The sequence below is a fragment of the Haliotis rubra genome, unplaced genomic scaffold, assembly GCF_003918875.1.
Source record: "Haliotis rubra isolate DU_JTF1 unplaced genomic scaffold, ASM391887v1 Scf959, whole genome shotgun sequence".
Lineage (NCBI taxonomy): Eukaryota > Metazoa > Mollusca > Gastropoda > Lepetellida > Haliotidae > Haliotis > Haliotis rubra.
The window spans coordinates 286,552-358,640 of NW_025767700.1; the positions used below are offsets into that span (position 1 = coordinate 286,552).

General features: G+C 39.0%; 1 protein-coding gene across 1 annotated transcript; it reads right to left on the minus strand.

The window, feature by feature from the left end:
- Positions 1-32,312: 32,312 nt before the first annotated feature.
- Positions 32,313-46,001, minus strand: LOC124265046. Its single transcript, XM_046699832.1, has 6 exons — positions 45,801-46,001; positions 44,470-44,557; positions 37,651-37,850; positions 36,845-36,927; positions 33,734-33,932; positions 32,313-32,429 (listed from the first exon to the last, which is right to left on the minus strand). The coding sequence occupies exons 1-6, from the start codon at positions 45,999-46,001 to the stop codon at positions 32,313-32,315; spliced, it is 888 nt and encodes a 295-aa protein (XP_046555788.1).
- Positions 46,002-72,089: the final 26,088 nt, after the last annotated feature.

A 72,089-nucleotide genomic window follows, 5' to 3' on the forward strand; every position in this document is an offset into this window, starting at 1 on the left:
CAGATCCTCCGTTTTGCATCCCTTGTGATGAAAGAATCACAGTCAAGCATGTCTTGCTTGACTGCATTGAATATTCCATCACAAGGGATAACTATTTCAAAGTAAACACTATGAAGGATCTTTTTAATAATGTCAGTTCTCATTTATTTATTGCATTTTTAAAAGAATTAGATTTGTTAAGTGATTTGTAAATAGATATATATTTTATTATTGGTAGTTTGAATTAGTAACTGAGATTGTTAGTGGCTGTACTCTCAAATGGGGGTTAAAGTAGCGTAAAATTATTGTCCTCCTGCGAGGGTACGTAAGTCCCAAAACATTTCAAGTCAGTTTAAGTGTACCAGGTTTTTAATCGTAGTATTTTTGTGTTTTTAATGTATGGCTTAATCTCAGTTTCAACGCCAATGGCCGAAGGGATGGTGTCAATCCAGCTAGGGTCCATGCAGGTAGCAAAAGTAATGTAAGTCCCCATGGGCCTTAGTATGGTGATCTAACTTCAGTTGTTGGCGATCTATAGCCCATTTTTACATTGTTTTGTCTTCTTTAATTGGAATATTTTAGCTTTGTTCGCTAGTTTTATATTGATATCTGTGATTACCTAGTATTTTTACTGTCCTTCGTCGGCAGGTTTTTATAATAACTATATATATTATATTTCAATGTCAAATGTTCTCGTCACGATCTGGCTGAAATATTGCCGATGTGACGTTAAATAATAACTCACTCACTCACTCACTTAAGGTTAGGTTTTTCATAGTAATGCAGCTGTAAGTCACATAAACGTCAGTAAAAAGGCTGTTCTGCATCACTTTCGCTGCTCTCGTCATTTTAAAGGTCACATGCAACGTAAAACACAACTTTGCAGATTCTGATACCTTTCGGTATGGACTGACCGAAACAAATCGGCAAAAATGCAAATTCAACTTATAAAGTTGAAAAATAACGCGATGAAAAAAAACGCGCGAAATCGGAGTTCAAACGTTTCACTAATTTTCCCCAGACTTTTCTGGGGAAAACGGGTTTCAACAGCTGGGCTGCGCTCATAGCACGTGCGCAAGTAAATAGGTTCGCGCAGCTTGGAAGCGGGTTGTCGGGTGAATACTCGGTGAAGGCTTTGGTGTGAGCTATTTTTCTAATGTTTTGTTGATATCTCACAGGCGCGAGCTTTTATATGTTATGACAATAAATTAACTGTTTATATAATTTCATTTGTCTATTTCAGCATACGTTCTTCTTACCGAGACACTTTCTCAGTTCGATACTTAAAAGCAATGTCATTATTTAGCGTTGACAGAATTTCTAACTGTGATATAGATATGTCGTTGTCACAGACAAAACTCAATGTCTTGTTTTATTGACACCTGTGTGTCTGCCTGCCTGTCTGCTAATGACAGTATTCAATACACAGCTGCTATCACTGACCACATGCAATTTGAACTTAACACTAATCAGGCTATACACCATAAACAAAATGCATTGATTTATGGCCCGAGTTCTGTCTCTGTCACATTATGTAATTACACAGACAGGCAGGTGTGATAGTTGAACACATGACATGTTATAATGTCTGTTGATTGCAAAATGTTATACACAAAAAATGAGCATGTATTTACAAAACCCAACATCTCTATATATACACACACAACTAGCCGTGAGGGCGTCTGCAAATGAACCAGCCGTTACACTTGAGTGCACACCCAACCGCTCTGACTGGGTTCGGTATCCCGGCTGCTTCGTTTCTTGGGAAGTAAACCGAAGTACACAATTTTGCACTTTTGATTTGCGATTGTACGCTTATAATTTTGTTTATATGTTTTTTCATAACCAGCAATGTATATTATATGTCATGAATAAGTGATAATTGTGTTTTACTTATGTTTGATTTTTTGGTTGCATGTGACCTTTAAGAACTGAAACAGTATTCTTCTGACATACAGTTGTACGCACAAGTACGTGTTGTATTGATCTCTAGCAAGCTTATCGTAGCTTCAAGTCACTAGCTGAACACGAGCAACGGGGAGATCGACTTTGGGTGATAACAATACTGGTTTGGGTACATAGGACTGTTTCAAAACAATCGATTGTTATTGAGCTCGTTTCATAGGTACATAAAAGGCATCTTCAGTTGTGATAATTTGGAGGCAAAAAGCGTGGCATTCTTAGCTAATATTTTGTTCTTGTATGCCGCTTTCAGAAATATTCCAGCGTCGGCGGTCTGTAAATAGCCGAGTCTGGACCAGATATTCCAGTGATCAACAGCATGTGCATCGATCTACGCAGGCTTCAATGTCACCAGCAAAACAGCAACTAAAGCAATACCATTGCCATGCGACGGCAGTCTATAAACAAACAAAAATCAAGTGATCGATGAACCTGAATAGCAATGATAATGTTGAATTTTGTGACTGTTTTTCAGTGAAGTCATGCTGGTTTGATGGTTATGTCATTTGAGTGCTTATATATGACAATCTTATCAGTAGTAAGTTGTAGTGATCAATTTGTAGTAAGCTGTAGTGATCCATTTGTAGTAAGTTATGGTAATCCATTTGTAGCAAGTTATAGTGATCCATTTGTAGTAAGCTGCAGCGATCCATTTGTAGTAAGTTGTAGTGATCCATTTGTAGCAAGTTGTAGTGATCCATTTGTAGTAAGTTGTTGTAGTGATCCATTTGTAGTAAGTTGTAGTGATCCATTTGTAGTAAGCTGTAGTGATCCATTTGTAGTAAGTTGTAGTGATCCATTGTAAGCTGTAGTGATCCATTTGTAGTAAGTTGTAGTGATCCATTTGTAGTAAGCTGTAGTGATCCATTTGTAGTAAGTTGTAGTGATCCATTTGTAGTAAGTTGTAGTGATCCATTTGTAGTAAGCTGTAGAGAGGTTTGTAGATGGGCAAATGGCTAGACTTGAGAATGTTGATAAAGAGACACAGGTCGTGAAGAGTGTCGTGAAGAGAGAGCACGAGAACGTGAGTATATTTTAGCATTAGAGAAGGAAAAGACTGTGTTGGAGGTTAAGAAGTATGAAAGTCAGATTGCGCAACAGAAGATAGAGGAGAAAAAGATAGCACTAGAATAAATAGCAAAGAATTAAGCTCGAGGAGGATATGAAAGAGACAGATCAAGAGCAGAAGCTTGAAATCCTTGACCGAGAGTTAGAACTGGAGAAGATAAGAGGATCTAACTTGAGCCAATCTAATGTGATAAACTCTTCAATATATAGCCATAGTTCTGTTCCTAAGGTTCCTAAGATGCCAGCCTTTGATGATCGCATTGACAATATTGATTCATATTGCATCGGTTTGAGCGCACTGCAGTAACCCGAGGATGGGAAGAGGAGCAGTGAGCATTACATCTTAGTAACCCCATAAAAGGTAAGTTCTTAGAAGTGTGTTCACGTCTTCCACCAGAGGAAGCAGATGACTACAACATACTGAAGACGGCCCTCCTCAAGCGTTATGAAATGGCAGAAGAGGGATTTCACAGAAGTTTTAGGTCTTCAAAAGTGGACAAAAGTGAGACTTTCTCTCAGTTTGCTGTTAGATTGGAGAGCTATTTCACACGGTGGGTGCACTTAAGTGAGACTGAGGAAAGCTTTGCTGGAATCAAAGATTTACTTCTCAAAGAACAGATCCTTAATGTGGCCGAGAGTGTATTCCTGAAAGAGAGGAAATGTAAGACTGCTAGAGAGACGGCTAGATTACCTAAATTCCTGGAGGGGTTTTAAGTGGTAGGAGATGGGTTACCTATATCCATCTGTCCTGTCTTTGTGAAGCATCGGCAACTTTGTTTTTGTTCTGATAACGTTTCAACAGACGGGGCTGAAATGAGGGTGTTTCCAAGGGAGTAGAAAAGCACAGCCACCAGACGTTGAGACATTCTCCCACAGACCATCAGCCTCATGAGGTTGTGCTGTCGTAAGTCGTGGCAGGAGGTGCGGAGCATAAGCCGTTAAATAAAAACGATCAATAACGGTCAAACTTATGTCGACAGCAGTATTTGATATCAAGATGTTCCTGGCCATTGATCTCGATGCACATGCACAAACGGGTTCCACATTCCCATGCCGAAAGTACTGACGTCACAAAAAGTTGACGTGCATATGTGCTAAATTCATTATTCAACAGCTCATTATTCAAGTTCTAGTCAGTGATGGGAAGATGGCAGTATGCTCTCAACAAGACTTGTGATCCTGTTATATGTAGCGTATTATAGAAACTCGAGCGTTTAGTGTAAACACCAAATCAGGGCAACATAATAATCTGAAGAAATTAGTGTCAGCTCTTCAGTAGATAGATCTGCTTTCCACAAGGTGTAATGCTACTGATTCGCCAGATTCAAGTTTACCAACAGTGATCTTCTCGCCGTTATATTGAGTCCTGGCGAGCAAATGAAAATTTGTTGGCTTACTGGATGATATGTGCAAAGCGACGAATTCAATGACTTCATAAAAACTGTCTCAATTATCTTCTGGAACACATTTGAATTGACGTTAAATGTGCATCAGATCAACGTAAAATACCTTCCATCCATGCAATTCACTTTTGAATCTATGTGTACCCTTTATGCGTTTGGCCTTTTGGAGTGAATACAAAGACATCAAGTACTTGCCACTAACATGGCAATATCCCTCGCCGGAAATAAGGTCAAGGTCACCCTGAAATGGCTGGAAACAGCGTAATCACCTAAAGTAGGTTGTCGACATAATTGAAGACATTGCAGCGTTTTATGAGATATCACATTTACATAAGAGTTTGAAAAGTGGGCAAAGCGTCATGGCGACCTTGAAGATAAGGTCAAGGACCAACAAGTACCATGTTTTAACGTCTTTTGGTTTGACGAGGCAGGGATCGAACCCGCGATGTTCCGCTCTTCGGCGGACGCTCTAACCACAACACCACGGAGGCAGATACCACTCCAGAGAGACTACAAGCATGGCTGAAAGACAGTTGATGCAATGAGCCTCGCACATTCACCCCCTTCTCAGTGACAAAGAAGCATCGTTACCAAACTTCAAATGTAATGAATTGGCACCTTAAGGTTCATCCTCGATAATCTCCAGGGTATACGTTACGATCACTCTCCACTATACCCTGGCTGCATCCACGGCTTGGCCCGATGATTTTATTACCTCCCTTTGCTGGCTATTTATCCAATCAGGTGTCTACGCTGGGAAGTTGAGCGAATCAATCAAAACTCACTTTCGCTTCTTAAATTATCTAACTGTTTAAACTTGGCAACACAATTGATGCAGAGATACTCTGAAAGAGGTAGAAGGAGTTCTTTCATATATTTTTTTAAAGTTTCAGATGTGTCATTTTGTCTGTATGATTTCCCCCAAAATATGAGTGGCACTGCGAACAAACCTTCGCGACTGCGACCGCTATCTTTGTTGACACTGGCAAGCTGGGATGTAACGGCGGCTTAGCTGATTGGCTACTGTGAGAATGTGGAGCCAGCAAAGGGAGGAGAATATAATTATCGGGCCAAGCCGTGGATGCATCCAGGGTATAGTGGAAGTGATCGTAACGTATACCCTGGAGATTATCGAGGATGCTTAAGGTTACGTCTACTGATTTGTAAGGCAATTGACTGAGGCGCTCGTAGGAGTTGTGATAGTGGTTGGTTTTATAGGTTTAGGGCGACGTTGGCCAGTAAGAGGCCTATTTGCGCCCATTGAGATAGTGACCTTGATTTGGAGTGACCTCCCTTTCTTGTTTGCAGTCCAAACTCATCACCACTGCTTGGCGCCATCGTGACCCTCCCAATGAAGAGCTGCAAGGCTTGATTTACTTGCACTTATGAACTTCCGGCACGATATATTGCCCCAGACGTGTTTAATCAATGCTTCATCATCAAAGACTTTCCTGAAAGTTAATGGCAGACGTTAAGAATAATTGTTCAATATGACATTTTGTTTGTCAGCTAGTTTTCAAACATCACTTTTCAGTGGCAGTGGAAGTGGAGTGGATCAGGTAGTGAGGCAAAGTGACTGGGAGTGTGGATTACGTTTCCGGAGCACTGCTAAAAATATGAGACACTTTTCATCCAAACCGCGTACATGTATTCACCACGGGTTGAAGCGGTGGCTGTTGCTATTTAGGAAGTTTTAGAAAATGAATTTGTTCCCTGTTTCCATGGCAAAACGTTTGACTTTTACTCTATTCATTGGTATTTCTTCATGAAATTGTGCACACGCAAAGACCAGGTTGTCAACTGCTGTCTTTTGCTATTTGTATTTGCTAACATTTGTATTTTTCCTTTGACGTTGATACTGGTGTGTACTTGACATAGAAGTATAAAGTTAGGATTCCCAGTTCCATGTTATTTTCTTTGATAGCTTAATATCTACTATTGTATACGGACAGAAATTCTCTTTTCAAGTTGGACTTTAGGTAACTGTCAGATGATGTGTTCTTTCACTTTTGTGGCAGCCGGGGACATTTGTCATCTTTGATGACTCTTGTTTAGTGCTGGGGAACGTTATACTATGCAAAGAGAAAGAAAACTGTGGGCGTAGTGTTTTGAGCCGATTCTGTTTATTAGTGAGTGAGTGATTTTAGTTTTACGTCTCTTTTAGCAATATTCCAGCAATATCACGGCGGGGGACACCAGAATGGGCTTCACACATTGTACCCATGTGGGGAATCGAGCCCGGGTCTTCGGCGTGACGAGCGAACGCTTTAACCATTAGGCTACCCCACCGCCCGATTCTGTTTATTAATGTAGCGCAAATGATAAAAGTACTCACAAAATGACTGTAAAGAAGCTCTACTACAATACAAACAGCGACACAACAAATGCCAAGGTTATGTTTCAGATAACACAATGTGATATGAAAACTGTAACAAACGTAACTACCATAGTCATACAATGGAAATGACACCAAAGGCTCCCACTCCAAAGAGATTACAAGAATGGTTGAAAGGCAGCTGAAGCAATGAACCGTTGTACACGCACGCCTTTCTCAATGAAAACGAGGCAACTTTACCAAGGTTCACATATAATGAACTCAGGAGGGACATGCATTTTCACAAGTAACTTCTGATAGGTTTGAAAGTTACATTCAGCCACCTGACACGCATTAACTTCCTAGATGACCGTTAGGGAAAAAGCAATTACATGTATGCTACAGACAAAGTCCAGATAAAGTAGACCGAATATGACATGTTGAAAACAATTGTTACCAAAATACATTTTGCTATGCATATTACATGTAAGATCACAAGACTTTTCAAAACAAATGAAGTGTCAGAGACAGTTGCATTACATTTCTGTACAATTATCCATTCATCTCTATTGTTAACTGTTGATTCCCAAGTTGAAACGATAAGTTGACCAGAAATTAGTCTGTGAAAGATTTGGATGAGAAACTGCCAATCAACGAAGAAAGGTTATATAACTGGAACTGTACTTTGACAGTAACTAAGTTTACACATCTTTACAAAACACTTCAAAGTAAGTGCAATGGCGGGACAAAATAAAGTGTCAGTACTTATTTAGTGACATTACAAACACAGTGACAATATTTAATAATAATATATAATAAAGTGTCCATTTATATAGCGCCAAACTCCACACTAGGTATGCTCATAGCGCTAACAATCAATAGCACAGCACATTATCACCCCGGATAACCCAAGCTGCCTGTTAGGCGCTAGGAGGTTATAGACATATGACTTTTTTCCACCGGGTACCCATTTTCCTGCTGGGTGAACAGAGACAATTTTGAACAAACTCACTAGCCTAAGGTGAGACCACATGTGTCACATGTGCGACAGGACTCAAGTCCTAGAAACTCTCAGGAGTCAAGCTGCCAAACACGGTCACCCATCCAAGGACTCTCCGAGCTCGACGCTGCTCAACTTCACCGATTTGTGACCTGAGCTTTGAGCACAGGACCACGCGCCACCATTTAAAAAGAAACAACAATAAAGACAGACATGATGACATTCACCAGTTCAATTTCTTCCCAATTCGTCTCAAATAAGTTATGCTGGAAAGGCATATGCGGTTGTGATACTTTCAAGTACCATCCAGAGCTCTCGGTCTAATATGTCTCTATTACAAATAGCTATTACAAATTGAATGAATACAGTTATTAAAATTGTACGGTTGTGATACCTTCTAGTATCTTCCAGAGCTCTCAGTCTAATATATCTCTATTACAAACAGCTATTACAATTAGAATGAATAAAGGTATATACATTGTTATATTGCAACAGGAACACTCGTTCGAATGCTACAAATAGGACCGAAAAATAACACCACATCGTATGCCAAAAAATATGCTTCAATAATCAATCGTCACAGACAAAAATTGAAATCCATTAATTTCCTACACAATTACGGATAAAACCCTGCATGCATGTGCCCACAGACATGTAATAGAACGACTACAAAATGTCCTGCGGCCGTGAAATGGCTACATGTTACGTTGTTTTGCCTATTTTGTTAATAGTAAATATAAGACAAACACATCTTTATTTACAAATTGGATGGTGGCGCTGTTGCTTGTGCCGCTGTCATTGGTTCCAGAGCGATATCTTCTCGATTACCAGATATTTGACATGTACCAATTTTGATGTATGGAGGCAAAATATGGGGATATAAGGAAATGAGTCAACTAGATATAGTACACCGATTACTTTGCAAATTTATCCTGAATGTCAGTGAATCCTTCCCGAATGCCGGTATGTACCGTGAATATGGAAATATCCCCTTGCATGTCAACTCTTATACGAATTGTATCAGATACTGGTTAAGAATATTAATCATATAGGCACCCAAAACAATGCTATGTTATCTTGAAACAAACGTGTCATAGACAACGTACAAACTGGGCTTTTTGTGATTATGAAAGTTCTGATTCTAAATACTCTTTATGTAATGTAACCGAAGATGAAATCGATGTTATATATGTACATGTATATACTCTTCAAAAAAATAAACTTGACATAGGTGTAAAACCACTTTTATGAAAAGAAATTTTCACAAGCATTAAATAAAATGTGAATAAAAGTAGGCAAACATAAGGCTGGTGTTTTCAAACAACCGCCGGAACACATCCGAAACACATAAACGTAGCGTTTGGGGAACAATGTTACCGATTCACCCAAACGCCAACCGGATGTAAAAACGTGCAGCACAGGATACTGGATTTATGCATGCAGGCCCCCCTGCTAAAGGGGTGTAAAAAGCCACATCAACGGGAGCCTTATAACGGCAGTGGACGCAATTACAGAATACCAAGACTGAATACAGCTCAATGTAACAACGCCATTGGCAGATTACAAGTTGGAGCAACTCAGCAAGATGTGGCCGGGCACTTTGGCGTATCCCTACTTACAATCTCCGCATTGTGGACCCGGTACAACCACACCAACAGAGTTGACGACAGACCAAGGTCAGGGAGACCAAGGGTGACAACTACAGCACAAGATCGATACATCCGGCTGCGACGACACCTGCAAGACCGAACTACGACAGCGACGTTTACAACTACGGAGATGCCTGGGTTACGCAGAATTTCAGATCAAACAGTACGCAACGGGTTGAGAGATGCCGGACATTTTGCACGAAGACCTGTTCGACATCATTTATTGACCCCACGCCATCTGGCGGTCCGTCTGCATTAGTGTCAACAGAGGGTGAGATGGACACGTGCAAGGTGGAGAAATGTACTGTTCATTGATCAGTCACGTTTGCTTCTCACATTTGGTGATGGACGCACACACGTCTACATACGTCGGGGCGAACTTTACGCCCCCAACGTGTGCAGCGGGTTGTCCCATTCTAATGATTATAATTTCATGTTAGGAAAATACTTATACAATGTGTTTCGAATACAAGAAGAATTCCTTTGATACGCATGAAATTTAATTGTTTGAAACTTTTTGATAAATATGTTTTGTAAATATATAAATAGTACAGTCGCCAACCGCTGAAGTCGCAAATCCAGCTAAGGTCCATGCAGGGAGTAAACGTACAATAAGACCCAATATGGTCCTTATGGTGATCTACCTTCAGTTGTTGACGATCTGTTTCATATGACGTGTTGGCTATGGTTTTAGACGATCTGTTTCATATGTTGTATTGGCTATGGTTTTAGACGATCTGTTTCATATGTTGTATCGGCTATGGTTTTAGACGATCTGTTTCATATGTTGTATTGGCTATGGTTTTAGACGATCCGTTTCATATGTTGTATTGGCTATGGTTTTTGACGATCTGTTTCATATGTTGTACTGGCTATGGTTTTAGACGATCTGTTTCATATGTTGTATTGGCTATGGTTTTAGACGATCCGTTTCATATGTTGTATTGGCTATGGTTTTAGACGATCCGTTTCATATGTTGTATTGGCTATGGTTTTAGACGATCTGTTTCATATGTTGTATTGGCTATGGTTTTAGACGATCCGTTTCATATGTTCTATTGGTTATGGTTTTAGACGATCCGTTTCATATGTTGTATTGGCTATGGTTTTAGACGATCCGTTTCATATGTTGTATTGGCTATGGTTTTAGACGATCTGTTTCATATGTTGTATTGGCTATGGTTTTAGACGATCTGTTTCATATGTTGTATTGGCTATGGTTTTTGACGATCTGTTTCATATGATGCATTGGCTATGGTTTTAGACGATCTGTTTTATATGTTGTATTGGCTATGGTTTTAGACGATCTGTTTCATATGTTGTATTGGCTATGGTGTTTGACGATCTGTTTCATATGATGTATTGGCTATGGTTTCAGATTTACATGCTGGTTTTACATCTGTGTCTGTGATTTTCTGGTTGTTTTAATGTAGTTCGTAGACAGGTTGTGTGTGTGTGTGTGTGTGTGTGTGTGTGTGTGTGTGTGTGTGTGTGTGTGTGTGTGTGTGTGTGTGTGTGTGTGTGTGTGTGTGTGTGTGTGTGTGTGTCTTCCATGGTTAACATGTTTAAATGTTCATACTGGATTTACACTTATATCTGTGTTATTAGGTTTTTATGCTTTAGTCACGATATTGCTGAAATACAGTCGACGTGACTTAAAATCTTAACTCACTCACTCACATAACCTATTTGACAAACAATGACTTCTCATATCGAGTCAGGAAGTTATGAGTATAAACTAATTCTACACGGGTGTTTGCAATACAATCACTGTCTCATATGAGACAAGAAAACATCTCCGTTGGCCAAAGGCACCAAAGTTATGAAAACCACCTGTTGCTCTTGAGTCGTTCAGTTAAGACATCAACTCCATCATACTGACGGAGACGTCGCCCCCAAATGAAATACTGTCAGGCGTTGCCCCAGGGTCTCTCTCCGCGAAGTTGTGAGTGATGGCACCGTCGATTACTGACTGGAATAAACCAGCCATTACTGTATTTAACTGTCAACATGTTTTGCCCAACATCGTATATGAAGTGAAAGACATTGATAGAAGTATATGTTCTTGAACTTGTTTTCTCCAGTATAATTCTATCTCATGGCAAAGAAAATCATTTTCAATATACACTGTATAGGTGGCACAGTGATAAAAACAAAATGTCACACACTGGAATATCCAATGAAACTGCGGTGTGTGATAACGGGGCTACTGGGTAGCCTAGTGGTTAAAGCGTTTCGTTCGTCACGCCAAAGACCTGGGTTTGATTCCTACATGGGTACAATGTGTGAAGCACCATGATATTGCTGGAATATTGCTAAAAGGGGCGTAAAACCATACTCACTCACTCATTCAATGATATGAATACCCTAAGACACTCTTTGCAATTTACATTCTATGTATAAATCCTCTACAGCCTTACGTTTGCATTCAACAGCTATTTAACAATGTATATATCCTCACTGTTACACTCCATACATACCCTGTATTCTCCATCTTCGAGGGTTAATTGAATCTCCATTGTTTTTTTCAACAGCCAATTTCAGATCGAAACGCACCTCTGTTCCCCAAACTTCATCTATCATTGTGTTGATAACGACCACGTTACTGACCTCATTGTAGCCTAAACGAAACTCTAAGTAGAATAATGTGTCAGCTTGTCTCTTTATCATGATCCTCCATCTGAAATGAATGATAACAGATGAAATGAATCAGTTGGTTCTAGTTCAACTGCTTAATTTAACAAATTTCACTAATGGTCAAACAAGAAATTGTTTCGCATTGTCCATAAACATACTTTTCAAAATCTTGTCATCATGACAATGAATTAGTTACTCAATCGTTGAGTTTCTTTGCTGCTTGTAGTTACTTATTCTTCACGCAAAGTATTTGAACCATTGTATTGCTATATATATTTCACCTTTACTGTGCGTTACACTTAGTTTATAATTCGCTCATAATTCATTGTTTTGGTCCTTGTTCATCTATTTACGGCATCTTTGCTTCAAAGTGTGCATTATTTACCTTGTAGCTTCTGTCGGTGTCCTATTGATTATCAGCCGGAACTTGCTTGATGGACCACAGGGAAATGAATACGTGCCCTCAATCTGCAAAAGACATACCAGCATATTTCATAAGCTGTTTCACAAGAACTGATGTGATTTTGTTGTGTATGTATGCTTTTGCGCGACTACCCCTGATTTAATTTAATATATATTCGATAAATTTTGTCAAAAGATCCGTATTACTGGGCCTGGTAAAATAGAAATCAGACTGATACCTAATTTGTGTGTTGTGTTACGCCGCTGTTTAGCCAACCATGTCAATACAAGACAAGAAAAACAAAGGGACCTAGCTTGACCAACGGTCAGATATGTATGTCGCAGGGTACCAGAACAAGGACACAGGGTTGGAGGTGTGTAGGGTCTGTGTTCATGTATGCCACGGCTGTGAAAGATCCTAAAATACTCAGACGAAAAATTTATCTTACCGGATCGTGCCACCTGTACTGTCCACAAAGACCGGCTAAACTCTCCCATGCTCCAGATGACTGACAGGTGCTGGTGACAGTGTTGTAGCAGGCTCTGTAGTCAGGGTCACAGGAGTAGGTCGCCACAGCTCCCTGGTAGTGACCATCATACGTGATGTTGCCGCCAATCACTTCCGGGGGATGACCACATCCTTGGAACTCTTCACACAAACAATTATTTAGCATAAACAAACAATCCAATACAATGTCAACAGTCGTGTTTTTGGAAATACAATTTCTCATTATGAATGTATTCGACATAATATATTAGTTCGACTAGAAATCAAAGTAGCAAAACACAAAGTCCTGAAGGGAATATGTTTCCAATAGCATTCCGAAGTTTTCATTACTCCAGGAATGTTTAGAAGCCGCAGAACACCTCAAGGAGATGTTCACATTCACATTTTTGTTTCGATGAAACATTGCAGCTTTGCCATTCTACCCATGTTCGATGTCTTCACACTGCATCTGTGTGTTGCCTTAGCAATTGCTTGTCTTAAAATGTTGTGTAATTGTACAAAATGTAACTTACTTTTATCATTTTATCGGAAACGCAATAAGGCAATTTAAATCACGTACAGCATCGCCAACTGGACGTTTGCAAAACTATCCTCCTATATGCATCTGTTAAAAGTAGTTGAGGCACTGGAGGAACATTGGTTACCTGGAACACACCTTGCAAGACCCCGTTTAGTTACTTCACAGCGGTTGTTGGGGCATATCCTTTCAACGCATCGCCCAGAGAGAGACTAGGAAGAAAAGAATCCATTAACAAAATATATTGACGTCGTTCAAACAACAAATGTTCGCGTTGTGTTTTCCAACGTATATAAATCCAACGACGGATGATATTGATTGTCAACCTTTAATTCCACTTTTAACAGATTTGTTTTCAATTACACATCGAAACATTGGCACTAGACATCCACTGAGTGAAATCATGAGCATAAATCTACGTAAGTGGCACAGGATGAAATCTATTGACCAAATCAGTAAGGCTGACCACTCGATCCCTTTAGTGACGCCTTTAACCAGACATGGCTTCACGGGGCCTTGGCAAACAGATCAGACATAATTCTGTCGCAGAATTCCAAAACCTACGACAAGCATATTTAGGCGTTCTTAATGGAAACTTGTATACTCATTCGCAAAATAAATAATGTTGCTTTTTCCACAACGTCATGGAAACTGTATTTAATGTGAAATGAAGTTTGTCTAAGTATCCTTGATGATGTCCACATGTTTGGCATCGACAAACACGGTAACACAGAAGAATATAAGTTTTCCAAAACATCCCACAATATTTCTAAATTTCATATAAATGTATCCAAGAAAACACTTTCATGTTTACAATAATAGCAACAAAACCCCTCCACATCCACAGGTAATCCTGCTAAAAGCAAAATCGATTGTACATTTCCGGCCATATCATGGGCCTGTGTTTATGAATCATTAGGAAAGTGTGGTCTCGGGAAGGTAAGCGCATTCTGCACCTTCGATGGCACCCTGCATAAACAAATGGAAGTCTAGTTGTGTTTTACCTGGGTGAAACACGTGAAAGTATTATACTAGTCAAAATAAGGATTAGCATAACACAAAGTCACAGATGGAAATGTCCTGCACGTGTCTTTCATTTGACATTTCAGATTTTTTTTTAAACTTAACTGAGGCTTGAGTGTAAGAGTCATATGACGATATTTGAAATCTTGATGAAAAGAGCGGGTTCGATTGTAACTCAAAAGTTGTGAAATAGAAACATTGAAGGCTGTAGCTCATGGCATATTGCTCGACATTGGGGGTAACGTCATCCCTACTGTCATACAGCCTTGTTTTGTCTCTGAATGTATGTGAATAGATCTAAATAGAATACACATGCGGCAGTCTCACTCGTACTCCGTAGTACTTTGTCACTTTTATTGTGAAGCAGAATGATGAACATATTAATGAAAGCTTTAGCTGCCAGCTGAATATTATTATCACTGACTTTATTTCCCTTATGGATGCTATTACATCTGTTCTATCTTATGCTGCACTTGAAGTTATAATTCCGTTGAATTTGTACCGCCACTCATTCACTTCCTGTTATTCCTCTGAGTAATTTTATTGTTTGGGACACGTAGTATATTTTATGATGCACTTGTTAAGGGTATGCTATTCTTTGCTTTATTACTTGTTTAATAAAGTCTTTTAAAGGCATTTAGAAGTGATACACCTAAAGGCGAGAACTTATGGATGTCAGCTCCTTGTGGAACACGACGTTTCAGAATGTATTCGTACTCCTTCATCAGGTGAATGTTGTATGCTGGTTTCAGGCCAAATCCTTTTACATACAGATATCCCAATCACTTGGAACGGCAAAAAAGCTGGACTGTTAAAACGATGCGTGCTCAAAATGAAAGGCTGAAATATTACAACAGTTAAACAACAGGAAAACATGACTTAAGATAAAGGACGGTGATATTACCCTCAATGACAAATAAACTAAACAAGACGTGATACTTTATGTCCCAAACATTACCATGTAGAACAAATTGTTGTCCGGTTTCTGGACGTAGTGAGCGTACACTAAAAGAGGAAATGGCTTTAAAGTGCGCTTGGTAAACGTAGCACGACGAGGTCACCTTTTTTATTTCACAGGGACTAGCAGATATAGATATAGATATTTTATTTCAGTAACGTAGGCCATTGGCCCATAATACAACATAGTGCAAATATACTAGCCACATAAAGAAACTGTGCACACAGAAAATTCCTTCAGAGTTGGAATACAACACAGAAAAGACGACATGATGTAGACACTTTATAAGCTGAAGTATCGGGCCTCAACAACATGTAAAAAGAACATGAACAATATCCGTAACGATGACGTCAGAAGTTCAAAATTGAGTCGGGGGTCACACGTCGAAGTCACGAAGTCAATAACGGGTATGACCATCATGCGCGTGAAGCACAGCAGTGCATCGACGACGCATAGAGGCTACCAAATTTTACAAATGAAGGCCTGTGGAATGGTTTGGGACGTGCTCACTGCCGTCTGGAACATGTGTCTGATACGAGTCACCCGCATCCATCTGTCCTATCTTGGGGTCGTTACTCGGGGACGCCCAGAACGTGGGTGGTCGGCGACGTCATTACTGACCAATGCAGATATCGTGTTACGATGGCATTGGAAATGTGCTGCCACCTGTTGTTGGCTCATGCCTGCTCGAACCATTCCAATGGCTTCATGACGTTGAGCACATGTTAATTTTGGCATGATGTGCATGTGACTTTTCATGTGAATTTGTGAACGTTTGAATGACCAAAGATCAAGCTTTCGACAGTGACATCAATTTCTGAGTTTCATATGTTGTGTACAGTTACACAGGCTGCACGTGCAGTAACACATTGCAAGTCCATAGGCCACCATCAATGACGTCACGTCGCCTGGCACCTGCATGGGCGTTTGATTGTCTCCAATACTTGCTATGTTCACACCTTTATTTATGTATAAAGACGCTGTCTGCCTATCTTTATATTTTCTGTGTGCACAGTTTCTTTATGTGGCCAGTATATAAAGAATACATACATGCTGGATGTAGGATATCGATTGAAATACAAGGTCAGTTGATTGTAATGGTGGGTTTACAGCAGAGAGGAATGTACGTACTTAATGATTTTAGATAATTTATGCTGTTGCAGGTAGTTAAACGCTCAAAGGTTTCGATTGTTGGAGGGTAGGTCTGGTGGTTTGTGAAACACTTCTTTCTTATTTCAAAATATTTACCACAGATAAGTAGGACATGGATTTCGTCTTCAACATAGTTTAGGCCAACAGAGTGACAGTAGAGGCAGAGACGTTGATCATAGGGTGTATTTGTATGACTACCAGTTTCAACTGCAAGTCTAAAGTTGTTACAGCGGAACATAGCTATAACTTTCCGTTGACATGGTTGGAGGTCACAGGTAAAGTTGGAGGTCACAGGGACTAGTCGTGTATTGGAACTAGTCCAGTGCAACATAGGCCCCCTCCTCGCATTCACAACAAAGCAACATTGTCTAATTGACTGCCTGACACCCGAGAACGCAGTTTTAGGCAACCTGCACCGTTGCTGTACCAACATGGCGCCCGGCTCTTGAACATTCTGGGTTTGACGTCTAAAGGCAAGAAGATTTCTTCCAAGAGCAACTCATGGGATTGAGGTCAGGTGATTTCGATGGTCACTAGGTGACGTCAATACCTATATTTTGCAGGAAGTTTAGCCATCTGCAGGTGCAACTGTGCCCAGCGCAGTTACGTTACCTTAAAACAGTGCATTGCGTGTATACGTTTTGTATTATCCTCAGCATTTGATCTGTGGCGATCATATGTCGTACCCCTTTGATGTTCACGAGCCCTGAAGTTGTGAATGGTCAGTCTACTGGCCGTTATGGTATATTCCCATATTGACTACCTTGACTACCTTTGATAGGTGATAAGAAGAAGACGACAGGACAGTATATATATGATTCCTGTCCATGATAAGTCCAGACGCGAGGGAGGGTTCAAACTGTAATGTCACGAACTCAATAACAGGTGTGCATATCACGAGGAACGAGATCAACCTATCAAATGGTCATGGATGGCTTTTGGAATAGCTTGCTATATTCTTAGAAAATCTGCGGCGAAAACACGAACGTTATCTTTTGGATTTGGTTCACGCTCAATTCAAGATAGCACTTGAACACTGGGCTGTTGACGAAATCATAGCAACCCTTGTTTGTAGAGAAAAATCTGATGTCAAACGGTTTAAGAAACTACTTGATGTGCATGGTTTAAATCAGCAGATCCGGCCACACGTTGGACTGGTTACTGTCACAGGAGGACAGCAATCTGATAGCAAATATTCATGTGGAAGATCTTCAGCTTTCAGATCACTTCCTAATTACTTTCAACATTAACATGTCGGCACCTGAACGTGAGCATACGATAGTTAAATATCGAAACCTGAAAGCAATAGATAGATTTGCTTTTAAAGCGGATCTGCTTAACTCAGATTTACTGAACAATCCACCCTCTGATTTGGATGAACTCTGCGACATGTATCATAAAATTCTCTCAGATTTGTTGAATGAACATGCACCTCCAAGGTAGAAGGTAAAACTATTTTTCCCATGGTATTCTAACATAATACGTTCAGCCAAGAGGGAAAGGCGTATTGCAGAGCGAAAGTGGTGGCAATCAAAATTAGAAGTTCACCGACAGATTTACAGATCCTGCAGAAACCGAGTTACATAACTCATCAGGAAATCAAAAACCGAGTACTGCACGATCGCGGGATAAGAGCTATGCACAAGCTTTTGTCGTATCTTCTTGGAAAGAAGAATGATGGTTGTCTACCAAAATCAGAGAGTTTATCTGATCTCGCAAATAGTTTCAGTCAATATTTTTCAGCTGAAAAAATATCTAACATACAAGATCATGTTAGAAGTGAGATGAAGGACAATCAAAACCTGTCTACACGCCAGTTTGATGGTTCTGTCATGGACTGTATTCAACAATTCACAGAAGAGGAAGTTTTCAAACTGATTAAGGATAGTAAGCCAACGACATGTGACTTGGATCCTATGCCGACCAAATTTCTGTTGGAATTTACTGATGTTCTTATTGTTCCAATAACTAAACTGGTAAATTTGAGTTTAACTTCAGGCGCGGTTCCTACAAACCTGAAGGAAGCGGTCATCAGAACATGGATCAAGAAAGCAGGATCTGATCAAAATGACTTGAAAAATTACCGTCCCGTCCCCAACTAACCCTTTCTATCCAAATCTGTTGAAAGGGCTGTGAAAGTGAGACTCAACTCCCATCTTACTGCGCACGGACCTATGCAAAAGTTCCAGTCTGCTTACAGACCACGTCATAGTATGGAAACGGCACTCATTCGTGTCGGTTTGCTTTGCTCGGTTGACGGTGGAAAGATTGCCCTACTTGTACTTCTTGACCTGTCGACCGCTTTTGACACTCTTAACCGGAACCGGAATGGCACTATCATGGTTTGTTTCATAAATCAGCGATCGACAGCAGTCAGTTATCATCAAAGATCATGCATCCAAAGACAGCCTTTTATCCTGCAGAGTGCCACAAGGATCGGTTCTAGGTCCAGTGATGTTTACGCTTTACACCAGAGATCTTGGAAATATAATCAGTATACATGATGTGGGCCACCATTTTTACGCAGATGATTTGTCCGATTCCCGCAATCCCAGTACTGCAGAGCAAATGTGTGAGCGACAATCAGAGCATACAAGTGACGTAAACACATGAATGACAACACATTTGCTCAAACTGAATGAGACGAAGACACTTCGGCACTAAGAAGAATCTTCATCAAGTGATGACTAACTCAATCACAGTTTGCAACACTATCATTCCATTTTCGAAAACCGTCAAAAATCTTGGACTTCATCTGGACTCTGATCTCTTTTTCAAAGGTCATACTGACAGTCTGCAAATCCTCTTACTTCCATTTGCAGAACAGAAGCAGCATCAGAAGCTTCCTTACTACAATGGCAGCGCATGTTCTTGTGCGATCCCAGGTTCTTTCAAAGATTGACTACTGTAATAGCATCTTCTATCAAAACTCAAAAAAGTACAAAACTTGAGAGCCAGAGTTGAATTCAAGGTCCTGAGTCTTGCCTACCAGTGTTACCATTATATGGCTCCAGACTACCTTGTTGAGCTATTCACCAAGCACAATCCTTCCAGAATGTTAATTTCGGCAGATCAACACTTTCTCACTCGCTCCTTCAGCTATGGTGCTCCACAGTTGAGAAATCAACTCCCCACTGAACTCAAAATGTCTTCCTCCACTGATTCATTTAAAAGTTCGCTGAAAACCCATTTTTTCAGAAAATACTACAATCTATAACTCCTGATATTTTTGCCCTCGTTCTACCATAAACTTTGCTTTACTTTGCTTTGTAAATATTTGCTTTTATTTCACTCCATGTAGCGCTTTGAGCATGATATATGTGTGGTATTCAGCACGTTATAAATGCACTAAACGACAAAAGATACGTTACCTTCCAACCTTTATGAATTACTTAAGAACTATCAAAGATAGGTTAGAAGGTATTACTTTACAAGAAAGCTTAACAACACTGCTTTATGCAAGTCACGAAAACAAATTCTCAAATGCATTCACATTTAGATGAAATGCATCTTTTTCAGAAGAGTTAAAGTGTACTATTTTCGACCATGACGAAATAAACCAATAACAGTGATTTAGATGTCCAAAAGAAAGGTTGAAATAAAATTCTGCTTTGAGACAACGATAAACCATTTAAAGTCACCATTTTTTAACTATTATAACAAGGAACAACTTTTGTAGAGTGTGCAAAGTTGTAAAAGAATCATTCCTATGATTTCACTCTTTTTAAACATTTTCTCCTGATTTGCATTAGTGAAAACAAGTACAACGTGTCTTTTATATTGAGAAAAAGTGTTTAAGAACATCTAAAAATTATCTTTGTTAACATTGTTGCTTGCAAAGTTACATTTTTCCATTTTCTGTTTACACATAGCAATGTCAACTGCCAAAACGTTTCAATATTCAAGCAGTATTTGCATCAATTTCACATATTGAATGATTCTGTAGGGTACAAAGAGAACCTAGAATGCATGATATGACACACAAGTACGAGAACTATGCCACGATTAACAGGTGAAGAGAGAGAAAGAGCCATTGGGATGGTGCAGATGGGGTCGAAAAATAACACTGTTGCCAACGCCCTCGGATGCCACCGCATCACGGTTTTAAGACTTATTCATGGCTAAAGACAGACTGGGGTAACCGTAGACAGACCAAGAAGTGGAGGTCCACGAATCACAACGCCAGCTGAAGATAGATTTCTACCTGCGACGTCGTCAGCAAGGACAGCTCTGGGACGTCAAATCAGTATGACAACAGTTAGTAGAACACTTCGGGTCCAAGGTTTACGGTCGTATAGACCAATCCAGGAGATACAGCTGACGCAGCAGCACCGTCTAAACAGGGTTGCGTAGGCACGTAATGTCCGACGTTGGCAGAACCAGAACTGGCGGCGAGTGATGTCCAGCGATGAGAGCAGTTTTATGATCCACCATGTAGATAGGAGAAGGAGCGTGTACCCTCGTCGGGGTGAAAGAGAAGCCCCATGCTGCGTTCAGGACGTCATTCCACTAGTTTGAGGCAGTGTGATGGTTTGGGGCGAAATCAGGGACGACGTTGCCACCAAACTTGTCGTCATTGACGGCAATATGGCGGAACGAGCCTACACTGACCAGGTCGTCCAGCCTGTGGTTCTCCCTTTCTCGCAGCGCCACCCAAACACGCTTTACCAACAGGACAATGCACCCCCACACAAAAGATTGACGACAAACTTCTTCAACGCCAACAGCGTCAACGTTTTGCCATGGCCTTCAAGATCGCCAGACATGAACGCCATAGAACATTTGTGGGAATATCTAGATCGCATGTCAACAACAGCCCCACACTCGTCAGCAACTGATCACTGCTTTGAGGGAGGAATGGCGTCGTATTCATCAGACGGTTGACATTTTCTGTTAGGAGACGTATTCTAGCATGTTTGCATGTCAATGGTGGCCACACTAGATATTGAAAAATTCATGACATAACATAAATATGAACTTTCATTGCTTTGTTGTCTTTTTGTGTGTGATCGGAAACTGGACTGTGTAATTAACCTAATAAATCATTGCAGAAGCAGAAAAGCACCCAATGTTCTCAAATTTTAGTGACCATATGATTCCGTATTGTTTGGTTATAAAATGCAGCAGAAGGTTTCATCCTCACTTGAGTAGATTTTCAGATATATACCAAGGAAGGAGGGTAACGTATCTTTTGGCGTTGCGTGTACACATATTAATATGTTTTACAGATTAAAAGTTGTATGTAGCAGAGAGGGTTTGGGTGATGCTGGCACAGTCAGGCTGGTAAGGCTCAACATCAGCTCAGGGCCCTTGCTCCCTCTACACGCAGCCCAGACAGTGAATGGGACTTCTCCCAGAAAACGCTGCCTGGTCGAACCCACCAAGACCTTTACGGAGAATATGTTGACTCCCAAACACTGCAGCCTTCATTATCAGAAGGGCTGTTCTCCTGGAGGAGAACCCGGGCACTATCCTGATCTGCGCCAAGAGATCAGGAGGTACCAAACCAAGGGCACCGAGAACAAAGGGGAATCTGACGACAGTGTACTTGGAATGCAAGCGAGACATTTCAAAGGCGAGGTCTGCATATTTAGAATGTTTTTCCTGAATCTTGCCAATTACGTTGCTGTCAAAAAGGGACAGAAAAATAATTGATATAAATATATTATATTCATTGGCTTTATAAAAAAGGACAAGATATTATCGACGCGAGGACGGTATTATCCCGTGGGAATGTCAATCCTTGGCCCTGATGTTGATGAAACGGAACTGCCACTGGGCCTAGAATCTGATCTCTGTTGCTCACAAATTGCCCTGAACAACAACTAAAGGAGTTCTCTGACGTGCACTTATCCCACCCCAAATCATGATGGAACCACCCTCAGTGATTCCTCCCCATGACTTGAGCATAACGCTCGAACATGACATCGGTAGACATATTGACTTCCGACTCTCATGGTAACCTTAGACTCATCTATAAAAATAACAGTCCTCCATCACAACCGAATCGTCTGAGCAATGATCATTGCAGTCTGAAACCGCTGTCGGAGGTAGGACACAATTATTCTTGTTCTGGTGGCAGTGAAAATGTGCAGCCACCTGAAATTGAGACATTCCACCACGGACCAGCCCCCAAACTCCATGTACAGTCGACCGCCTCCGTGGTGTAGTGGTTAGAGCGTCCGCCCGGAGAGCGGAAGGTCGCGGGTTCGATCCCCAACCGCGTCATACCAAAAGACGTTAAAATATGGTACTTGTTGGTCCCTGCCTGGCGCTCGGCATTAATGGGTACAACAAGGACTGGTCGGCTCTGAGTCAGTATAATGTGTCTGAGTGGGGTATTCATGCTTCACTACGGCATGGTATCACAGTGGGCTAGCACTATAAAACCAGCTTAAGTCTGGGCTAGTACAAGCAGCCGCACACACACATGCACACGCATGCACGTCGTCATATGAGCGAAATATTCTCAAGCACGACGTTAAACCCAATTTCAGCTCACCTCCATGTACAGTCGTGAGGCATGGGACAATATGCGGTTATTTAGCTGTTTATTATTTATTACGATCAAACGTCAAACAATTAAGCTTCGTCAACAGATTTTCCAATTCATGTTCTTCGTGCAGTTTATAGAGATGCACATGCCCATAATGCATTGCGTGACAAATGTAATGGCAGTTGGGGAGTGTTATATTTGAGTAATGCTTTCAAAGAATATTATGACACAACAAGACGACATGGTCATGAATAACCCTCGCCACAGTGTTCTCCACCACGACATTCATGTCCTGAAAACACATACCACATTTGGTTTCCCTATCTATAACGGTCACTGGGAAAATCTGTTCCCATTGGGGATAACGTGCACTAAGTCAAGAAACGCATGACAAGGGTCACATCTCTGTAAATAATTGTAACACAGTTTCCGTTTTCGAACTACATCAAGGCATTTATGTCCTGAAAACACATACCAAACTTGGTTTCCCTAGCCATATCGGGTTTTTTCAGAAAATCTGTCCCTATCATCTCGGGTGGACGAAGCTCAAACAAATATCCTCCTCCCACTTCGTGGCGGGAGATAACAACACATTGTCATCATGAACCTCATATGGATCCAAATGTAACGCATTGTTTGAAGCCACGTTCAAATATCATCACCACACACATCTGTTGGAGTGACTAAAATATATGAAAATCACATCTTTTCGCAACAACAAAAAATAGAAAATTTAATATTTAACGATGTAACTCACGATGTTCTCTGTATGACAGAGTTTAGATTTGCTTTAAGTGAGTTTTTCTTGGTCTTGTGATTTTAAGAAGATTCTACTTGTACCTATACACCAGATAAATTTAGAACACTTGACATTTGTACGATTTTATCACAAAACTGATTGAATGTTTATACCTTCAAGAGAATGGAAAACGTTTATTGCAGACATTCAGAAGCCACTGAGGTAACATGGGGTTTGCAGAATGGCAACAACATAACACCCTCAAACAAGAAAGCCTGAAATAAAAGAAAAAAATCTACCGTGAACACCTACCTTTGGCCAGTGTTGAATATCACTGAAGAGGAATCCCGATCTGTCGACAGCATCAGAAGTATCACTACTGTTACTGTTCAGTAGGCAGGTGCGCGTTTTCTTCTCAAATCCAAAGGACAGACATGCTGAGGACATCAGACATTCTGATACACAGGTGTAGAGAGACCGACTCCAGAACTTTCTGAACACTTGGTGTTCCATGTACTTGTCGCTCTGAACTACAGAATCCACGTCCAAACAGTTGTCACCATTGACTAACTTCATGATTCCTAAAATTAGGAAAACAACTTCGTGGTGGTAAGAACGCATTTTAGTCCCTGGACCATCAACTGTCTAGTTGCTTCTGACAGGCCCCAGATATACTAAGCTATTGTAACACTGGCAACCGCAATGTCTATTAATGTCATCCATTACGTGTTCAAATGTTTATACTTGGAGAAAGAAACAACCTGTACCGAATTCTTTCCTTCACAGCAATCAATATATTGTAAGGCATATCAAATCTATTGTTGTTCGACTGTATATCAAAATACACAAGCATGTCCTGCTTCGCTGTTTTGATTTCTCCATCACAAGGAATAAGTATTCCAATGTAAAAACTGTTAAGGATCTTTTTACGTCTGTTAATTTTCATTCAGTTATTGATTTTTTTTTAAAGAAATTGAATTGTTGCATAAATTTTGACATATTTTTTGTAAATAAATAACTATTTTTTTATATAACTGGTAGTTTAGATCATCAACTGAGATTGTTAGTGGCTGTATACTCAAAGGGGGTTAAAGTACTGTAAAATTATTGTCCTGAGAGGGTACGTAAGTCCCAAAGTCTCAAAGTCAACTTAAACGTACTACGTTTTTAACAGCAGTATATATGTCTTTTTAATCTATGGCAGGATTGTCTAAAATTGCTAATAGCTGAAGGGATGGTGTGAATCCAGCTAGTGTCCATGCAGGAAGCAAATGTATTGTAGGTCCCCTTGGTCCCTAGTATGGAGATCTCCCTTCAGCTGTTGGCAAAATATAGCCTGTTTTCATATTGTATTGTCTTCTGTAATTAAGCTGTTTAGAGTTACATACTAGTTTTATATTCATATCTGTCATATTCTAGTTAGATTTATTGTCCAGATTTACAGGTTTTTTAAAAAATTACTGTATTTTTTCTAAAGTTATTACTTGTTTTTAGTCACGATATGGCTGAAATTTTGGCGATGTGACTTCAAATCTTAATTCACTCACGCACTATATCAAAATACTAGGCACTCAAAACTATGCACTTATGAGAACATACAGATTCATTCATATGGTACAGCGGAGGCGTGACTGTGTTTGTTAAGAATATATTTATTGATAATAATCTCGTTAGCCGTGTGTATGAACATTTCCAGGACTGTGTAGCTCTCATCTTACATACATCTCGCTTGCAGTTGGACCGTGATATAATTCTCCTGTTTCCATACATTTCACCTGATAACTCTCCTATATATGGTAATGTTGGCTGTGATGGTATTTCTCAACTGGAAGACTACTTCCATAGAGTGAGATCAGATTACCCAACTGACCATATATTTCTAGGATGTGATCAGAATGCAAGATTGAAGGACTTTCTTGATTACATTCCAGACTATTGAATATGTTTATGATATAGATGATTATCCAGGTGATATGTTTGAAACCCCGAGGAACTCTAAGATGAACAGTATAATAATTATGGTATGAAACTTGCAGACCTATGTCGTACATTTGGGATACACACTCTGAACGGTCGACTCTATGAAGAGAGTTTACATGTGTCACCCACAATGGGGCCAGTGTTGTTGATTACATGATGGCATCCTCATCACTGTTTTCACATATTAATAACTTAGTCCAGTAGAAATTGTATGAAACCCGGACATTTAGTATGACAAGCAAATTTTATGACTAAATGAACCTAAATGGGTACTTGATGACCATCGTAAACCCAACCAAAATCTACCTTGGGGAAATTGTCGTTTTGGGGCAAAATCATCAAAAAAGATGGGAAAGTTGTTAAATAATTTTAAAAAAGAATTACAATCAGTAAAACAAGTACATTTTATGACTAAATGAACCCAAATCGGGTACTAGTTGATCTTTTATAATCCAACCAAAATCAACCTTGGGGAAATTGTCATTTTGGGTCAAAAGCCTCCAAACAGATGAGAAAATCGTAAATTAACGTACTAAAATTGTATTCAATCAAATCTTGGTTTTCACACAAAATTTGTGTCAGTTCGGTAGTGTGAACTGTGTAAGGACATTGAATCAGTTATTGAATTGATTAATGACAGTTATTTGGGTGAAAACCAAGTGGAAAGTTAACAGCACCACATTCACATTTTCTGTAACAGTTAATTTCAAGGTAACACTTTAAGAGAAACATTTTCAAAATTTATAATTTTGTAGTATCTTTGACACAGCAACATACATTTAACCAATAGCTTACAACTACATATTTGAAAATCATCCATAATTTACATTGTACATGATGTAAATTTAAAATACATCAAACACATTGGCAAGAACACTTAATCTTATGCTTTCCAGTGGTGAAACAAGGCTATTTCACTTTCCACAGTTACAACTCTAGCCTCATCATCAGAAGCAGTATGTTGGTAAGGGGAAGCACTAAACAGTATGTTGGTAAGGGGAAGCAGTAAACAGTATGTTGGTAAGGGGAAGCAGTAGACAGAAGCACTAAACAGTATGTTGGCAAGGGGAAGCAGTAAACAGTATGTTGGTAAGGGGAAGCAGTAGACAGAAGCACTAAACAGTATGTTGGCAAGGGGAAGCAGTAAACAATATGTTGGTAAGGGGAAGCAGTAGACAGACAGTATGTTGGTAAGGGGAAGCGGTAGACAGTAGAAGCACTAAACAGTATGTTGGCAAGGGGAAGCAGTAAACAGTATGTTGGTAAGGGGAAGCAGTAGACAGTAGAAGCACTAAACAGTATGTTGGCAAGGGGAAGCAGTAAACAGTATGTTGGTAAGGGGAAGCAGTAGACAGTAGAAGCACTAAACAGTATGTTGGCAAGGGGAAGCAGTAAACAGTATGTTGGTAAGGGGAAGCAGTAGACAGTAGAAGCACTAAACAGTATGTTGGTAAGGGGAAGCAGTAAACAGTATGTACTTAAGGGGAAGCAGTAGCAATATGATGGTGAGGGGAACCCTGGAAAAACTTAAAGTCTTTCCACAATCTTAGTGTAAATGATGTAAACTCCCATAGATGTAGCTTCATTTACTCACCCACTCAATATGGAGGCACAATGTCTCTTTTGGGGGGACTCTTTTCCGACATGACATAAAATGTCAGGATTCTTTTGACGGTGTTTCAAGTTAAGGATGATTCAAACACCAGTGTTTAAGTGCAAGTGACTTTTTGTATCAATGTATTTTAGAAATGGTAAACTTTTTTACTGAACAATTTTGGCAAAGGGATCACAGTTTTCACTCACTTGTTTTCTGTATTTTTTTTCTATTAATTTTGGAATTATTAAAACTTGGAAATCTACTGTTTGGACAATATTTTGCAGGTGTAAACATAACTGCTTTTCATTGATACTTTGTGAACTTTTTAAACAAAAAGACAAACATAAAATGAATGAAATATCCAAATCCTAAAAACAGTAGGAAAAGCATAATATTAAATCATTGATCAAAGTGACTATTTGAAGTTATTTCTCAATGCCGCATGTATTTAACAATTGTCAAAACTTATTTCCCTATGGAAATATTTCTTAAAAGACACAGTATTTACCTTGTATGTCATATTTCACCGCTTCCAAACTTCTGTTGTCATAACAATGTCAGCCATATTGGCTGTTGCTAAGAAGGGAGATAACTCAAATAATCTTAGTCATACAACTGATGTTATATTTAAGAAATATCAGCACATCATTGAGGTACCTTTTCAAGTGGTCATAACTTATTCTGCCCAAGGTTGATTTTGGTTTGGGGGGGGTTTCTCAGCATCACAGGAACCTATAAATCATTTTAAGACACAAATGTGCTTGTTATACTAAATGCCCGGGTCAGCTTAATTTAATGTCGATTTCTACTGGACTAACCTTGGCATAGTAACTCATGATTTATCTTGCTATTTCCCATTATATTGCTCTATTGCCATTTCTGCTGACTGTAGGCCTAATGACACTGTGCCTGATGAAGTCAATGAATCATGGATCAAATATGTGTGGTCAAAGGACACAGAAAATACAGACACTTTGAGTATTTATTTGTTGAATTTCTTGTAGATTTGTTACACCTATTGAATATATGTGTTGATGACTCTGTATCTATGTTTGTAAAGTTACTTCATCAAATTGTGTACCCTCCTGTCTGTAAAGTTGATTATGACAGGGAATAGCCCCCAGGGTGGGATCAAGAATTAGAGGAGTTAAAGCATGATAAGCATGGCTCTTAGAGCTCATAGAGAGCCAAAGTCTTGATATTTTCAGGTATTTTAGAAATTGTTTTAAGCATGTTTTCAGAGTTAAGAAGGAGGTCTATTTCTGTAAACAAAAGGAGAAGTTGGTAACTGCTAGTAAGGATTCTAAGCTATTTTGGAGGATTTTGAAAAAGTGTAATTCTTCCAGTGGTATTTCTCACTCTATAACTAATCAGCAGTGGGTTAGTCACTTAATGTCTTTACTTTGTGCAGATAAAGATGGGTCTTGTCTTTGAGATGAGGATAGTGATGTTTATTTGTTAGCTCAGAGATCAGAAGGGCTTGATGATCCTATTACTCTGCAGAAGTTTTACGTCAGATAGTCAATTCTGCTCATAATAAATCTCCAGGGCCAGATGGTGTTGCTGCTGAATTCTTAAAGGCTTCTAGTCATCGCATTGTACCATATCTTACTCAGCTTTTTAATCATATTCTTGATAGTGGTAAATTTCCATCTTGTTGGGGTAAAAGCATTATTTGTCCTCTTCATAAGTCTGGTTGTAGAGATGATACTAATAATTACAGATGCATTTCTCTCGTAGATCCTACTTGTAAAGTGTTTATGTCTATTCTTAATCGTCGCCTTCAACGATGGTGTGAGGTTCATAGCAGGTCCTGACTTCATTTTTATGGATGATAATGCCTGTCCAGATCGAGAAAGAGTTGCTTATAATGTTGTTTAGATCAACAACATCACACATATGGACTGGAATGCAAAGTCACCTGATTTTAATCCAATTGAACATGCTTGGGACATTATTGGAAGTCATGTTTATGGTCTCTATGCTCGCCCCGAGACCCTGGCGTTACAGAGAGAATGGCAGAACATTCCACAACAGCAACTTTAAAGGCTCCTTTGGTCAATGCAAAGACGTTTAAAAGCTTGCATTCGTGCTCATGGTGGTCATACGCGTTATTAAACACAGCTTCACTGTCCCAAACTGACTTGAAGCTTAATGTTAACATTTTCCTCCATCGATGCAGCATATTTTGCACGACTGTTTCACGGGTATATGCTTTTGATGATTTGTAAGTTTATTATTGCACACTACCATTTCATATCAGTTTCTTCATCGTGTGTACACACGTTTCACCTTTCTAATACATCATTCCATGATTTGCAATTTCAATAAATGAAAATGTAATGAGACAAAAGAAAATGTGTTGCTTAACTTTTTGTGAGGAGTATATATTAGCAAAAAAGGGGTATATTTTATTGTCTCTTTGTAGAGTTTGTCAAGTCTTTTGATACTCTAAGGCATGATGTTCTTCTAAAGTCACTCTATGAAGCTGGTATAGGAGGTAAATTCCTGTTAATATCTATGTAATGTTCTTTATCAGCTTCAGTCAGGTCATCTAAAGGTGTATCAAATAGTTTTTCTTGTAAAATCGGTACTCGTCAAGGCTGTGTTTTGAGCCCTCAGATCTTTATTATTTTCATAAATAAGTTATGCAGTCTTACGGAGTTTGAAAGGAGGTCAAGGTATTACAGTTTCGTCTTCTATTAGCAATCTCTGTTCCCTTATGTTTGCTGACGATGTGTCAGCAATAGCTGACACCTGTGCACAGTTGCAAAAAAAAAGATTAATGTACTTAGTAAATTTTGTGAGCAAACTGGTATGAGCGTGAATTTAAAGAAAACCAAGATTATTGTGTTTTGAAATGGTGGTCCCTTGCGCTCATATGAAAATGGGTAATGGTAATGTTATTGACACTGTACCATTTTACAAGTATCTTGGAATTATGTTCACCCCTGACTTAGCCTGGAGTAAATCTACATCTTGTCTTGCATCACAAGCTAATAAGGCAATATTCTCTGTCCTATCACCTATCCTATGTTATTGGTCTGAAATATGTAATACTATTGAAATTAAATTTTGTAAATATGTTTTGAAACTTGGAAAATCTACCTGTAACAATATGGCCTTGGGTGAATGTGGAAGAGTGCCTTTACAGTTTATTTATACAACCAATGCTGTGACATACTGGTGTAGACTTCTAAACATGCCTGTTAGTGGCTGTATCCTCAAAGGGGGTTAAAGTATCGTAAACTTATTGTCCCCCTGAAAGGGTACGTAAGTCCCAAAACTTTCCAAGTAATATTTCAACATACCAGATGTTTTAAACGTAGTATTTTTGTTATTTTAAATTTCGGCTAAATTTCCCTACAATCGCCAGCGGCCAGGGTCCATGCAGGTAGCATGGGAACTGTAAGTCCCCATGGTCCCTAGTATGGTGATCTACCTTCAATTGTTGGCGATCTATTGCCCGTGTTTTATATTGTATTGTCTTATTTGATTTAAATGTTTTAATTTTACATGCTAGTATTAAATTAAGAGCAGCGGTACTCTAGTATTTTTACTGTCCTTCGATGACAGGTTTTTACTTTCTAGATTTATTGATTTTAATATTGATGTAAATGAAATTGTTTTCGTCACTAAATGGCTGAAATTTTGTCGATGTGACGCTAAATATTAACTCACTCACTCTGAGCATGCCTGATTATAGATTACCAAAACAATGTTATTTCATGTTATTACCTTTTGACAGGGTAGAACGAAATTCATGCATATGGGCATTTAAAATTAAAAATATTCTTTTGCAATTTGGTTTCTGGTTTGTATTGGATAAGCTAGAAAATTGGTGATCACAAAAAAGTTATTGAATCATTTAAACAGAGATTACAGGATAATATATTCCACTCTTGGCAATCATCTTTGGATAGAAGCCATAAATGTTTTTATTATAAGCAATTCAATATTTTTTTAAATGTAGAGAGCTACTTGGTAAATAATGATATCCCTCAATATTTAAAAATTATACATGCCCGATTACGGTGCTGCAATTTTAAACTAGCAGTTGAACCTGGTAGATATATTAATGTTGCCTATAATGAAAGGCATTAACCTGTTTTGTTAATTAAATGATATCTTCGTTGTTGAAGGTGAATGGCATGTGTTTTATATCTGTGATGCATATTTTCATACCGGAAATAAGATCATATCAAAATATTTTAGTAAATGTCCATCAATTATTAATTTATATCAATATTACAGAGTAAAAATGTTAATATCATCAAGGATGTATGTCTATATTTATACTTTGGTGACAAGAAACACAAATCTAAATGAAATGCATTATATGTGCTCTGCTTATCCATCAATTTATGTTTATGTATTTTGGGCCGGAGGCCTGTTACTGAAATATAATTCCGTTCTGTTCTGTTCTGTTCTGTTCTGTTCTGTTCTGTTCATATGTGTAATTTTACAACCTGCGTTTGATCACAATGGCTTCAAAGAGTTACCAGCGTTTCTCATTCGCATGTCTTTGTAGTTGACTTTGTATTTGTGTGTGTCTGTGTAAATTTACAAACTGCGCTTGATCACAAGAGCTTCAAACTGCGTTATTACCTGACGCAATGATAACGGTAATATATGTTATGCTCGCCATTGTCATATATCTTGACTATTTGATAGTGATTTGTGATCTAGTCAGAGTTTTACAATGGACTTTGTTCTCAGCAGACTGTCTTAGGAAAATGAACAGGGTGACTGGGTCAATCATGCCCATCGAGGGTAAATAGGGGAATGCATCCCATCGATTGGATTGATTTCGTAGCCCGGGGAAGAAAACTGATTCAACTATATTATCGTCTTTATTTATGCTTTTATTTTAGGAATACAATGCCTGTCTCAAATGTCACGAAGATAAGACTCTCAAGTGATTCGGTTCAGGATATGAACTCCACCATGCCAACAGAGACGTCGCCCAAGATCTTGATGTGATTGGGTTTTGCGCCAGATACCCTTTCAGTCATGTTAGAAACGCTGGCACCATCAATTACCAACTGAAATAAATCAGCCATTTGTATAATTTCTGAAAATGTTTCAACCATAATCATATACAAAGTGCTATAACATGTGTCAGAAAAACAAACTCAAATATATATAACGCCAAAATATGTTCAAAATAATGAAAAATAATTCATATGACAAATTGAGTGAGTGACTTGATATTTAACGTCACATTGGAATTTCAAATATACCATGACAAGAACAGTTTTCACTTTAAATTGAATAAAATTGAAAAATAAAATTGGTCATGAATGAATCGGAAGCCATTTCGTGACAAAAACAAGTTATACATTCGCGACACATAAACCTGTGGACGAAGAACGGTAAAACCAACTAGAATATCATAGATGTAGATGTAGAAATGTAGCCATAAATCAAATAACGCATTTTCTACGATCCAAACACTTGCAGAGATAAATGCACTTTGGCTATCAGGGAGACAAGGGGTGGTGGTGTTAACCTCGAGGTTAAAGCGTTCGCTAATCCCTCCTAAGACCCGGGTTCGATTCCCTACTATACATTGGCACAATTTGTGAAACCCATTTCTAGTGTCCCCCGCCATGATTTTGCTTGAATATTGCTAAATGCCGCCCAAAACTAAACTCACTCACTCACTCAGTGGGACAATAAGTTACGTAAAATAATATTTTATAACTTGTCAGTTAAAATAGGCCCGCCAATTCTATTTCTTTTCATAAGTATTTGAAAAATAACATTATTAAAAGATCCATCATGGATGAAACGTTAAAATAGTAATTGTGATGGAAAATTTAATACAGTCAAGCAGGGCATGCTTGTATCTGCATTGGGCAATACGGCATCGTCTTAAAACGACCTATTCAATTTTGCAAATGACAACCAAGTAGGTTTAACCGCTGGACTGTTTTCATACAGTTTTCATACCGTCTTGGGTGTCCCACTTGTTTTGCTTTAGATCGCTGACGTAAAAAAGCTGCTTCTAATACATGTAAGGTATCAGAAGTGGTGTCACGAATTAGGTGAGTACTGCCTTAGCAGCAGAATCAGCCATTGTAGTACAAAACTTCCAACACGGTTGGGTATCACAGAAGACGATGTCGTATTGGCTTGTAGAAAGATCGTCAGACAATTATATGACACAGTGAAACAAAGTACTGTGTATCAACCACTGATCTATAGTACACTTTGATAGACATACCCTGTATACCCCGTACACATGTTTGCAACATACATGAAGGATATAAACCTGTTGTCTATATTGTATGAAGCTACATTCAACTGATATATCAACCCCCAAAGTTTGCCACCTTGAACATACCATGTACAATCCATTTTGAAGTGTAATGTCGACCTCTGATTCTTGTCCAACCGTCATTGATAGATGAGTATATATCTCTTCACCCCAAGTCCCATCAAACTTAGTGTTCACAACGATCACCATCCTGTGTGGGTGATAGTAAAAGCGGAAGTCGGAGTAAAACAAGTTATCTGCTTCCCTCTTTATCTCGATACGCCATCTGTAATGGTGAGGTAAAAGAAATGAAGTTTGACACAGAACAACTTTCACATGCAGGTGTACAGTAATGCCAACAAGGATATATTACGATTTTCTTTATCTTTCATATTCAATAATTGTTTGTATTTAGAAACACTGACACAGCATCTTAGCATCCTTCATGTGGCAGCCACAAGAAATGCAGCCTCTCACTTAAATTAGATTTAAATAAAGATCATTAAAGTTTCTGCAAGAACCCGAATTCGAGAGAAGTTATACAGTCAAAAAAGGTATTTGGAGTGAGTGAGTGAGTTTAGTTTTACGCCGCACTCAGCAATATCCCAGCTATATGATGGCGGTCTGTAAATATACCAGTCTGGACCAGACAATCCAGTGATCAACAGCATGAGCATCGATCTGCGCAATTGGGAATCGATGACATGTGTCAACCAAGTCAGCGAAACTGACCACCCGATCCCGTTAGTCGCCTCTTACGACAAGCATACTCGCCTTGTATGGCAAGCACATGGGTTGCAGAAGACCTATTCTACCCCGGATCTTCACGGGTCAAAGGTATTTGGAAAGTGTGGTTCAAACACATAGGTACAATCAAAGTAAAACTACAAAATAGCTTTGAACGAATGACAATGTTTGAGATCACGGTTAACTACACATAAGCCAAATTGAGCTGGTTATGAACATAACATTTATGGATAGAAACGACAAAATCCTTTCATACATCTTTAAAAAACCTCTCCTAAACTCGATTTGGAGATTGTATAATTTTAGTATGTATATGTTTGACGCTGCATTCAACAGTATTACAGCTGTACAACACAGTCTGGAAATAATCGAGTCTGGACCAGACAATTCAGTGATCAACAGCATGAGCATTAATCTCCGCAAGTGATACTATGACATGTGTCAGTGAGCCTGACCACCAGATAACGACAAGCATTGGTTGCTGAAGACCAATTCTAACCCAGGTCTTCATGGGTATTATTTTTTTTCCAAAGAGTGGCCATTCTGGTGGTCATTATAATAATGGATTCAAATGGTCATTGTAATATATGGATTCATGACGTGTGGTCATTAGTTTAGACAATCCATTGATCAACAGCATGAGCATCGTCCCACGGAATTTGGACACCGTGGCATGTGTCAGTGAGCCTGACCACCAGATAACGACAATCATTGGTTGCTGAAGATCAATTCCAACCCAGGTTTTCCAGGGTATTTGTTTTGGTTTTGGGGTTTTTAAAGAGTGGCCATTCTGGTGGTCATCGTAATAAATGGATTCAAACGTGAAGTTTCAACCTCATCGGTATGGACAGCAACATACCGATGACAGCAACAACTGCAAACACATGTATCGATGTGATCACAATATCCATCCCTGTCGTCATACAGTTTAGAATGCAGCAATAAACAACTGTTGTTTGTAAGTAGTGTTTGATTCTCATGTGAATATGTTGGCAGCTAAAGATTGAAGTGCCCTTAAAATATCATGGTCAGTGATCTGTTTGATTAGCATTTTACAAGTTGGTGAATAATAGGGAAGGTATGATACTTTATGGATGACAACTTCTTTATTGTATTATGATGCAACGTTTCGGTCACAACGAGATGTGGGACGGTGGGGTAGCCTAGTGGTTAAAGCAATGATCGTCACATCGAAGACCCGGTTTCGATCCCAGATGGCTACAATGTGTGAAGCCCATTTCTGGCGTCCACGTAGTGATATTGGTGGAATATTGCTAAAAGTGGCGTAAGACCATACTCACTCACTCACAACGAGATAATAACTATACCGAGACGATGCATCATAACATAAAAAAGAAGTTGTCGTCCTTACCTAAGTATCATACCTTTCTTATTATCACAGGCTGGATCTTAAAGGCGGTCAGTGGTCGCGGGTACTTTAGAGTTTTCCACCTTTAAGCAAAAATATTAGCCATGATCACTTCAGAAGGTTTGTGACGGGATACCTTCAAGAATGCTGTCTGTACACACATAACAATGACAATCCAAAGCCTTTTCACATTTGACATGCGTCTTCTTGCCAAGTGCGGAATGGATGCCTTGGTTGTATATACTTCTGCAATAATATTGATTCAAGAATTGAGACTGGCCTGTTTCATGACACAGTGATACACTGAACATAGTTTCCCTGTGCTAAAAATACCATATGGTTTTTAGTTTTCTGTGTGCTAAAATATAGCATATGGCTTTTGGTTTCTGTGAACGAAAGTAGGAAGTTCAAAGACTATGTGAAGTCCAACATAAGACACTCTGGCATGCCTCACAAACAGTTGCGTGCTATGGACAGAACAGGCTGGCGCTTCGTCACTACCCAGGCGCGAGACAACTTTGAGGATAAGAGACGAGCTGATGTAGCTGAAGCACGTGCAGGAAGAAAGGCGTCAATCACTGACCCTGGCCACCCAGGACAGTTTCCATGCCCCCACTGCACCCGTGTCTGCCGATCGGGGATCAGCCTGAACATCCATCTCCGCACCCACACAAGAAACGGACTGAACACATGAGGACAGTCATCATTGGATCGATGGACGACCAAGGCTAAAGTATATCATGTTGATTTTAGTTTTCTGTGTGCTAAAATATGTCATAAGGCTTTTAGTTTCTGTGTACTGAAGTATATCATATGGCTTTTAGTTTCTGTACTAAAATATATCTTATGGGTTTTAGTTTCTCTGTACTAAAGTATATCATATGGGTTTTAATTTCTGTGTACTAATTCTATAACTTTCTGGCGTTGTATTCTATAACTTTCTTACTGATAGAAATTGATGGCAATTTGCATGAGGCACGAGGCATAAACCATGAGAGGATATTCTGTAGGAAGGTCACTATCAAGGTCAGCGATATACGAGTTCCGATCAGCAGACAACAAATACGGTCGGTATCAATAACCTTGTTTCTTGTGTCGGTGTCCCCCTGATCATCAGCCGGAACGTGCTTGGTGGGTCACATGGAAATGAAAACTGCTCTTCAATCTACAACAAACAAACACACACACAAACTTGTCAACTCCCAGTTTCTGAGGTGCCCAAAACAGATATAATGTTGTTTTGAACGATTGAAATCAAAATACCTGGAGGAGTAGAAGAATTCAGGTTCGCGGTAGAATATATTTCTTGTTTTAATGTGGTGAGTATGAGGGAAGTGGTCTCCACAGCGAAATATTTACATCGAAACATATTCCCGTTAATCGATCTGCGTTTGTTGAGTGGGAATGAAGCATTATTGCTGTGGTTTTGCCCAAGCGTGTTGGTTACCGTGACAGGGTTGATTTGAAAAGTGTTAAGTGTTTTTACCGACTTTCCTATTAACCTTTGTCTATGATAGGTAAGGGAGTGTTCACAGAAGGGTTTTAACGCAAGTTGTCCCGAGAAACACGAGATACTACAGGATATCGATTGGTCGGGAGATATGTGATTAGATGCTTTGTATACACCATTCAATAGGTGATGCAAATTTATCATTTCATAAATTTCGCCAAAATCCGTACAAATATTGGAGGATACTTTTCTTGTTAACAGAGGTCGCTTTGTTTCATATTGGAAGTTCAAATTAGTTGCGACAATATGTTGAACCTGTTACACATGCTCATTGATATAAAGACAGCTGGCAGCATTTATATAGAATTCTCAGAATGTAGAAGTTTTTTTCTATATTTAATGAGTGACAAAATGCGTAGGCAAAACTCAATTTCATACCGGATTGTGCCACCTGTACTGTCCACAAAGACCACGTAAACTCTCCCACGCTCCAGATGACTGACAGGTGCTGGTGACATTGTTGTAGCAGGTTCTGAAGTCAGTGCCGCAGGAGAAGGTCGCCACAGCTCCCTGGTAGTGACCATCATAGGTGATGTTGGCGTCCCTAACCTCCGGTGGTTCACCACATCCTTGAAACTCTTCAGGAAATAAGATAAATTGATTTGAATTAGAATCCACGTCATTATATCCACAGCAATGATGCTGGAAATATATAGTGTCAACATTAGAGAATGTACAGTTTCGATTGGTTGCTGTAAGAGATTCAAATGGGAGTAAAAGGAAAACCGGCATGAAGGAATGAAAGTGAAAGGAAAATCCATGACTGTGTTCTCAGGTTTTCCCCCTAGAAACCTGCTTGCTGGAAAACATTATGCCTTCACTGAAAAAATATATCTGTTAAAGGTCTCAGACCTTAAAACATCCGTGAACATCCGTTATTTTAGAAATCCAGAAACGTCACCTTCAAAATCAAGAACTGTTGTCGTATAAAGGTACAGAAATATACTGATTAATTATCAGTGGAAAAAATAATTATTTTAAATTCATCTTATAGGGACGACTTCATTGATGATATTCCTTCCTTTTTCGTGTGCATTTTATATTAGATTCTGTATATACAAGCCTCTTTCAATAATCGAAATACTTTTCAGATCACCAACAGGAAGTATGAAATATGTACTACAGTGTGTACTTCCCGATGCACTCTTAAAGATATTTCCGATGGTTCCGCAATTCCATCAACGGATGTAATCTATCTGTTTCAGGTGCTACATTATTATATCAAACGAATGTTCAGCAATGAGTAATCTCCCCCTGACATGCATTCTACATGTGGACACAGACATCCAGGAGCCCGTGAGACCTTTTGACAGTAAAACCTGGCAGACTATACAGGGAGTTGCCAAAAACAGACTTGAAAAATACTCTTCGTCAAAGTATATAACAGCGTGTACATACTTGCGAAATCTAGATGCCATTGATGATTCACATGGTTATCACACCACTTGCTATAGGAAATTCACCGCCATACCAAAAGAAAATGAAAAGCCAAAAAGTACATCATTATCTTTAAGATCACAACACCCAAGTGTGACTGTTACATCTTCAGGTATTTTTGAAACTCTGTGTATTTTTTGCCGAACTGCCACGAAACGGAATGGAAAGGAAAGAGAACGACTTGGAAAATGTGAAAGTCATGAGGCTGCAACTAATATAAAAACTGCTGCTAACATTCTAAGTGATCAAGATTTATTGACCCACATTAATGACATTGACTTTATATCAAAAGAGGTCAAATATCATCATTCTTGTAGGAGATTGTACCTGAAAAGGGCAGAGATAAAGTCCCGATCTACAGATGAAACTTTTGAAGAATCAGCCAGCGGTGCCCAAGACAGTCGACACAGTGAAGCTTTCCGGTCAGTGTCAACCTTGATTGAGGAGTATATCATTGAAAAGAAAGGTGCAATTTATTTAACTTCCTTGCATCATAAGTATGTTACATTGCTTGGAAGTGAAAAGATTTACACCGCACAGAAAGTGGAAGCAAAGTTACTGGATAAATATGCCAATAAAATCAAAAGTACCAAGTCGTCAAACAAGAAAGGGAAGGTGATTCATGCCCCTCATCTGTCTGTCGAAGATGCACTGCTGTATGCTGAAGCTTATGAAAAGTCTACCAAAGCAAAGTTAGTTGATGCAGCCCTGATCTTAAGGCAACAACTCCTCAATCAAAAAGACAATGCTGGCGACTTAGAATTGCCTTTAACAAATGCCATAAGAAAGGGTAATGGTCATCCTTCAGAGGATCTGATGGCTTTCTTCCGAACCCTTTTTACCGGCTCTTCTACTCTGAGTGAAGAAGGAAGTTACAAAGCTGAACGTCACGTACAGTCTGTGTCCAATGATGTTTTGTACATTGTAACAAATGGGGTTGTTAAACCAGCAAAGCATTTGACACTTGCCATGGGGTTGAAAAGTATGACTGGCAGTAGGAAGGTGGTAGAAATCCTAAATCATTTTGGCCATTGTGTTGGTTACCATATGGTGGAGATGATCGAAACTGAGTTGGCAGAGACAATTCAACAGTCTGACTCCTCTGTTCCAGACGGTCTTCTGAAACAATGTGGTCTACATACTGGAACAGCCTGGGACAATTATGATGAGAAATACTGAAACCCTATCAGGAGCTGGAACTTTACATGACAAATTTGGTATATGTTACCAAGATATTCCATTTATGCCCACTGGATCTGAAGCTTCCGAACCAAACGGTTCTCTAAAACCCGGCAAAGGAAAGAGATCATTTCAAGGTAGGCAGTATGACATTACACCTTACAGGAAGAAGCCTAAAATACAGACTTTTGAATACCAGGTAGCAGAGGATGTGGTGCCAGATAACTATGCAAAATACCTAAAGGTGGACATGTTGTGGATGATGGGTTTCTCTTGGAATCAACAAACACCACTTTGGATTGGTTGGAATGGCAGAGTAACAGCAGACTTGTTACCACAGCAAAAGATTGGTTACATGAAAAATCTGACACAACCACCTACACAATTGAATGTTGTTGCCCAAACCCTAAAAGTGTCCCAAGATGTAGCAAGGGAATGTGGAGAAGAAGTCAGCTTGGTAACCTATGACCTTGCTGTTGCGAAACTAGCTCTGAAAATCCAAGCCCAAGAAGCTCCTGTCTACGACAACCTCTTCATATGCTTTGGTAGCTTCGACATAAGCCTAGCCTACTTTGCATGTCTGGGATACCTCCTCGATGCCTCAGGCGGACCATATCTCTTGGCTGAAGCTGGTATACTTGCTGGTGGTTCAATGAATGGGTTCCTTTCTGGTAAACATTACAATAGGTGCAAAAGGATTCATCTCATACTGTCACTTGCCTTCTGGAAAATACACTTCGGATCCTTTTGTGACAAATACCCTGAATACATCACTGATGAGTTGAAGAATCTCATATGTGAACTTGGAGGAAAACCAACACCAGAGTCTGTTCAGTGTGCATTTGAGAATGAGGATCTCCAGAGAATCACACAGGCATATGCAGCATATTCAAGTGACACGAGAAATGGGCAGCATGGAAAAACTGGACAATTTTGGATGATCTATATTGATCTGATCAATCTCTATCTCATGTTCAGCAGGGCATACAGAACATGTGATCTGGATCTCTTTGTGCACTGTCTTGGACAGATGTGTCCAATCTTCTTTGCAATGAATAGGCCAAACTATTCACGCTGGATGACACTGTACTACCTGAAACTGGTGAACATTGACATTACACATCCCGGTGGAAGACAAATGCTTGAGAATGGCGGACTTGCAATCAAGAGATCTACCCAATCCTTTTCAAGGGTACCAGTTGATATGGCACTTGAACAAACAATTAATGCCGATGCTGCCTCCCGTAAAACAGGAATAGGAGCATTCGCCCGCTCTATGTCTGCTCTTAGTCGTTGGATGGTGACACGATCAGTGCGAACCACAGTTGTTTCAAACCTCCTGGAGATGGCTGATATCAGAAGCTGCGATGAAATATCCCATGACCAAAGACCATCACGTGTTCATAGGGACCAGGAGGATGTTGCAAAGCTCGAACAGGCCATTGAAAATAGTCTCAATCCATTTGGGGATAACTGTGATAAATCACAACTGTATTGCATCAGCTCAGGTAATCCTGTTCCTGAAGATATAGCCTGTGACTTAATCTCTGTCAGGGAGAAAGGACAGGAGTGGTATGAGCAGTTCAAAGATGGATGTTTTAGTGATGCTGACAGGTTTGAAAACCAATTCGAAGGCGTAAAGTTAAAAACTTTGCATCAGCTGGAGTAAAGGCTGCCCTGTCCGTTAAAGACAAGGTGGTTAAAGACCTGAAGTGTACAACAGATCTGTTTGGACGTTTACTTTACCTTGCAACAACATCAAAATTAGACCTTGAGGAAGTACTGAAATATCCACTAACCCCCGTGCCTCTCTGCCTCGGACACACTGATGGTTCCCTGAACAAAACTGACAAATCAAAGCTTTTGTCCTGTCTTGAAAAAAGATTGACCACAATCTGGAAACAATCACTCCCGATGCATGTGTCGTTGATGGTATGTATTTCATACAGTCACAAACACATTTGCCATCCACATATGGAGATGTTGCATTCACTATTCTTGGGAGACTATGTCAGATGGGCAAACGTGTGGACTTTGTGTGTGATACGTACAAATCTCCATCTATCAAGGACAGTGAAAGAAGTCTTCGTGGGAAATGCGAACTCAATACAACCATATCTGGCCCTCTTCAGACAAGACCGAAAGATTTCAGTCAGGCATTACAATCACCATCATTCAAGACCTCGTTTCTTCGCTTCCTTGCTGATGAATGGTCAAAGGACAAATACAGTTCAACTTTGAATGGACATGACTTATATGTTGCCATTGATGAAGTGTGTTACCTTTTCTGCTCAACTGCAAGTGCAGTTGTTAGGTCTGTTGTTCACCAACTTCAATCTGGACATGAAGAGGCAGACACTAGAGTCATATATCACACCGTCACTATAGCAAGTGAGCTAAAGTCTCCAACTATATCAGTTCGTGCATCTGATACTGATGTCCTTGTCCTCCTCCTTCATCACGTCCACCGCATGCCAAACGCCCAAGTGAGGATGGATATTGGGAGTAGCAACAACAACACCCGTCGTTACATTGATATTAGCTCACTTGCAAAAACTATTGGCACAGACATCTGTCAAGCACTTCCAGCATTTCATGCCTTTACAGGTTGTGATTATATCTCAGCCTTCGCAAGGAAAGGTAAATCTCGCCCATTTCAGATAATGGTGTCTTCTACAAGTTTCACAGGGGCATTTGCAAGTCTTGGCAGGCTAGAAGAGCCAACAGAAGAAATTGTTTCTAGAATTGAACACTTTGTCTGTACATTGTATGGGAAAGATGCTATCCATGATGTGAACAAAGCTCGGTACGGTGTCTTCAAAGATAGATATGCCCCCAAGGCAAACTGCTCACTTGACAAGATAAAAGGTTGTGATCCAAGTGCTTTTCCTCCTTCCAAGGATGTCCATTTGAGAAAACTATCCAGAGTGAATTACGTATTACGTAATTTGGAGAAATGCTCATATCTCCAATCCTGTTTCATCCAGCCCCGAGAAACATGGTTGGATGTTGGTCGATGGCAAATATGTGGTGTCATGGTTCAGCGGGAATCAAATGCCTACGTCATTCCAAATGGATTCCTGTATTACTGCATCAACTGTTGACGAAGATGATGATTCAGACTTATCAGATTTTGGATCTGATAGTGATTCGAGCAGTGATGAATCCTCTTACTAATGGGTAATGCTTTTCATGAGACCAGTGACCATGACTATACAACATTTACATGTGTGCTCACTTAAAGCATGGCTGACATGAAGCAACTATGTAATATCATTCTAACTGGTTGCAATCACTTGTGTAACATTTTTATTAGTGTTAAATGTTGTTTGCCAACTATTACTTTAAGTGGTAGAAGTAGTAGATGTAGTAGAAGTACAATTAAATGAAACTTTAATGGCTGCCAATATGATATGTACCAGACAACTATTTACATGTATTTCACTCTTTATGATCAGGATGTGTTGAACCTAAACTAGCTAGAAGAATTTTTCAAGGACACAATTTAGAAAATATTAAATATTTTGTTTACTGGAAAGAAAATAACAACAAATGTTTACATCCCTTAACTGGAACATCTGATCCAACATTATGGGTTTCCTCACCATGTAAATATTTTCATTAGTGTTAAATGTTGTTTGTCAACTACTACTTTAAATGGTAGAAGTAGTAGAAGTATAGTTAAATGAAATTTTTTCCCTAGCTATGTGTTAAGGACAAAAAATGTGGGATCTCAGAATGGAAGAAACAAGAGTTATCTCCCTTTTCCAAAATTCAAATTTGACACCTACCTCACAAAACATGGTGTAGATCCATTAAAAATTGATAGAAAGTTATAATTCTTGTTTCAAATGATTGACTATATGTTTGTCAATCCAAAATGAGAAAAACATACTCTTCAATGGTTTATTTGTATATATAGTGAAAAACGAAAGATGTGCGTTTTACCATTTTTTATGTAATTTCTGTCTTTTCTGTGTACTGACACAGTAGTGAGTTCAAAGATGTACTTAATGTTATCTTTTATTAAAGCCAAATGTGTTGGCTTTCATATAATATATAATATGCAACTCTTTATTTGTATTTCATACGCAAAAAATCAATATTTCCAGTAGTGGGGTAGTGGGTGAAAAAAATGCTGAGTCATGACTTCAGCGCCCTCTAGCGAAAAATTGGTCAAGTTTTGACTCGTAAGACTTACATATTCTGAAAATTCAGACATTTTCCCATAGGAACCAATGTTGAAACCTTTTGGACCTCTGAGGTAAATAAATCAGGCCTTATCTCTTGGACTATACAGAAATATACTGATGAATTATCAGTGGAGAACCCAATTATTTTAAATTCATCTTATAGGGACGACTTCATTGGTGATATTCCTTCCTTTTTCGTGTGCATTAAGTATCAGATTTTGTATATAGAAGCATCTTTCAATAATCGAAATACTTTTCAGATCTTCAACGGGAAGTATGAAATATGTACTACAGTGTGTACTTCCCGTAGTTTGTACTATAGGCCTCAACGGCCATTATCTACGAAAATAAAGAGTCTGAGTCTGAGTCTGAGTAAAGATATTTGTACCTGGAACACATCTTGCACGACCGAGTCGAGTCACCTCACACCGTCTGTTTTCTTGACATGTCCTTTGAGTGCATCCACCAGACAGTGACTAGAAGGAAAATCGATTGGAACTGAGCAGACGACATTGGTTGAAAGGGGTTGATTTTTTAAAATATCAAATCGTTCGATTTTCAATATGTATTTCAGTCTGATGACACAGACACGTTAACGATTAACCATAATCCTAGGCCTTAAAACAATGAAGGAAGGAACTTCATTTGTCAAAACTTATCTGAAACAATTGGAATTAACGCCATGTTTGATGCATGTGACCGTATGTCACTTGCCTACAAACCCCTGGATTGACTCGATTCTTTACTGACCATGTTATATAACGGGTATGTTGCTGCGTGCAATCACTGGATTGTCAGTGAGTACAACCGCCATCATATAGCGGTTGTACATTGCAGTGTTTAACAGCAAACATGTCCATGATGACTTAAAATGGCTTTTTATTTTAACTTATACACCAAATTGTTTTTTCTGCACACAAGTTTTTCTTATGTATCAATAGGAAACCCAAATGTAGCGATGACGTAATCGTGCATCATACTGTGGCTACAAAGCAGATACAGTGGACTCCCTGGAAACTGACATCCCTCTAATCCGACTAACTGGAGGACTAACTGGTAATTACTTGCTAATTACTTGTTCTATGGATTCGTAGATTGGTGAAATCACATGTTAAATGCTTGTTATGATTCACTGACTTTCAGATAATCTCAATATAGCAAGAGCATTGCCAAAGCAAAAACTTCTGACCACCCGCCAAAACACCATGACTGACTTCTTGGTTAATCATTAAACATTATTAAAAATTTCATCATTTGTCATTACACAGAGGATATTTGTTAAAAACGAGACAATGATATACACATTCATTTCACTGTATTTGTTCAATGTTGTCTGTGTGTGGTTCAATTTGGACTGAGTTTCTAACAACTCGCTCTAAACCGACATCCCTCTAAACCGACATTTTTCACCGGTCCCAAGCGATGTCGGTGTAGAGGGAGTCCACTGTATTTCTTTATTTAGATATGTTCTCCTTTCTGAGAAGATTGTACTGGAACAATCTAAAACACTTGACATTTGGACCACTTTTAACGACAGACAATCTTATAATTTCCGCACCTTAATGTAAATTAAAACACCCTTTCTTTGGGGACAAATATTGAAAACATTCAGTTGTAACTGTGGTAAAACGAGGTCTGTAGGATCGCAATTACATGTTGCCCTTCCAATGGTCTTGTGATTTAAAACAAACTAGAAAAAAATAGACTGTGCTCACCAACCTTTGGCCAGTGTTGAATATCACTGAAGAGGAATCCTGTTCTGTCAACAACGTTAGCAGTATCACTACTGTTACTGTTCAGTAGGCAGGTGCGCGCTTTCTTGTCAAATCCAAAGGACAGACATGCTGAGGACATCAGACATTCTGATGCACAGGTGTAGAGAGACCGACTCCAGAACTTTCTGAACACCTGAAGTTCCATGTACTTGTCGCTCTGAACTACGGAATCCACGTCCAAACAGTTGTCACCACAGACTAACTTCACGATTCCTAAAATTAGGAGAACAAATTCGCTATGGTTAGACGACATTTGCATCATCTTGATCTCCAACTGTCAAGTTGTGACTAACACTACTTAATTATGTTAACATTGCAATCTAATTGCCTAGTTACCGTGTGCCTTTAAATGTTTTGATGTAAAAGCTTGGAAACATCAATAAAAGAAGATCATGATGATTTCAGTATGCTGTTCAATCATATTCAACGTTGCTCATTAGTGTGTGGTCTTGAGAACGTACAGAATCGCTCACATGCATTCTACTGAGAAGCATTATGATCTTTACGTTTAATAGTCAAGAAATGACGATCGTTAAACATCTGGAGTATTCTGTTCAGTCTATTTTGCATCACTTTTACTGCTATCGTCATTTTAAGAGTTGAAACAATATTCTTCTGACATTCTGTTGCATGCACAAGTATGTGTTGTATTGATCTCCAGCAAGTTTATTGTCTTGTCTGACAGCGATCTCCGGACTCAGTCAAGTCACTAGCTGAACACGAGTAACGAAAAGATTAGATTTCGTTGTGAGCACAGGTTGAAGACTTCCATCGAAGGCTGACGATCCACGGCCAGTGGGTGATAGCAATAATGGTTTGGGTACATGGGAATGTTTCAAGACAATCAATTGATATTCAGCTCGTTTCATAGGTTGAAAAGGGCATTTTCAGCTGGTGGGAATTTGGTGGCAAAAGGGTACCGAGTCTACTTTTGTGTTGTTGTTTAATGCCGCAATCAGACATCTGTATGCTTGCACCTGATGAAGGAGCAAGCATACACACCGAAACGTTGTGTTGTTCACAATAAAGAAGTTGACGTCAATAAATCTTGCTTTTCGTAGAAATGCATACAAATCAGCTTGTAAGATGGCCAAGGGTAACCATGACGACAAACAATTTATTGAACTGAATGATACAATGGTTGATCCTAAATCGTTCTGGCAAAAACTGAAAACCTAACCGGTGGGGTTTCAACATCAAATAATATATCTCCAGAGACTTGGTTTAGCTATTTTCGGGACCTGTTTTCTGAAAACCAGAATGACCCCATCAACGATCCATCGTTCGATGATTACATCATGTTCAATCAATGTGACTTGCAAACACCTGATGATATATTGATTCACCAGTTAGTATAGGTGAAATATACGCCAGTATTACCAGGCTTAAGGCAAATAAAGCGGCTGAGGGTGATTACATAATTGGCGAAATGTTTAAAGTTTCAGCAAATTTCCTCCTACCTTTTCTGGAAATTATATTTAATTCTCTTTATGATAAATGAGAGTTCCCTTTGTTCTGGTCCAAAGCTATCATTATCCTATTTTATAAAAATGGAGATCAAACTTTACCTGCAAATTACCGTGCCATATCACTTCTCGGTTTATTTGGCAAACTATATACTTATATCTTGTACAACAGACTGAGTGCTGCAATACAATTAAAGAAGAATAAGCTGGTTTCAGATCAGGATACTCTACCATTGATAATATATTTACCTTACAGGCCCTTATCAGTAAATACCTCTCACAGAAGTGTGGAAAACTCTATGTTTGTTTTATTGATTTTTCAATAGCGTTCGATTCTGTCAAGGTGTAAAAAGCTGTAGTATCTATTCAAAAAGAACAAACTTGGTTCAAAAATGGATAAAGTGTGGCGATCTGTGTACCAAAACGCGAAAGCATGTGTGCGTACATCGAATAACGTAAACACAGAAGTATTTGAATGTCCTCTAGGGGTACGGCAAGGTTATGTTCTTAGTCCGTTTCTGTTCTCATTTTTCATTAATGAATTGGTCGATCAAATCACGTCCACTTGTACAAATGGCGTTCAGTTATTCCCTGACTTACTCAAGCTGTTCCTTGTTTTATTTGCTGATAACGTGGTTCTGTTGATACAAATTGATATTTTAGAGAATTACTGCGAAACATGGAGTCTCCAAGTAAATTTAAACAAGACAAGTATTGTTGTATTTAAACATGGGGGCAGACTTTCTAGAACGGAAAAGTGGATCTACAAACTTGCTCCAATTAAAGTTTCAGCATCATACAAATACCTTGGTATGCTATTTACTAGTAATCTCACTTGGAAGGCATCTATAAACAATCTTACTCTTAATGCTAAGAAGGCTCTCATAACTGATCAACGTAGTTTGTTTAAGTTTGAAAATCTCTCATATGAACTATAGTTTACAATCTTTGACACTAAAATCCTGCCAATTCTATTGTATGGTTCTGAGATATAGGGCATTCAAAGGTTTAAAAGCATTGGAAAAATACAGTTGCAAGCATGTAAACGTTTTCTGGACATCCGCAGATCAACAGCTAGTGATACTGTATTAGGTGAATGCGGAAGATACCCAATCTATATCTTGGCACTGAAACGTTCTATCTTATATTGGTTAAAAGTCATCTCAATGCGTCCTCATTGCTATCCCCTTACAAGCCTGTAAGATGTTGTTGTATTTGGTTGAAAATACAAGTGAGGCTGGAAATAAACACAACTTGCCAATGTTAATTAAACATGCATTGTTCCAACTTGGTCTTGGATATGCATGGGTTGGACAGGGAGTTGGGAATGCTACAGCATTTTTATCCATTGTTCAACAACGATGTAAGGATTGATTTCAGCAAGAGTGGACCAGAAATATTCAAACTGGAAAATGTTCATATTGGTATTCTTTGTTTAAACAACACTTTCTGTATAAAAAGCATTTAACAGTTGCAAATGTAAGGAAATTAAGGGTATCGTTATCGCAGTTTCGATGTGGTTATTATTATTTACTGTATTTAAACGAATATGTCATGCTACAGAGAACCAATCCTGCAAAATGTGTGACAGGGATATTACTGAAGATGAATACCATATCCTTGTCATCTGCCTACAGTATGAAGATCAAATGGGCTATTATATACCATCTATGTATACGTCCTGTCCCACATTTTACAAACTCTGTATGCTAATGTCAACCGAAAATGTACAGCTCCTTCAGAATATTGCTACGTTTATACACCATGCACTGTTAAAACGCAAACGCGTTTGTACCACTCACCCATTATAACTGTTTTTACGTGTACTACGGGCCTCTGGCCTACAGTTCAGAAATAAAGAAAAAGAAGAGTACAAAATTTGATTCCTGGGCTCGATTCCTTGTGATCGAAGCGAAAGATCGTGTACCGATAAAACTGAACCCATTTGCCACTTCGAAGCCTATTCATGGTTATTGTGGGGAGGTTACATGTCACCCGACTTAGTTCTGGCTCCATGCTTGTAGAATGTGTAAGGAAATAGCAATCCAGCAATCTTTTATCAATCCAGCAATTTGCCAGTGTTGAGGTTATTGATTCTGAACGTACAACACTCAACGTCTGCAAAGGCATTGTTCGTGACAGGACCCGTTCCTTGTCCGACATGTCCGATCAAGAAATAGCAGTAGAATTCAAAGACCAAGGTGTGAATTCAGTGAAACGTTTCACCTGAAAGAAAGCTGATTCAACCATTGAACACACTAATACGTACTTGTTTACTTTTTCACGATCTACAATACCACAGTCGATCAAAGCTTGTTATGTCAACATCGGGGTGGAGGGGTATGTCCCCAATACACTCAGATGTTTTAGATGTCAGAAGTTTGGCCATGGCTCCAAGAACTGTACTCGTTCTGTGGTTTGCCAGAGCTTTGGTAACAGCCATGACAATATTTATTGTGAACAAGCATTGAAATGTGTAAATTGTGATGGCCAGCATATGGCAGCCTCAACACTCTGTCATGTTTGGCAAACAGTATCTATAATTCTTAAGGGGCGGTGGGGTAGTCTAGTGGTTAAAGCGTTCACTCGTCACGCCAAAGGCCTGGGTTCGATTTCCCAGATGGGTACAATGAGTGCAGCCATTTTCTTTCGTCCCCGCCGTGATATTGCTGGAATATTGCTAAAAGCGGCGTAAAACCATACTCAGTTGGAAAAAGTCTTAAAGGTCTCATGCAACGTAAAACTTTGTAGATTCTGATACCTTCGGTATGGACATACAGTAACAAATTATCAAAAATGCAAATTCAACTTATAAAGTTGATAAATAACGCGATGAAAAAAACCCTGCGAAATCAGAGTTCAAACGATTCACTAGATTCACCCCAGCTGGGGTGAAACGTGGTTTCAACATCTGTGCTGTGCTGCGCTGCACTGCGCTCATGGCGCATGCGCAGTGAATAGGTTCGCGCTGCTTGGAAGCGGTATGTCCGGATGAGGTCGTGAGCAGGAGTAGTCTAATCTTGGTAGTGTAGTCAAACAAATAGTAAATAATCTTCTCGTTACATTAAAGAACCTTGTTAAGGATCTAGATCTACTCAGCTACGTGTCAACCAGTGAGGCGTTTGACATTTCATGACGGAAAACCTTCGCTGGCGGTGAGTACTGGCAGTAGGCTTTGATGTGAGCTATTTTTCTAATGTTTTGTTGATATTTCACAGGCGTGAGCTTTTTGAATGTTATGACAGTAGATTACCGATTTAAAGGTTTATATAATTTCATTTGACTATTTCACCACACGTTCTTCTTACCGAGTCACTTTCTCAGATCGATACTTAGAAGCAACGTCATTATTTAGCACTGTCAGAATTTCTAACTGTGATATAGATGTGCCTCTGTCACAGACAAAACTCAATGTCTGTTTTATTGACACTTATGTGTCTGCCTGCCTGTCTGCTAATGACAATATTCAATACACAACTTCGATCACTGACAACATCCAATTTGAACGTAACACCTATCAGGCTATACACCATAAACAAAACGCATTGATTTCTGGCTCGTTCACCCGAGTTCTGTCTCTGTCACATTATGTAATAACACAGACAGGCAGGTGTGATGTACACATGACATGTCTGTTGACTGCAAAATGTTATACACAAAAAATGAGCATTATTTACAAAACCCAACATCTCTATACACAAACAAAGAGCCCTGAGTGTAACGGCAAATGAACCAGCCAATTAAAGTTATGGTTACACTTAAGTGCACGCCCACCCGCTCTGACTGGGTTCGGTATCCCGGGTGCTTCGTTTCGAGGGAAGTAAACCCAAGTACAAAATATTGCACTTTTGATTTGCGATTGTACGCTTAAAATGTTGTTAATTGTTTTTTCATTAACAGCAATGTATATTATATGTCATGAATAAGTGATATTTGTGTTTTAATTATGTTTGTTTTTTTGGTTGCATGTGACCTTTCAGCTGAAGTACGAGAAAACATCACATTTGGAGAAGCTAGAAAACTCTTCAACACTCAATCAGCTACTCAGTCAACACTAAATTATTCTGCTGCTGTCTCAAGGTCAACTCAAACTTCATCTGTACCATGTCAGACTGAGTTGACATGGGTCAAATATGTTCGACCCGTGTCGACTGCACCTGCCATCGAGCTCGATCTCACAAAGAGTCAAACGTCTACACCAAATTCAACACCTCAGACTCAGTCACAACCAATCCCAGAGGAATCAGCAACTGCCAATCGTACAAAACGTGACAGAAAAAGGTTAGATAGGAAACAATCACCCAGGAATCCCGCCCAATCAAAGGTGCCTGTCCAGAACCCCTATAGTGCTCTGGACATGGAAGTTACTCTGTGAGGAGTTCGCGTGAGAGATCACCCAGTGAACCACCATTAGTCATTCATCTAATATAGTTCAATGGAATTGCAGAGGACTCAGAAAGAATTTCAATGAGATACAGATGTAACGTCAGGATTTTAAACCGTTAGCAGTATGTCTACAAGAGACCTATCTTAAACATACTGATACATTTGAGTTAAGGCAGTACAAGTGTCATCATTTTCTTCTCCAGGGGATAAAGCGACTGGAGGTTCTACTACATTAGTAAGACAGAACATCACTCATTGTTGTATTCATCTAAACACTAATCTTCGAACCGTTGCTATTCGGCATACTTTGCACAATTCGCTTACTTTGAGCTCTTTGTACATTCCACCTTCATCTGCTCCTCCACAATTTGATCTTCATAATCTGTATGATCAGGACCCGTGAAGCTCCGGGGTAGCATAGGTCTTCAGCAACCCATGTGCTTGCCATAAAAGGCGACTATGCTTGTCGTAAGAGGCGACTAACGGGATCGGGTGGTCAGTTTCGCTGACTTGGTTGACACATGTCATCGGTTCCCAATTGCGCAGATCGATGCTCATGCTGTTGATCCCTGGATTGTCTGGTCCAGACTCGATTATTTACAGACCATATAGCTGGGATATTGCTGAGTGCGGCGTAAAGCTAAACTCATTCACTCACTGTATGATCAGCTACCTAAGCCCTGCATCATCATGGGCGATATGTATGGTTTTAACCTTCTATGTGGATGTACAAGTACAGGCAATAAAGGAAGGGACATTGAAGATTATATTTCTGATAATAGTTTTATTTGTGTTTAATGATGAATCAAGTACCTATTTACACCCTATTCTTCACTTGATCTGTCCCTCGCAGATGCGAATGTTTACAACGAATTCGAATGGTCTGTTCATGATGACCCTTGTGGAAGCGATCACTTCCCTACTGTCCTAAAAGCTATCAAACCGGATGATGATTCACCTTCATCACAGTGGAATTTTCCGAAGGCCAACTAGTCCTTGATTAAAAACAATGTGTGGAAAACTTAATACCAGACAATTTTAAAAATGTATTAGATTCCATACAGTTTGTTTTCCGCTCAATGAATGAACCTGCTGAACAAACAATTCCTAAGTCCTCTGAAATTCCTCATATTCGTAAACCATGGTTTAACATTGAATGCCAACAAGCCAGGAAATGTAGGAAGAAGGCCAAAGAAGGCCAAAAAATATTTTCGCCGACATCCTACATTTCATAACTTGTTAAAATTGCCAGTGCGAAGGCCCGACGGGCATATAAGCAAAACAAGCGCCAATCTTAGAGAAACTATGTCTCCAAAATTAATTCGCGCACACAAAGGTTTAAGATGTGGAACATGGTTCAGAAAATAGAAGGCAAAGGATCAAAATCTGCTGCTCATCATCTTAAAGATTGTGAAAAGTAAATAACTGACAGATGTAACATTCATCATCGGCAAATTATGTCCCTGAGTATCAGAAATATCAGAAACAACAGGAAAAGACAAAAGTCAAATTTGATTCGCATAACGGTGAAGATTACAAGTACTTTCACGACATGAGCTTCACACAGCGCTTGAGCAAGTTCATGATACTACAGCAGGTGATGATAATATCCATTATCAGCTGCTAAATTATTTGCCTGAATCATGTCTTTTGACACTTTTAGGTGTATTTGATCAAATAGACGTCTGGAAATTTTCCTCCTTCATAGCGTAATGTCATTGTAGTCCCGATTCCAAAACCTGACCGGTATCAGCGAATTATAGACCCATCGAATTACAGACCCATATCTCTTATCAGCTGTGTCTGTAAGACCATGGAACGAATGGTAAGTAATAGATGGGTTTGGTATCTTGAAACCAATAACCTTATAACAAACATTCAATGTGGTTTCAGGAAAAATCGAAGTACCATTGATCATTTGGTACGGTTAGAATCCTTTGTTAAAAATGCAAAAAATAAATAAACAACATGCAGTTACAATATTCTTGGCTCTTGAGAAAACATACGATACGACCTGGAAACATGGCATATTAAAGGATTTACATGATTTTGGTCTGAGGGGTCGTTTACCTCAGTTTATATCATAATTTTTAACCGACTGGCAATTTCAAGTCCGAGTGGGTTCAACCCTGTCTCACCATTACAATCAGGACCAGGGTGTCTCACAAGGAAGTATATTGTCTGTCAAGCTATTTAGTATAAAATTAATAGTCTTTCAAACGTTTTAAGTGATTCAATCGACGGATCCCTGTTCGCAGATGATTTTAATATTTCTTGTCGTGGTAAAATTATGCGAACTATTGAGAGACAGTTACAAATTTGTCTTAACAAAATTCATAGATGGTGCCTGGAAAACGGGTTTAAAATTTCTAAATAAAAAAGAACAAATGTATACACATCTGCAGAAAATCCAAATCCCATAAAGACCCTGAATTATCTTTAAATGGCACACACATTTGACTCGCAGTTAACCTTTCTGCCACATATTAAATACCTAAAAGCCAAATGCCCGAAGGCACTCGATTTGTTGAAAGTGGGGAGGGAATCAAGCTTTCCTCCTGCACCTATATCGATCTTTGGTCCGATCGAAACTTGATTATGGCTCCATCGTATATGGTGGAGCCTGCAAAAGCAACCTAAACCAATTAGATTCTGTCCACCACCAAGGTCAAAGACTTTGTCTTGGCTCCTTTCGAACTTCTCACGTTGACAGTCTCTCCGTTGAGGCCGATGAGCCATCTTTAAAATCGAATCAAACTGTCTTTACCATATATCACAAAGCTATATTCGAATGAACCCAATCCTGCTCACAACTGTGGTTTAGTCCTCTTTATGAGGATCTGTATAATAAAGCATCTTCACATGTTCCAACTCTTGGGATAAGCATCCAACGCTTCATTCTGCTGCTGGCATTGAGCTGGAACATATGTCTCCTTCCCCTCAGCTTTCTTCTCTTCCTTGGCAATTGGTGAGGCCACAAGTTGTCCTCACACTGACAACATTAAAAAAATCGGAAACTAATGACTTACAATCTAAAGAAGAATACCATCAATCAAAAGGTAACATACACATCCTTTTTTACAGATGGATCCAAGGATGGTGGCGCAGTTGCTTGTGCCACTGTCATTTCATCCTGATGAATATCTTCTTGATTACCAGATCACAGCTCTATCTTCACAGCTGCAGCAAACGCCATATTAACAGCCTTAAGATTTATTCAAAAACACCCTAAATATAAACAATATATAATCTTTTCAGACTCTCTTTCGTGCCTTCCGGCTATGAAAAACATATCTTGAAAACATCCACTTTTAATAGAAATTATTGAACTACATAATTATCTTGCTAATGGCCAATACGACATAGTCCTCTGCTGGTTACCAAACCACGTTGGAATTTCTGGTTACACAATGGCCGGTTTTGCTGCTAAGGCAGCACTCAACAAATCTGTGACACCACTTCTTATTCCATACTCTAATTACAAAGCTCTGATTAGATCGTACATCCGTGATCTGATGCAGAAGAAGTGGGACACCCAAGTAGGTATCAATAATTACATCAATTTAAACCAACTATCGGTTACACCTACTTAGGCTGTCAGTCCAGATTTGAAGAGGTGGATATGCGACGCTATCGCATTGGCCATATAAGGTATACACATGAGTATTTATTGAAAGGTGAAGATCCTCCGTTTTGCATCCCTTGTGATGAGAGAATCACAGTCAAACATGTACTGTTTGACTGCATTGATTTTTCCATCACAAGGGATAAATATTTCAATGACAGAACAGTTCAGGATCTTTTTTAACGTTAAATATCATTTAATTATTGCAGTTTTAAAAGAAATTTAATTGTTACATAAATTTTGATAAATTGATTTGTAAATACATAAATATTTTATTGTTGGCAGTTTGATTAGCAACTGAGATCGTTAGTGGTTGTATCCTCACAGAGGGCTGAAGTATTGTAAAATTATTGTCCTCCTGTGGGGCTACGTAAGTTCCAAAACATTCAAAGTAAATTAAACATACCGAATTTTTAAAACGGAGTATTTTTGTGTTTTAAGTTATGTCTAAATGTAACTACAATCACCAACGGCTAAGGGGATTATATAAATCCGTCTAGGGTCCATGCAGGTAGCCAAAGTACTATACGTCCCCATGGTCTTTAGTATGGTGATCTACCTTCAGTTTCTGGTGATCTATAGCCCGTTTTGATATTGTATTGTCCTGCATTAAAGTGTAAATGTTCAGTTACATACTAGTTTTATATCTCTGTCTGAGACACGTACTGTTCAATGTAAACAGTTTTAGAGCTTCTAATGTTATTGATCTTTACTGATAAGTAATTGTTCTCGTCACGATATGGCTGAAATATTGCCGATGTAGCGATAAATATTAACTCATTCACTCACTTAGGTAAAGTAACGTTGGACAGGTCTAGTTGGTAACGTGAGACAGGTCAGGTTTGGGGATTCGGGGCAGGTCAGGTATGGTGACGTGAGAAATGTCAGGTATGGTGACGTGGGGCAGGTCAGGTATGGTTACAGAACAAGTCAGGTATGGTGACGTGGAAGGTCAGGTATTGTAACGTGAGACAGGTCACGTTTGGTAGCGTTGCTCAGGTCAGGTCATTTGTCTTAATGAATTATGAATGTTTAAACCGTCTGACCAGGTAACTGAATGAGTGTTCGTTGCCTTCATATGTATGTATATATATTCAATAAAGATTCCTGCTTTGCCTGAGATCCTTTCTGCTTGCTTTAGAAGACGTGGAGATCCAGGAGCTTATTCCCCGAAAACAATTGTAGGTCATAAACACTCAAAACTAAAGCTGTTTCAGTTCCAGCAATTCAAGGGCGCTGTGTGTCTCGGGCACAGATGTATCATGTAGTATAACAGTGTCTATTTAAATACTTCAAAAATTATATGAAAATGTTCCTCACACAAACCATTTTCTTTTCATTTTCAGATTTTGTCTGTTTGCCTGAAGGTGTTCCTATATCTGTTTTTCCTCTAATATAACATAGCAGTCCACAAGACCTTTCGCGCACACACACTCCCCTTTCACCCCCAACAGCGATCCAAAAATAAATGTTTGAAAAACGTTTTCCGTAATCACGGAAAAAACAAATTAACACTGAACGCCATTACCCCGTTTAGCAAAGCGATGGTAGCTTCAGTCAATGTTATAGTATAGAAATATTCACAGTCGCAGTGACATGTCTGCTTTGGTAACTGCCTGCTGATGTTTAGTTTAGTAGAGAAGAGAAAGTAACATATTGCCAGTGCTGTAACATAAGCACATTAGTGTCATTCTATGAGCCACAATAACAAAGTTAAATGGTCAAAAAGGAATTGATTTCAGAAACAAACATCGCGTTTTAGATCTTATAACTTATGAAAATGGAATCGATCGTGTACATACTGGTTACGCAGCTAAACTGATAAAGAAAGAAACTGATGTCTGCAAAAATGCCCTATGACGAACAGAATCGATAGCGTTCACAACTGGTAGGAAGCTGAACATTCCTAGAGTGAGTGAGTGAGTTTAGTTTTACGCCGCACTCAGCAATATTCCAGCTATATGGCGGCTGTCTGTATATAATCGAGTCTGGACCCGACAATCCGTCAGTGGGGTTCGTTAGATATGAAAACGACCCCCGCCATAGAGCTGTAATCTTGTTGAGTGCGGCGTTAAACAACAAACCAAAACATGTGAAAACCTCTCGTAAACTACCTTCAGGTAAAGGTGAAAGACTTATCCTTCTGCATGCAGGATGTAACAGCATAAAATGTAAGTGCATTGACAAAGCTGAGACTGAAATCGAAGCTTCATATTGGGAAAAAGATGGTTTACATCATGCAACCGTCAGTCAAATTGTTATTTCAGTTGACAGTGACAGTGAAAATATTTCAGACCAGAACTTTCCCACCTTCTTCATGCCAATGTCTGAAAATGAAGAGTTGGTATGGACAAGTGACTAACTTTCATGCCATTTGAGACGATTTGTTGCTTTCCAATGTATAGCTATACTCAGCAGCAAAAAAACGTCAGTACGAATTCAAAATTAGATAGACACTGGAATCAAATCATTACAGAAATGGACATAATAAGAGGATCAAAAACTTTTTTTGTGTACAATATCCCGACACATCAATGAATAACTCAGCACAATGCCAAGACATTACGTGAATGTTTGCTGTCCATTCAGTGGATCTAGTAGCTAGTGTGACCACCACGACTGGCAATAACTGCAGCACAGCGTCTACGCATGGAGTGCACCAATCGATTAATGAAGGCCATTGGCACCTGGAACCACACTCTGAGAAAGACCTGGCGCAATACATCGGCTGTGTTCGGCCTTGGTATGACAGTATTCAGTCTCCTCTGAATTTCATCCCAAAGATGTTCAATTGGGTTTAAATCAGGACTAAGGGCTGGCCACTGCATAATGTTGACACCGTTCTGCTGTAGGAAGTCCCATGTAGCTCTGGCAGTATGGGCCCGGGCGTTATCATGCTGGAAAATGTTGTTCCGGTGACGTGCGAAATGTGGTATGACGTGGGGTCTGAGAGCTTGGTTGATGTAGCGCACCGCTGTGATGCTGCCTCCTCTCCATGGACCAAGGTTCTGGAACTCCACAGGACCCACTCTCTGGTTCAGGCCTATTCACCCCACCCCATACCATGATGCTTGCACCTCCCCATGAGTCTCTTTCCGTAACAATTGGTCTGAGTAACGCTGGCCACGTCGTCGCAATATTCTTGTTCCGCCATCTGCAGTTGATACGCAGTACCGACTCTCATCTGTGAACAGAACAGTTCTCCATTGCCTGTATCACCAGTTTTGGTGTTTTGGCAAACTGTACACGTTAGCGCCGATGACGAGGGTTGAGGATAGGTCCACGGTAAGGTCTACGGCAATGGAGGTTCCCGCTGTTAAGACGTCGGCGTACTGTATAAGTACTGATTGGTCTTCCGTGTGTTCCCACTGTCTGGCGTGCTGTTTCGGATGCCTGCATGAAAGGATTCTGTACATGCTGTCGCATAACATGGCGGTCTTGTCGTCTTGTGGTCACCCTTGGTCTGCCAGTACGGGGGCGAATATATGTGGTGTTGGTAGCCCGGAAACGTTGCTGCAGCCTATAGATGGTCCGAACGTTGACCTGGAAGTGATTGGCAACGGCTTGTGCAGTGTGGCCAGCTTCAAGTCTTCCTAGCGCCTGGTATCCCTGAGCTGTCGTGAGTCGCGGCATCCTGCTGACGTTGTAATGTGAATGTTTCAACCAGGTTTGGGTGTGCATTTTATAGGGCTGGTCCTTGTGAACAGCACGTGCCGCTTGAGATCAGGTTGCGTTTATGAAAACATGGAGAACACCGAGATCAGGTTGCGTTTCTGAGACCATTTCCTGGGTTCCATTCTGAGTTTGGGAAGGAATGTCTTTGCTCAGGTAAAGTTGGAGATGTTGTCAAAAATATACAATCAAAACATTAAATGAGTTTACAGTTATCCGTTTCTGCGAAGGAAAATTCCAAACTGACTTTTCTTTTGCTTAGTATACTTGCATCCATACGATTTTGCAGCAAACGGGCTATAGAGTCCTGTGCTTGGTGACAGATTGAAACATAATATAACCCATGTTGACTACAGTGCCTTGGTACTGCCTTAAACATGTTTATATCCCTGTTACCCTCAATGTTAATTGGTATCTGAGTGTAGATATTGTTAAGTGGCCTCTTATATTATACGTGGGGCGGGAACACCTGGTGTCATCACAATCAGATAGTTATTACTAAACATATGCTCGTGATATAGTCGGAACTGTACAATCAATTCTACTTTTATCAGAGATTTCTTACAGATAGATATATATATGCTTTATAGGTCGGGTACCTTTGTAGAAGAAAACTGTGAACGCAGTGTTTTGATGTGAATCAGTTTATTAATAGAGTGCAAATTATATAGGTAATCACAACAAATCAGTCCGTGAAAGAATTTGATGTGAAACTACGACACAGTGAAGAATTGTAATATAACTGACAACTGTACTTTGTAAACATCTCTAATAATCACTTCAAAGGAATTACAACTGCAGTTCAAAATAGAGTGACAGTACATATTTAGTGGCATTACAAATCAAGTGGCGATAATACATAAAAACACTGACTATAATAATAAACACAGTGATGATAATATTCACCTAACTGCAAGCTTCCAAAATGGACCTAGGCTGAGAATCTAGGGTGAAAGTGATCTGCACAGAACTGCTGGTATTCTGGTAACGTGAGATAACGGAGACAAAGTGCGACCCTTATATATAATGTAACTGTCACGAACTGTCCATTATATTCTGGGTTAGACAATGCTGGAAAGGAAGGATAAGTATATATGGATGAACAAATTCCTTTATTACAACAGGTGTAGGTTCTAACAGTGTTATCAAGCAAGTCCTGCACAGACTGAGAGGCATGGACGTGACAATCTCAACCATGAACATACTATACCACATGGAGACAAGTACGTCCACTCTTCCATCCGGTCAATACACATCGCTTAATAACGGTGTTAGGGCCGCAACGTCGTCTCCTATTGTAATCAAGAAGTTCCTTCCCTTACATTACTCTTAAATTCCTCTCAAATAAGTTGTGTTAGTAAGGCCCATGGGGCTGTAACACTTTGCAGTACATTCCAGAGTTCTCAGTCTAATATATCTAATCAGACTGATATCTTTTCAGAGCTCTTTGCAAATAGCATGATTAAGGTATATAGATGGTTATACATGTATTACCACAGGTTACCTTTTGGAAAATACGTGGTAGGCTATTCAGTGTCTCCGTTTCATTATCTTGACAAAGTTTCCAGCATACATGTACTTTATTCATTTAGGAGTTTCTGTTGTAAATAGAACCGACAAATAACACCACATCCTATGTCAAACACATACATTAAAAAATCATTCTAGCACGACAATGTGTGATACTCTCGATTCTGATTGGTTGAGAGCTCATCAAAACCGTACTTAAATGACAGTTTAAGGACCGCTAATTAAAGTGACCGATTCACCGCGTATGAATACAACGAACTCGTTGACCCTATTGTTTGTATTAAAACAAACATGTCGGACATCGGCAATTTCTAGCTCGGCAGCATCTTTGGTGATTTTTTAAGCAAAAAGGGAATGGTTTGAAGAAGAATTTCTTGACCCTAATCCCAGTGAAGAAACTACGAAGCTGGAAAATCCGTCAGCAGCGCAAAAGCGGCAGTACCCAGCAGGCATTATCATCGTTGTTTCAACGTTGAGAATAGGTTGATCCTCAACGTTGAAAATAGATTGAAATAGGTTGTATATGAAGTTTTTTGACGTAGCTATCCGACGTGGAATCAACGTTGAAGTTTGACCGATTATCAACGTTGAAAAAGGTTGATCCTCAACGTTGAAAATAGATTGAAAATAGGTTGTATATGAAAGTTTTTGACGTAGATATCCGACGTGGAATCAACGTTGAAGTTTGACCGATTATCAACGTTGAGAATAGGTTGATCCTCAACGTTGAAAAATAGATTGAAAATAGGTTGTATATGAAAGTTTTTTGACGTAGATATCCGACGTGGAATCAATGTTGAAGTCTGACATATTACTAACGTTGAAAATAGGTTGTTCCCGTGGTTGTGTCTGGGAGGTATTACGCTTTCCTGTAAATAGACTCGCATTTCATCTTTAAACTACAATAAAGTAGCACAAACTCCTGCATCCAGCTAAAATACCCAAAAAGCTACCTGCAATAAACAGTGTTCAAACAGAAAATTGCAGTAAAAATATTTACCTGATAAAATACTTGGTTAAAATTCCACATTCAATATAATGTTCATTTAAGTTTTATGTCAGTTGGACGAATAATTCCAGTAAGAAGAAAAGAGTATTCCAAATTAAGAAAAACTATTTACTGTTGTATTGTTACCTTGAAAAGGTGAAAATTGTCTCGAGAAGACATTTTGTCTGAATTTCAGCTCTTAGACAGACCCCTGAATAAAACACAATGCAATAACTTTCACCATAAAAGGGATCCAAGATGACCAGGAACTATACCCTGAAGACAGCACATAAAACAAGTCACTTTTCATGAAATCTCTATGAACGCACACAGAAAACGTGGTTTAATGCATAATGTAAAACATCACACATGACATAGTCTGTAGGTGATCTCTGTTGTGCTAATAACACAATATCATCTGCATATAGCATCAAAGTGACATTTACGCCACCAATTTCAATACCACAGTTCAGATTTTTCAACACAATTACAACTCCAAAAACACAATTATCAGCTCCTCTTCTTTCTGCCACTCCCTGCCTGGCGGTCAGGTGGATACTTCAGAAACGTTCCTAACTCTTTCTTGAAATTTGCTTCGGATGCATTCCCATCTCATTCCCTTGAGATAGGACACATTGTGAAATTTTATATTTAAATACATGAATAAGTTATATGGAAGATATATTGTCTTAAATGATTCAAGTATTTGTTTCATCAATCACTTGAAAGGTTCATTTCACTGCTGTAACTTGGCATGTGAACATATGAACAGCATCAATACAAAATATGACGAAAAGTGTAAACAATTTATATTTTCAACCGAAGGAATGGAAGTTTTCTTAAACATTTTCAAAGAAAATCCTCAATTGCAAAGTTGATTATTTAATTAGACTATGAATTACCGGTAGGATGAATTAGACGATGCTTTACTGTCATATATTATTTGGCTATGGTCATGATGAAAATGCTGCACTTGGTAATTAACTTACCAGAGATGATTGAATAAAACCTTGCATTCTTAAAAGAAACTTGCTGTTTTGCCCATCAACATTCATTCTTGACATCAAATTGTTAGACATTGTCCTGCAAAACAATGGAAGATTGTTGTTATTCTGTCAGATTTAGTTTTCTTTAGAGATTCTCGGCGAAATGATTATTTCAAATTAATAGGAGTTGAACTGATGTAGCAATTTGCTACCAGGAGTCATAAATTGTAACAAAAGCCATTTTACATTAAATGATAAGAAAACAAAATGGGTGGTGCTTCACAGGTCAAAGAACAAGTCTATTGTGGAGGTCTCCCAACACCATTTGTTCCCAAAACACAAGGAAGTATGGATCATGAGTTCTGAAAACAATAATGAGCCCCATAAGTATACAATATATTCTCTATTATCTACTCTCTCTCTCTCTTTTGTCATTTGTACACTCATAAAACTCAGATAAATAACTTTTTTATAATTCATAAATGTTTGCACTTAATCTCTTATAGGAACGCTTAGAAAATCTCTCATATAATGAATTATGTGTGCGTATTATCTGCGACGTCATAACTATGCTTCTCTGAATCATGAACAATAAAATAATGAGATTAAACTCTACATTGCCTGAAATAATCTATCATACCATGAATAATAAGACATTGAATAACATCTCTTACAACTCCAATCTACACTCAAAAAGACTTAAATGTACTCGTAAAACAAACATCGGTGGCTAACGCAAATTCTTGGAAACAGTGCATCTCTGACTCTCAATTCCAAGAAATGGAAGTCCTACTCTATTTGACCAAAGGGTGACAGGTGGCCAAAACATATTGAAATGTAGGTCATAGACTGAAAATAACTCTGATTTAAAAAAACACTACAAATATACACCTTCTCTCTAATATACTCGATAGATAATCTTAACAAGGGAACATGTACATAAAATGCTGATATCTAACAACACCTGTACTTTAAATAATGGACTCTTCCAAATCTCAGTATGTTTCACTGCACACATATTAGATTGCAAATAATTAAAAACCTACCCATTGACAATAATAAAAACATCATATTCAAATTCTACAGCTGACCAAATACCTGAAGAGTGTGTTTCCCAGCAATAAACATCTCTATATATCTATAAATGTATGACTTCTGTCCTCTCGCGTGCTATCTTGCATCCAGCTGTTTACGGCGAAAACAATATGGCGCCAAGCAAGGGAGTGCTCATTAAACTAAACATCTCCGGGAGAAATCATTGTCAATTTTTTTCTCTTAAATGATCAACCTTAATATATAAATGAAAATAAAGACCAACTATTATCACCAAAAAGACCAAACATTATCACAAATATTCAAAACAGGTGGTAATGAAAGAGCATTATCATCTTTCTCTGAAACTTTGTGGTGGATATACTGGAAACAAGTGAAATGTTAAAACTTGTTACCTTAGCCTTGCTCCTTTATGTGATCCACAAAATTGCTGCCACCCAGTCTTCGAAGATGAGATTTCTGCAAATTCCATTTAAAATAATCTTATTTCACAATTAAATGTTCCTTACATTAAAATTTTACTTCTTTTGTATGTAAGATTTTAACCTTTAAGAGACATGAATTATCATATCCCTTCCAAACAAGTGTAGGAATGAAAGTCTGTGGGTGCAGTTTTGTTAATTGTCCCATCAAAGAATCATTAGTGAAGTTACACTTTTGTAAATAAATAAAAGTTCAAATAAATTATATACAATTTCATCCTTAACAAAGACTTTCACAAGACATTTTAAAGTGAAAATTTTCGTTGCAATTCCTTACGCCATTCTCCACCTACCCCTCCCCAATAATATACATACGTTGACAGGGTTCAGGGCGTGCTCAATGCATCATTTACTGATAGATCTATTCAAACGAACAAATGTTCATAATAATGGGATGCAATATAAAATGTTGATTAATCCTATCCGATTTTGTATAGCTGCCCTTAGGGACCGTTCATAATGTATGGCTTTGGGGTGATGTTGATTTTATGTACAATTTGAATTACACCCCACCCCACCCCACCCCACCCCCACCCCCCCCTAAAGTGTATGAGTATGTACAGAATAAGAGACGGCCCACACACCCTGCATGTCATGTACATTATCTATGACGCCCTCTCCCCTTCCATAATTTCTAAACATAGTGCGTGTGTACAAAAATGCTGACCTCTTAGCTCCCTGAACAAAATGGGTGACACCCCCACCCCACCCTCCAACCCTTACAATCAACACCCCCACCCGCAGCCATATATTTAATTATGAACGGTTCCTTTATATTGATGTACTTCATTGATTATTTGAAAATGTATATTTGCAAAATTCAAATCAGGTGATGAGTACGAAAGGAATTCTTATTCGATTATATAATAAAATGCCAAATATATGCATGCAAATATACTGAAAAATAACAAAACAAGTTCATGGAAAACACGGGCTTCCATTAAATTTTGAGAAACATGTACTGTGACATACCGGTAACCTTGTGAGATAAAACATGAGTCCTAATTCGGAGTTTCTTGCTACTGCTAGATTTAAACGGCATTCCTACGTTTTCATTATACATGAAGGACATACTTACCAAATAAACACCAGCATGCCGTGAAGATGGTGAAAATAGAACGATATTGCGTTGAACTTCGCCAAAGTGAACTGCCACGATCAGCTGCCTTTGCGCGCGCGATAATTGTGCGCATGTCGGATATGGCCAAACAAGGCGATCGAAAGGTCAACATCTGGCTTTGTGTTTGAAAGCAAATTGTCGGGAATTATACAACTTTCACAGTTTTGTGGGAAAATATCAAATGTAATGCAATTTGGATAACGGATGACTTTATACCTAAAACTGCGATTTACCTAATATTTCCGTCCGTTGATCGATGCACAATCAAATAATATATAAGATTATATCTGTCACTAGCTCGATCTTGATCTTTTATGAAAAATAATGTTCCGAAATGATAGTTGCTAAGTTGGATACCTATTACCAATATGAATTATGTATCAAATTTGCCAAGGAAACAATTAGTTGACATTTTGTTGGTTCCTTACGTTGAAACAACGTTGATAACTAAACGAATCTCGACTAACTTTCTTTGGTCGCATGATAAACGTTGAATCAACGTTTATGAAAGGTTGATCAACCAAACAACCAAAATTCAACGTTGATTCAACGTTGATTCAACGTTGTGTGCCCGCTGGGTATATTCAAAGCGGGTCCCGATCTACGTGTGTTGACGTCGACAACACACGTCGGCCCACACGTCCTAACGCGTTCGGTTTTAAATTACATTTAGCGGCCTTAAATCGACGATAAAGGACCGCAAAATTGAAAACAGAGTAGCTTTATCTTCTAAATCTTTCGGGACAAAAAATAAACTCCATGAATTTCCTATACAATTTGCCAACACTATGTGCCCACAGACATTTAATAGAACGGCTACAAATAGCCCTGCCGCCGTGAATTGACTTCATGTTATGTTGTCCTACAGAGTTTGCAATTCTCATGACCGTTGACAAAAATGATTTCTCATATCAAGTCATAAAGTTGGTGTTTTAGAGTATAAACTTGTTCAACCTTGGCGTTAGTAATACAATCACTGTCTCGTATGAGGCAAGGACACATCTCCGCTCATCAAAATTATGAAGATCATGTGTTGCTCTCGAGTGGTTAGGCTAAGACATCAACTCCATCCTACTAACAGAGACTTCGACCCCAAAATGACAGGTGGTCAGACTTTGCCTCAGGGTCTCTCTCGGTGAAGTTGTGAATGCTAGCACCATCGATTACCCACTGGAATAAACCGGCCTTTACTTTATTTTAGTGTCAATGTTTTACCCAACATCGTACACAAAGTGAAGCAACCCGTGAAGATCCGGGTTAGAATAGGTCTTCAGCAACCCATGCTTGCTGTAAAAGGCGACTATGCTTGTCGTAAGAGGCGACTAACGGGATCGGGTGGTCAGGCTCGCTGACTTAGGTGACCATCGATTCCCAATTGCGCAGATCGATGCTCATGCTGTTGATCACTGGATTGTCTGGTCCAGACTCGATTATTTACAGACCGCCGCCATATAGCTGGAATATTGCTGAGTGCGGCGTAAAACTAAACTCACTCAGTCACACAAAGTGAAGCACGTGGGTATAATTATATGTTCCTGAATTTGTTTTCTCCAGTATGTTTGCTTCTTGTAATGACGATAATCATGTTAAATATACAACTTCTAGGTGCCACAGGCATAATCATAAAGTGTCACACACTGGAATATCAAATGAAACTGCAGTGTATTACATATTGTTTTTGGTTTACTTTCAATTATGTAAATACCTTCATACACCATTTGCAATTTACATTCCATATACAAATCCTCTACAGACTCAAGTTTACATGCAACTGCTATTTTAACCATGTATATACATCCAATATATACCCTGTATACTCCATCTTGGAGGGTTATTTGAATCTCCATTCTTTTTCCAACGTCCATTGTTAGATCAAAACGAAACGCACTTCCCCAATTATCATATATCCGTGTGTTGACAACGGCCACGTTGCTATCCCCTTTATAGGCTAAGCGAAACTGTAAGTAGGACAACGTGTCAGCTGGTTACTTTATCCCGATATTCCATCTGCAAATGAATGGTAACAGATATGAATCTGTTCATATTTGTTTAGTTCAACTATTTAATATAACAATTTTCATAAATGGTCAAACGAGAAATTATTCAGCAACGTCCATAAATATGCTCTTTAAAATCTTGCCATCATGATAATAAATGCACTCATCCATGTGTTTGTTACAGGTTAGTTACTCAACTGTTTAGTTATTTTGCTGCTTGTAGTTACTTATTCCTCACGAAAAGTATTTATTGTTTTGCTATATATATTTCACCTCTACTATGCAGTGCACTATTTGTTGTAACATGTGTTGCATCCATCAGGTTCATTGATATCAGATAGTTTCTGAAAGAACAAATAACACATCCAAGACTTGTTCACAAGAAGAAGATATGTATTCTGACATGGCGAGGCTCCTGAAGTGGGATGTGTGTAAACCCCGTAGATGTCTAACGGTAACTTTACCGTTAGAGTTATCACCCCTTAGAGTGATTTTATGGGCCTCCCCCCTTAAACAACAGTCAACCTTTGAGTGTCATTTGTCACATGTTACACATGCACTTTACTGGATTGTCTGGTTTTGACTCGATTTGTTTTCAAACAACATCATAGAGCTGTAACAAATATATGCTGATGATATAGTCTCAATTGTACAATCGACGCTGCTGTCAACAGATATTTCTTATGAATGTGGACAGGGTTTTGTCACTTCTTTTTATGTAAACGGAAGGATGTAGTGTCTCGGAGAAACAATTACCTGCGAACCATTCGCATGAAGCGGAAACAGGGATGTAAGGTGATTTACATTGATTAAACATGGGTTACTGCATGTCGTTCTGTGCAGCATCAGTGGGGTTCATCAGATTGAAAACTTCTTGTAAACCATCTTTATGTACATGTGACAGACTGATCCTTCAGGATGCTTTGGTATTTCGTCCTAAAAAGACAACCGAGATTATTATAACCAAATGAACAGTAAGTCTTTCTAAAATAACTGGAGGAACAGCTATTTCCGGTTCTACCTCCGAATTCGCTGATCGTTATGGATAATGCTTCCCATCACCGTGCACAAGACCAAAACAGAAGGGTATTCCACTTCCCACTAAGAGTACCAAACCCTGCAGTCAAACATACACTAGTTGTAATTCATATACAATACGAAACATTATGTACCGATGCCTACCTATGTATTATGTAGTTATGCCTATTTATCTATATGTAATATCTGCAAAGAAAGAACTGTCCGACTAAGAAAGAACACCGACTAAGGCCCAATGCCAAACCTGTAAATACTGTTTATTTATGTATGCCTTGTATATGTGAACATCTATTCATAATTATAATGTCATGTAAACATGTACTGGGAATAAAAACGTTTAAAGAAAAAAAGAGAGTATGAAACCTGTGTTGTATGACATTGTGAAGACCAACAAAACAAGGTACAAGGTGGACATTGACCTACAATCACATGGACATGAGGTCCTGAGGCTATCACCTTATCATTGTGACCAGTCGTGAAAACATCAACATGCCAGTATCTGACATTATAGTGACGAGTTGGTATGGACAAACTTTCATGTCCTGAGACTAACACCTTATCATTGTGACATAGACCCCATAGAACTTGTCTGGGGAATTGTAAAGGGCGATGTTGCAGAACCAATACAACATCCAAATTATCCGATGCGGAGAGGCTGGTCAGAAATAGTTTAAACAAGATTGGTAAATGAGATTGGGTACTTGACAGTGACAGTGATAATATTTCAGAGCAGGAGTTTTGAGTTTATCCCTATGTTTCGCAATACCCTTTAGCTGTGCTGTTTATTGTGCATACCCCCGTGTTACAACAGTCATTAAAACACCAACATGCCAGTATCCGAAATAATAGTGACGAGAACCTTCATGTCATCTGAGACGATATGTTGCTTTCCAATGTTTATTTATTCATCCGTTCGATTTTGCAGCAAACGGACTATATCCCTTTTTTTCAGTTATCAGTCAGCTCCAAAGTTGTGCCAAATAAATGTTTATTAATAAAGCAACTGTTGTGTTAAATTGCTTGTTGTGTTGAGTTTGCACAAAATACACTATACGTATAAGCAGATCGCATGCTTTTTATTAAGTTTCAAAATGAATACAAATATGACAATAAAATAATTAGGATTATAAGACAAAATATAAAGACATACATTGACTTCGTTTTGAGTCCTGACGTTTTTAGCACTGGCAGATGATTAAACTTTAAAATGTTTTCATTTGTTATAATAAAAATGAAGATGGAAATATTATCGAGTAAAAAGTTTCATTTTGTTGATCAATCTATACCTATACTATCAATTGCGCATGCGAGTGGCGCAGCAAAGGTCACGAACCAGTCGAAAATACTAGGATATCATCCGGGTACTCAGGGAGAAAAACAATAACAAAAGCAACAACCAGTGCGCGGAAATTGCTATGGATGTGTTCATCATATGATTGCTTTAATCATGTTTCTTTTACACGGTCGGCTTCCGTGTGGGATGTGTTCACTTCCATCAACCACCAGCTTGTAATAACACGTCACATGAGATTAGCCATGTGCTATAATTACACCCAAACTTCAAAGCGTACCCCTTGTCAATGTCCTGAGCCTTATAAAATTCCGAGTCGACACCTTCTCAAACTATTGTCATGTAAGTGGTTATAATTCCTGAGCATTAGAGAACAGATTGGCTTGCTTATTTTGGAATTTAATGCTTTTCATACACTCGAATCTCATGAACTATTTGTCTCTGGAATCATCTGTGATATGAACTTGTGTAGTTATTTCTCTAGAAATTATTTAACGCGATCTAAAATGAATAATGCATTAAACATTTAGTCATCTTTTATTGTAAAATGACCAAATTAATTAGTTACACTATGAAGTTTTTAAAAGGAATTCATTTGGGTTGTTTTTGCCTCAGTCCGCCCAAGTGTGTGGACAACATAACCAACTATCTATTAACAAGTTCAAGATATTTCTTGAATACACCAACTGCATAACACCGTCTCTGACCACAAACCCAAACGGGTTGTTCTCTATTCGCCTACATCCCAATTCGCCTACAGTCTTAAAACAACATTTCATGGTCTGTTGACTGTTGATTACGCAATGATAAACCACCCAAACGGTCCATCCCTTGTGACAGGTGTTAATTAGAGGGTACCAATTAGAGAATGTATTCTACTACAATAAGCCTATTATTCCCTGGCAAGGGTTCACTTTTATGACATGTAATAAACCCTGTCCAGTCAGTCAGTGGGTCCGGTAAACTTTTATTTAATCCATGATGTAACGTAGGTCTATGTAATTTGTATTTATGCAAACCGTGACAGGTAAAAAATATTTGCGCTTCTGTGGATAACAAGTAAACCATACACTTAAAACGGTATTTTGGAAAATGCTAGCCATACCAAGGCAAATATAACAGTCAATATCAATTTTGACACTTAGAACAACAAGGACGCAGATGAGTGAAGTTATACCAGGGATAATCTACGTCTTATAGTCTCACTGGTTATACTAATATATAGAATTGGTTCCTAGTTGATCGCATAGGAGGACGAATACACAGTCTATACACTCATGGGGATCCTTGGGAAAGGGGAAACTGAAAGAAGTAGTGGTAAAATCCTTCCTAAATTTCCAAAATTTCCAAGCCTGGAAATACCATGTTTCCAATTTTGGAAATTTTGGAAGTATGATATTTCCAAATTGGAAATTTTGGGAAATCACCATTTTTTCTTCTTGTGTAGAGTCATGTGTTTGGTAACAACTTAGATTGTTTGAACCATGTCCATGTTGACTATAGTGCCTTGGTACTGCCTTAAACGTGTTTTTTATCCCTGATTACCCTCAATGTTGATTGGTATCTGAGTGTAGATATTGTTAAGTGGCATCTTATAATGTACGTGGGGCGGGAACACCTAGTATCATCACAATAGTTATTAACAGACATGCTCATTATATCGTCTGAATTGTACAATCACTTCTACTTTTTATCAGATATATCTTCAGACCCGTGAAGATCCGGGGTAGAATAGGTCTTCAGCAACCCATTCTTGTTATAAAAGGCGACTATGCTTGTCGTAAAGGCGACTAACGGGATCGGGTGGTCAGGCTCGCTGGACTTGGTTGACACATGTCATCGGTTCCCAATTGCGCAGATCGATGCTCATGCTGTTGATCACTCAGTGATTGTCTGGTCCAGACTCGATTATTTACAGACCGCCGCCATATGGCTGGAATATTGCTGAGTGAGGCGTAAAACTAAACTCACTCACTCACCAGATATATCTTCTAGATATGGAAAGGGTTTTGTTGTTTTTATAGGACGGGTAACTCCACAGAAGGAAACCGTGAGTGCAGTGTTTATTAATAGAGTGCAAATTATATGGGTAATTACAAAATAACTACAAGAAGGCTCTACGATAGTACAAACAGCGACACAACAAAATGCCAAGGTTATGTGTTCAGATAACACTGTGATATGAAAACAGTAACAAACGTAACTACCATAGTCACACAATGGAAACGACACCTAAGGTGTCCAGAGAGATTACAAGAATACTTGAAAGGCAGAAGAAGCAATGAACCATTGTACACAGTAGCCTTTCTCTATGAAATAGAGGCAACTTTTCAGAGGTTCAAAAATATAATGAACTCAGGAAGAACATGCAGTTTTGCAGTTCACATCTAAAAAGGTTTGAAAGTTATATTTCCATCCACCTGGGTACAAACTCACGATAAAATTATCTCCTATAGTACAAATAGCGACACAACAAATGCCAATGTTATGTTTCAGAAAACACAATGTGATATATAAACAGTAACAAACGTAACTACCATAGTCAGACAATGAAAATGACACCAAAGGCTTCCATTCCAGAGAGATTACAAGAATGGCT

What these genes read in the sequence shown, in the direction of transcription:
- LOC124265046 (XM_046699832.1), bottom strand. Translation starts at nt 46,001, where the DNA reads ATGGAACTTCAGGTGTTCAGAAAGTTCTGGAGTCGGTCTCTCTACACC. An exon ending in ATATTCAACACTGGCCAAAG is followed by an intron (nt 44,558 to 45,800) that starts GTTGGTGAGCAC and finishes TTTTCCTTCTAG; the next exon opens with TCACTGTCTGGTGGATGCAC. An exon ending in ACACCGACACAAGAAACAAG is followed by an intron (nt 33,933 to 36,844) that starts GTTATTGATACC and finishes TCACCATTACAG; the next exon opens with ATGGCGTATCGAGATAAAGA.